The sequence below is a fragment of the Mytilus galloprovincialis genome, chromosome 5 (genome assembly GCF_965363235.1).
Source record: "Mytilus galloprovincialis chromosome 5, xbMytGall1.hap1.1, whole genome shotgun sequence".
Taxonomy (NCBI): domain Eukaryota; kingdom Metazoa; phylum Mollusca; class Bivalvia; order Mytilida; family Mytilidae; genus Mytilus; species Mytilus galloprovincialis.
Genome location: NC_134842.1, coordinates 98,643,208 through 98,715,296, shown reverse-complemented (window position 1 = coordinate 98,715,296; position 72,089 = coordinate 98,643,208). Strand labels below are relative to the sequence as shown.

At 32.0% G+C, this 72,089-nt stretch overlaps 1 protein-coding gene across 2 annotated transcripts; it reads left to right on the top strand.

Moving 5' to 3' along the window:
• Positions 1–26,869: 26,869 nt before the first annotated feature.
• LOC143076860 (uncharacterized) lies at positions 26,870–45,207 on the top strand. 2 transcript variants are annotated; one of them, XM_076252753.1, is made up of 5 exons: positions 26,870–27,777; positions 33,131–33,879; positions 38,672–38,748; positions 41,057–41,153; positions 44,977–45,207. In XM_076252753.1, exons 2-5 carry the CDS (start codon positions 33,648–33,650, stop codon positions 45,126–45,128), a joined length of 558 nt encoding a protein of 185 aa, XP_076108868.1. In that variant the 5' UTR covers positions 26,870–27,777; positions 33,131–33,647; the 3' UTR covers positions 45,129–45,207. The 2 variants fall into 2 exon arrangements, with proteins under 2 accessions (XP_076108868.1, XP_076108867.1); XM_076252752.1 differs by having other exon boundaries at positions 26,870–27,861.
• The last annotated feature ends 26,882 nt before the right edge of the window (positions 45,208–72,089 follow it).

Below are 72,089 nucleotides of genomic sequence, written 5' to 3'. Positions count from 1 at the left end.
ATGTGCAACAAAAAAATAGAAATAAAACATTGTGTGTCACAAAAATTATCTAAGTCAGAACATACAGTGTACAAGCATAACGTTAGGAAAGGAATGGTAAATATGTCAAAGAGAGACAACAATCCGACCAAAAGAGAAGATAAATTATTTACATAAAAAATATTAAAAAGATGAGAATGAGATTATATAAGCTTCGTATTTTTACACTTTTGTCTTACAGTATCAATTACAGCATGCCAGGTAGGAAGTGCAGATGAAAGTGCAGGATATATAGTGAGGTTTACCAACGTGAAAACCAGCATAGGAATAAACGGTATTTCGTACTTAAAAAGCAGTGGAAATTTTAAATGTGAATACGAAGGTCTGTATGCTGTGACAGTATCGTTGACAGTATACAATACTTTGATAAACTATGGAATATACTTGAATGGTAAAGAGTACACAGCTGTTTACGAACTGAACAACAAAGTTTCTTTCCAAAGAGGAACTACTACTGTGGTTGTAAATCTGCATCGAAATGACATTCTGTGGGTACAGCTCAACGATCGTATGTACGTCACCGATAGTAATTCGTGCATCGCAATTGCAATGCTAACATGACAGAAATCAGTTTATTATCTTGAGATATTCGTATCTATTTGTGTCAGTATAGTCAACCTTGTTAAGACATATATAAATATGAAGAAAGTCAGAGTTTTTTTATAAGGTAAATTACCTGAATTATCATTTTACTGGGTGGAAGTGTCAACAATTCGCTTATGATATACAAGACCAATCCATCCATAGAGAAGAGTTCAGTGACAAACTCAACAATGATAAAAACAATAATACATTTTTGAAAAAATATTGAAGATTTTTTTCTATTTTTGCAATTTTCGGAGCCTGTTAGTGACTACTTTCAGGTTTCTTCCAATAACAATTCAACTACAAAAGTAAACGTATTACTTTTATATCTTTTTCTCAGTTTGTTATTGGGTGTACAGTCAATTAAAATTCTTTCAAAAGCTCATTTTGTTCTTACTTAGTGTGTTGATACAATATGAACATTAACAGACTGTGATCAATCAACCAAAATCACCAAGGTATCAATCACTTATGATATTCTAAAAGTTCAAATCTGAATTGACTTATTTGCCTGTTAGTCTGGTACAAAGGGAGTTATATTGTATTGCTAAAGATAAAAGAGAAACAAATATGCTTTGTCGAAACCTGGTTTATGACTCATGACTGAAGAACTTACCTAATATGCATATGGTTTGATAAATAACCCTCAGCAGTCCACCATTTTTTTCTTTTAAAAAATGTCCTGTACCAATAGGCGAGTGACTTATTTCAAAAAGACGCTTAGTTAACGACTTTAATGCACCCACCTAACACACGGCTGTATTGTATATCATTCGAAAGCTAATAATCTGTACTTTCCTTTTTGCCCGTTCGTAAAAAAATCGTACGGTGCATTTTCTGTTAAATCAAGGTCAAAGGTCTCGAATAAGCATTCGAATTTTTAGCGATTATTACACAAAAGGCCATTTTCTTATTCTTGTACCATAAAATTTTCCAAAAGATCATATGAACATGAATATGAATTATATAACATGATACATTATTTCCAAATTCAACAAAATATAAGAGGTAAGATGCGCAATATTTCCTGAAAATTGAAATTCATCACAAATCCCCAAACAATGAAAAATTGTTCCAAAAGCAAAATATATCTTGGGGGATAGATATTTGTTTGCTAAAAAAAAATAGATGAATGTGTATGTTTTAGGTCAAGGAATATTTGTTTTGTAATTTTAAGATGCAATTATTAATTATTGTTCATAGAACAGCCTTCTATTGAAGGGTTTGCAGTTGCCCAAAAATCTGCCATCTGCAAAAAGCGATCAATTTGTTATTTTATGTTAAGATAGCACATCGCTAATTGTCAATTTCAGGGATGAGAATGATTTTCCATAATAAAAGAAGGGATATTTAAAGTTCGAAAAGAATAAATACGAGCTAATTGAGATAAAAATATGTTTTTTACGAAGTCAAACTTATTTACTTTTTCTCATCATGTTTAAATGCAAACATGACTTTGCGACTCAATTGTAGGCAAGACTAAAATAAGTAACCTTGTTTAGAAACACTTGGTTGTCTAAAGGAGGATGTAAACGAATTAAATTATATGCTGCTGCTTCCTTTTTAGTTTAAAACCGTGTAAGACATATTAAATGTGTTTAGAAGTATAATCTCTTTAACTGTTTGAATAAAAGATGCTTTGAGTATTTTCAACTTTTAAAAAATACAAATGCAGGTCATTGTGTATGTAAAACACTATAAGCAGTTGTGAAATGAAAAAAGGAAAAAGTTGAATACCCTTCCTGATCTCATAAGATCATTCACTGTTTTAGGCAGGGTCGTTTTCATGCTGTGCTGTGTTTTGTGGACTGTTGTTCGTCTCTTGGACTTCAATTTTATTTTGTTCATGGTTTTAATTAAGTTTGTTTGATTTATGGTTTGAGATATTGATTGTCCCTTTTGTTTTATATTACTTAAAAGAAATTAACTTGCAGTAATGAAAATCGGCCAAAACATTGCCTGGAAGTAAAGTGAAGAAGATTAACGCAATAAGACAAATATCTGCGAAAATAACTTAATTTGCTTACGGTGATATCTATATACAACCAAATCGTTTACCAAAACTTTTACTACTTGAAGAGTGACGAAATATATCAATGGGACATCAACTCATAATTAAAAACGAACTGACAAAGCCGGGCAAAAAATGAAACAGACAAGCAACAATATACAAAACTCAAAATATACAACTACAGATTGAGTGACACAAACCCCCACCCGTCGTTTTCTCATGTAATTCCTAACTCGGTGCCAAGTCTTATTCGGAAGGTGACATTCAAGGCAGAGATGACGGTATTTTGCTTACGTCGATTGGAACTTATCAGTCGTCATCTGGCGAAACAGATATTTCATAATTGTCAACCAACTCGTAGTGGCGTTCTTAAAATTGCCCAAGTGATGATTTCAACATTGCATTTGACCTACGGTTAAAAAACCATGTTCAAACCACCATTTTTAATTGTCCTGTACCAAGTAAGGCATATGGCAGTTGGTGTCGTATAATCTGTTTCTTTGTATGTTGACGTTTGTTTTTGTTGCAGTTCAGTATTTCTGTTATTTCGTTGTGTTCCTCGTATAGTTGATGCGTTTCCCTCGGTTTTTGGTTTGTGACCCAGATTTGTATCAGTTACTTGTAAATCGATTGATGACTATTGAATAGCGGTATACTATAGTTGGCTTTATTTTATTTCACTGTGAGCAGTTACGCACTATCACGAAAATCGTGAAAGCAAATACAAGCTCTGAAATAGGGTATCAACTTGGAGATATATACTCCACAAGAAGATGCCGCGAAATCGCGTTTCAATTGGGCAAGTGTTTAAATAAAGAGTTTTATTTAGATTGCAGTACGTCCACTGCGAATGCACAAACAAATTTAAGAAATACAAAACCCTACATTAATACGTCCTATCATAAATATTTCCGACTTGTTATTGTTTCACAGGAGTTAAGGCTCAATGAATTCAGTCTCTAGGTAGTATAGATATGCATGCATTGCTATAACGTTGCTACATAGAAATGACGAAAGTTTGTTATTGGGTAGTAAGGAGTGTTTTGATGGGTTGATTTATTCTCATCTCTTTACATACCCTCATCGTCGATTTTTAGATACGTGATAGAGTAAACTATATCTGTTTTATTTTTAATTTCAATGGAAAATACGAGTCTAATATTGTCACAAATTTAGCACTATTCATGCAGTGAGATGAAATCATCTATATAGTGGAAATTGAACTTTCAAGATACTGGTAGCTTCTTTTCAGTCGTCATCAGAAACTCTTGCATGAAGTCATCCTCGTATGAAATATGAACTAGTCATTCAAGTTATCCAGGAAGTCTAGTTGTAACTAGAATCGTAACGTATTAATGGATTTTTATCTTCAAAAGACTTCTTATTTGATGAATTAATACATCTAAACAATGAACAACGCAATTCAAACAATGTAGAAGTTTTATAATGTGTTTACTGGTTTTTTAATTCTTTGAAATTTCAATTTTCATCAATTCATTTTTTATTTATTTTTGTCTAAATTTTCAATTTCTATTTTATGGTTCACATTTAATAAATAAAAGGTCATTTCACAACATCAATATTTTTAATGAAGCTACAAATCAAACAATTAGAAAAGTCGAAAGATGTTTATTGCAGTCTGATAGTTACAATGCAGACTGTAATTTCATAGTTTCGCCCCCTTTATTTCAAGCAATGGTATGATTCGCGCACATGCTTTTTTTTTTACTTTACTTTTTTCAGATTCTTAAGAATTTGTTTATTAAATCTTATATTTACCTCATACAATGTTTAGAAAGGAAGAAATGGTAAAAAGCTGTTTTTTCACAGATGGCGGTATTTTGGGCAACTGTATGAGTTGTTTTGTTTTGCTGCTAGATTAGAAGTAAGCATAATATTAGGAAATTTATGAGATCAAAAACTTCTTTGTTAATTATTACAGGGTTTTACTTAGTTTTAAGTGATAAGCAGTTGCATCAGAAAGAAAAATTTGGGTTTCCACACATTTTGTTAACTTTTACTCGAATTTCAGGAAACATGTGCTGTTTATCAAAAACAAGCTTTAAATATTTAAAAATGCATTCTAATAAGGACTGTTAATCTCTCTGCTAAAAGTTTAAATTCTTTGCATATATGAATTTAGTATATAAAAGTCATAATATGCAATCAAGCTGATATACTAGAAAATTTGCACTTAATCGTCCTTGACCTTTGATCTTGATTTGACGGAAATTGCACCATACGATTTTTTTACGACCGGGCAAAACAGATAGTACAGATATGTAGCTTTCAAATGATATATAATTTAGCCGTGTGTTAGTTGGGTGCATTACAAATTTAATTTTATGGTAAAAGTCACTCGCCTACAAGTCAGGAATATGGTCATTGTTATATTATAGTTCGTTTCTGTGTGTGTTACATTTTAACGTTGTGTTTCTTTTGTGTTGTTTGTTTCCTCTTATATTTGAGTGTGAATTCACATTATTATAAGACGTGGCACGGTACTTTTCTATCTTAAATTCATGTATTTAGTTTTGATGTTATATTTGTTATACGCATCGGATTTTGTCTCATGCTTAGTTCGTTGCTGTGTGTGATACATTTTAATGTTGTGTCGTCATTTTCTTGTATTTAATGCGTTTCCCTCGTTTTTGGTTTATGACCCTGGTTTGTTTTTGTCTATGGATTTATGAGTTTTGAACATCGGTATACTACTGTTGCCTTTATTTATGAATATTTATTGCAGGAAAAGGCTTCAATGAGCAAAGCTATTTTTAAAGTCTTAAATATGTTTTACTTGGCCCTGGAAAGTGTTGTTTTGATGTGTGTTTGGTGAGCGTCACCTATTATATCTATCAAAGGTGGTCTGAAAGAAGGTGGTAATTTTCGTTGATTTGTTTTCTGGACTATTTTATTGGCAATCAAAAGTGTTACCCGAGAAACAATAACGTCTTCGTAGCAATTAAGTCGAATATTGTGAATCCCAACATATCATTCAGAATCACAACATTAAGCAACTTATGATTGTATTAACCTACTGAGTGATTACAGTAACGTGCTTTCTATTGTTTAACAAGACTACAAAAACAATAACAACAAAAACTGTAGAACTCATGACTACAGAGCTTAGTGATCATTGATTATATTGCAAGGTTTTAGCTAAATAAATCCAAAACAAGATATATTCATCTGTATTAACATGTACCTAATATGCATATTGTTTGATAAATAACTTTCTGCAGCCCTCGTGTCTCTTGCATTATAGTATATGTATATATAGCAGAAAGACAGAATATAATGCTCTTCAACTTCGTACTTTATTTGGCATATTTAACATTTTTAGATTGAAGCGTCACTGATGTGTCTTTTGTAGACGAAACGGGCGTCTGGCGTTTATACTGGCGTTGATACTGTCTTTCCTATGGCAAATGCAGTGCTCTTTTTTAAAACTGTTTTACTCAAGCATATCTACATCATAACTTATATCTATGAATAAAATTCATATTTTGTTATAATATATATGTTTGTTTTTTTGGAAAATTTAGCAATTACCCACCGTTGGTTTTTCGCCACTTTAAGTTCCTCAAGTGCGTCAAATCTGTTGATTTATTCTTCGAATGATCGCTTGATTTGCGTAGGTCTTGTGAACAATATTTTAGCAAAAAATATCGATCGAATGGAGAACGTGTAAGTTTTTTCTGCCACTGAAAAAAATATGACCTACTTAGATTCATCAAACTCGAGTTGACTCGTGTTTGAGAAAAGTGTTTTAATGTGCAATGGCGTAACAATTCCGAGTCAAGGTCAAAACTCTTTTAACGAGTTGACTACCATAAGGGAAGTGAAAAAAATGTTTCTACTGTGCATTAAAATAAAACAAATACAGTATGCTTAAGAAAGAAAAGTTCTGGTACTGTATGCTTTTGAAAATAAATTTGTTAGTGAAAAATATTGAGGAAACAATTCGTACTGAAAATAAAAATATGTTTTATTCATATATATCACTGAAAGTTTGATACACACGCAGAGAAAAAATAAATTTCCCTTGTCAGCCCCTTTTTTCGCATCTATTGTGTCAAAAACACCTTATTTTATATAACTTTTCTTTGTTGCAACTACTTGACGCCATCTTGAAATCCGACTCAACCTGCCCCTACCCAGGATTGATGTCGAAATAACTCGAGTAGGTTCAAAAGGTCAAACTTGGGGAGAAGAGTCGTTTGGCAGTTGAGTTAACTCAGCAGACTCTACCTACTCACGTTGGGCGAATTTAAGTAGGCCTTTGATGTAATGGATAGGAACGGCTTTGCAACAATTAACCAACCGATCTCTATAAAAGATATGAAATTTTTTATCCTTGACGTGTTACCTGTCCATATTAAAACGAACGCTAATATATTTCATTAGTTATTCTGTCGTGCTCATGTTATAGTGAAAAAATGAAGTTAATTCTAGCAAATGAATTAATTGGGAGGTCAGTTCTTTTTTTATTTTCTGTATCCACTGCTGTTTGATGGCACTGTCCAGTTGACATTATGGGAGAAACCAGGATACTATTATCTACGTTAACAAACCCTTCCATCAACATTTTTGTTGGCTCCACAAATGCCCTATTCTGAACAAGAATACAATGTATTTCTGTCTTTTACGAATTTCCTCTATCCAGCGGTTTTAAAACTTTCGCCTCCATTTATGGTGAACCTTTTTGTAGAACGTCTGTAATTGGTTTAATGTTTAGTCAGTCAGTTTAATATTATTATATTCCAATCTTATGTTATCAAAAAAAAAATCAATCTATGTTTCAAGCTAGCACGTTTTGATATAAAGTGCAGACCGAAAGTATGGAAAATGTTAAATGAAGGCAACAGTAGAACATGTAGAATACCACTGTTCGAAAATCATAAATCAATTGAGAGAAAACAAATCCGAATAACAAACTAAAACTGAGGAAAAACACATCAACTATAAGAGGAAAACAACAAAACAACAAAAATACTGAAGTGCAACAAAAAAACAAAACGGTAATGCAACACACAAGTCATTTACTTTTAGTAAAAAAAGAAGCATGTGTTGTAGGGTGCATGTCTGCTAAGCACGTGGGACAGTTAAGACTGCTTGATCATAGCGTTTGATAGGTTGAAATATCTGAGTTAGTATTTAAAAAAGCCAACCCAATAGGTCGGTTTAGTATAAAATTTTAATTGTTTTATCAGTCTTTATACTTTTATACTTGGCATGTCTGATCTGTTGGTTTTTTTTATAATCTACCTGCATATTGTATGTTGGTCCGATATTGCATATACTAGTAGGTTAAAAAGTAATTGGAAATTACAGCTGTTGTATAATAGTGTACGATATATTCGGAATAAGCTATGGCCTAATTTTAGTCAGTTTGATATATGCATTTTTCTGAATCCAGTAATATGAAAATTTAACGTATACAAAACCATCAATAACATTAAATGAACACTTAGTTATCAATTGTGACAAGCGAAGTATTTACACTTCATCAAATGTTATTTGTTATTCAATTTAATTCATGCATTTTTCTGAATCCAGGAATATAAAAGATTTAACGTATAATACAAAACAAGCAATATCATTAAAGAAACATTTAACTATCAATTGTGACATGATAAAAATTTACATTAAAACTTTAAACTGATGATTGATAGCGTATTTATACTTACAATTTGTCATAAACGGATATATTTCAAGATGATAAATATGATATCTGTTTAAACACAGATCAAATCTTTTAATTTTAATATTTAGAATCAAGGATAATTGCTGATAGTGAAATACATCCTATAGAAACCATAACCTCTTTAGAGATTCAAAATTGCCACATATTGTTTTCATACCAGTCTGATCATCATTTAAACAATTCATTTTTAAAATTAGTCTGTATCGTTATTATAAATAAAACTTGAAAAAATGCTTGATTTATATTTTTTACCTTTAAACATACTAATTTCTCAATTCTGAGTGCTCTTTAAGATAAAAATTGCTACAAAATAAAACGGTTGTCTGCACCATTAACTAAGAATGTCACAACTCTTTGATTGTTTAGTGTTGATTTTATCATAACTGGCTGTGGACATTTTTACAAATTCGTCCAATGTTTCGATGTTTACTGCTTAAATTAAGTAAGATAGGACTTAAAAATTAAATCTTCCAATTGTGAATAAAGAGAAAGTGTCATCTAAATCATAAGGAACAACAATCTGCTCCACTATAATCATCATACTCCATCAATGCCAACCAGAATTCGTACTTATTACAATGCTTTGAACACGTTTTTCAAATTAACTGAGAGCTATTGATCAAAAGTAAAATAATGGTTTAATGCGAAAATTAGTTGACCACTGGCCGCGTTAGACAGGTAACCATTGAAATGAGATAAAGTATATAGAACAAATATTTGAGAAAATCTAAAAGTGACTGCAACAGGAAGCTGACTGTTTAAACGAGGTAACCGAAAAGGCCGTTTTGACTGTAATGGTGAAGATGTATTAAATGTTTTTATTACTTCGGGTTAAAATGCCATAATTTGATTGGCTAATACGAGGGTGTTAATTTACTCTATTACATGGCTGAGCTGGTATTTTTTTAATGTCACTCTCTCGTCCAGACCTATCTAAAAGGACAATGAAGAGTTAAAGTTAGATCAAATTATTAAAGACAATGCTTAAGTTCTACTTTTTGGATCAAATTATATCATTTGACTGTCAAAATAAAAAATAAAAACATTTTTACTTCATTTCTGTTGCCTTTTCTAATACCCGTAACGTTGTTATGTACGTGACGTCTTAGAAAATACATTAAGATAATAGTTATCAAAGGTACCAGGATAAATATTTAGTACCCCAGACGCGCGTATCGTCTACATAAGACTCATCAGTGACGTTCAAATCAAAATATTTATCAAACAAAACAAGTACAAAGTTGAAGAGCATTGAGGATCCAAAATTCCATAAAGTTGTGCCAAATACGGCTGAGGTAATCTATGCCTGGGATAAGAAAATCCTTAGTTTTTCGAAAAATTCAAAGTTTTGTAAATAGGAAATTTATAAAAATGACCACATTATTGATATTCATGTCAACACCGAAGTGTTGACTACTGGGCTGGTGATACCTTCGGGGACGAAACGTCCACCAGCAGTGGCATCGACCAAGTGGTTTTAATAGTTATCAAAGGTACCAGGATTAATATTTAGTACGCCAGACGCTTGTTTCGTCTACATAAGACTCATCAGTGACGCTCAAATCAAAATATTTATAAAACAAAACAAGTACAAAGTTGAAGAGCATTGAGGATCCAAAATTCCAAAAAGTTGTACCAAATACGGCTAAGGTAATCTATGCCTGGGATAAGAAAATCCTAAGTTTTGTAAACAGGAAATTTATAAAAAAAATTTGAAAGGACATTGAGTATAATAAACTAAATAACACATAGCTAAGAGGGTGATAGGGCAGATTGATCTCCTCGAAAAAGCTTTGTCATCCTTGGTTTTGCCGCAATTGACAATTTATACTTGGTTTTGCCGCAATTTACAATTTTTACTTGGGGTGACACTCTGCTCTATCACCCACTCAGCTATGTGTTATTTATAAATTGTCAAATCAAATATATACGCGTGCCTTAACAACTATTATTTCAGAAAATATGTATCGATCGGATAACTGTTTATATAGATATTGACGCATCTACACTAGTTTGTCTATATTACGCTTACATTGCAGCATTTAAGATGTACCGACGCGTGTACATTTTGTTGCTACCGTCGATTTGTGCATTTTTGCTAGAGCCAAATTATCAACAAAATGCAACGGGAGGACAATTAGTGTCCGGTAACCATTATCTTACTATTTCCAGATTTCTCGAGGCACAACAAAAACAGCATCGTGCTACAGAGGAGCTACATAAGACCATGGACGATACAATTTCTGTATTGGCATCGCAACTACAAAAGAAATTTGCCGATCTCGAAAAGAAATTAATAAAAGACGTTAAAAAAAACGAAACATGTCGGGCTGATGATGGACTTGAAAAAAAGATTGTGGAATTGGAAAATAACTATACGACCTTGCTATACGAACTTAACATTGCAAAAGATGAAAATGCAAAAATGAAAAATCAGTTGTCTGTTTTAAGAAATGAAACTTCGTCAATCGAGGACCGTGTAAAAAGCGTCGAACAACTGAGGAATATACAATCGCTTCAAGATTTGCAGACTGTTAAACAACAAATTCAGAGTCTTAATGCACAAACGAAGTCATTAAGTCAAAATCAGTTCACACGAAATCAGGACTTTTTAGCACTATATAATCAGACTTCATATGGCTTTGTTGAGGCAGAAAACCGTCTACAAAATTTCATAAATGTGTCATTGTCAAACGTAAACATTACTCAAAAACACATTACAAATCGCTTTGTTTCAGTTGAAGATCGTCTTGAACAAATGGAAGCATTCAAAAATATGTCATTAATGAATACAACGCGTCTGGACACGAAAACAGAATCACTTCAGACATAAATTACTGATAATGGACGGAAAGGTAAATTTGTTTTAAAAAACAATTTGTTAAAGAATATAAAAACACAAACCCAGACTTGCAGTAGTAACGTAATGAATTTCTCTGCATCTTGTCTTAACCTGTACCTGTTATTTTGAATTCACTAAAATTAATTATGAGCGTTTTATTTTGTCGACTTTTTCATCCCGAATTAAAACCGAAGGCGTTTTAAGAATATACTGTTTAGATTTTATCCTAAGATTTTATATTATTATTTCAGAGAACAAAAATCTTCTTATCGCAACATAATATTGTTTATTTATCTGGGTTATTTCTCATATTCATATGATTATTTGTTATTGTAAGATCGTATAAATTGGAGAAAAAATAGATAAGATTACTTAAAGCCATTTATGATATTAAAGAAATTATAATCTAATATAAAACAATAAAATAAATGTTAAAGGAGAGGGACGAAAGATACCAAAAGGGACAGTCAAACTCATAAATCTAAAAAAAACTGACAACGCCATGACTAAAAATAAAAAAGACAAACAGACAAACAATAGTACACATGACACAGCATAGAAAACTAAAGAATAAAAAACACACGAACCCCACCAAAAACTAGGTGTGATCTCAGGTGCTCCGGAAGGGTAAGCAGATCCTGCTCCACATGTGACACCCGTCGTGATGCTTATGTAATCACAAATCCGGTAAATAGTTTAATTCGGTAGGTCACATTCATGAAAGGGAAGGGGATTGTAGTTACGACGTAAGGAACATATCCGATAAAATTTGTGAAACGGTTATTCCATAACGGTCAACCAACTCGTGATGGCGTCCGTAAAATTTACGAAGGGATGATTTCAACTTCACTATTTGGAACTCTTGGTTTAATAGCTTCCTTGTGAGCAGCAATCCTCTATCAAGAAAATAATGATTGGAATTGCAAGCACGGGAATATCGTAAATTAAACATTCGTTTCGTCCGTTTATCGCGTTTGTTGATCATATGAGTCAGATGAACATACACGTATGTTCCAATCACTCAAACGGTCAAAAACATATACATATACATAAGAAATTGGACCCTGAACTTTTTTTAGCTGCCAGCTGAGGACCATCTCCGGTGCGGGATTTTCTCGCTCCGTTGAAGACCCATGATTGGTGGGTGTCGGCTGTTGACTGTATTTGGCCTTTTTACCTTTTTTGGATTCGAGCGTCACTGATGAGTCTTTTGAAGACGCGCGTCTGGCGTATATATACAAAATTTAGTCCTGGTATCTATGATGAGTTTATTTACAACCACTAGGTAGATGCCACTGCTGGTGGAGATTTCTTTCCAAGAGGATATCACCAGCCCAGTAGTCAGCACTTTTTTGTGCTGACATGAATTATCATTGATATGGTGATATTGATAAATTAACTGTTTACAAAATTTAGAATTTTTGAAAAACTAAGGATTTATACCTCAGGCATAGATTACCTTAGCTGTATTTGGCAAAAGGTTTAGGAAGTTTGGTCCTGTATGCTCTTCAACTTCATACTGTATTTGGCCTTTTTTGGATTCGAGCGTCACTGATAAGTCTTTTGTAGACGAAACGCGCGTCTGGCGTATATATACAAAATTTAGTCCTGGTATCTATGAGGAGTTTATTCTTTGGTCAGGTTGTTGTATTTATGACATTTCCCCCGTTTCCATTCTCAATTTTGTTGCAATGGTACAAGCAGATACACTTACCATGCTTACATTCTGTACGTATGTGCCTGTCCCAAGTCAGGAGCATGTAATTCAGTGGTTATCGTTAGTGTATGTGTTACATATTTGTTATACATAAATCAGGCCGTTAGCTTTCTCGTTTGAATGTTTTACATTGTTATTTCGGGGCGTTTCATAGCTGACTATATATATATATATATGCGGTATTGGCTTTACTCTATGTTGAAGGTCGTACAGTGACCTATAGTTGTTAATTTCTTTGTCATTTGATCTCTTGTGGAGAGTAGTCTCATTGTCAATCATACCACATAATTTATATTCTTTTTGATATTTTTTTAAATTTACTGTGACTTGACTGTTAGTGTTGCTCTTCACCAATTGCAACTCATTCAAAATTCTGACCAAATTGCAATTTGTTTTTTTTAAACCAAATTGTTCAACTGGTCAGAAATATGAACCAACTGCTGTGGAAAACCCCAGCCAAGTGATGAAAGTGCTAGTTTGGACATTTTTATAGCAATTCAAAATAACAACAGTTCACCTTCAGTATGGTAATGACTATAATATACCTATACAAACTGATAGACTTATATTGTCACAACATCATTATAGTGGAGGTAAAGTTTTATACGATTGTAAGTATGTTTTTATTTATCACCTAGCACTTTCACATTTTGACTGAACAATTTGTTCAAAATTCTGACCAGTTGAACAATTTGGTTTAAAAAAGCAAATTGCAATTCGGTCAAAATTTTGAATGAGTTGCCATTGGTGGAGGGCAACCCTAACAGTCAAGTCACTGTAATTCAAATTCTTATGGCTAAATTTTAATTTAATCATGGAAATAAAATTGAAAATGGTAATGGAGAATGTGTAAAAGAGACAACAACCCTACCAAAATGCGGAAAACAGCCGAAGTCCACCAAAAGGGTCTCCAAAATAGCGAGAAACCACACACCCGCCGGCGGTCTTCAGCTTGCCCCTCATCAAAAACGTTTACAAGTTAAGTGAAAATGGACGCCTCATACTAAAGTCCAATAAATATAATTGAACTAAAACTAAAAATCACACAATACAAACAAATGAATTCAGACAGGCGCAAAAATAAGGCAGGACACAAAATGTTTGATAAGATCTTAACATATAAAATTTACCATAATAAATGTCTGTTCGATAGTGTAAATGTTAAATGCTAAGATAAGATTACTCGTTAAAAGAAACTATACCTATGTCTTAGGATACGCATAGTGATGCATATGTACGTTAAATCATCAGTCACACGTTTCGTTTCCGGATAATTAAAACATCGCTTTTTCAAATCTACCTTGTGCATTTTTAACTCAAGTCCATGTTAGATGATGTCAATGTTTCCATATACTGTCCCATACTAGGTGTTAATTATTGAGGGGGATATATTATATAGGTATCTGCATTTCAATTTATTCGTCTGTTGTCTTTGAACCATATTTCACAGATAATAAATACAGTACTACTTGCTTCGATTAATGTTGCATATAAAGCACAAGAACACCTTCAGTCGACAAAAAATTGAATTTCCAATATCCTGATGATAATTAAAGTACAACATGGCCGACACTCGGCTAACCGAGAGATTGGTCGGTTAATCTATATTGAGTATTCGGCTATATCGGCAGTTTGTCTGTTAATCGGGTTGGCTAAAGTCTGTTAAACAGGTGTTATCGAAAAAATGCTTGCAAGTTCTATGTTTCATTGTATAACTTTTTAAATATATTTGTATCATAAAAATTATTCATGTCTGACAAAACAATTTAATGCACCGAATCCAGTGGTGTAATTATTTTTTTCTAGCTTCGATAAACGATCCATTAAACGAAAAGGCGGGTTACTCATCAAAAAATTTATACATATTTTACACACACAAAATGTACACAAAATGACACGTTGGATGAATTTACTTGCATGCAATATTTTGTACATCATCTAAAAAAGACAGGCATTATGTTTGTAATCCAAAAATGGTCACATATATCATGTGGATTCTGTTTAATTATCATGAATGACGCCAATTTGTCATCTACATTAATAACCAGTATATAAATCAGAGATAAACATCGTAATGTAACTTAAAATCAAAAGGTAAAATATATTGGGATGCTAAAATATAAAGAATAGAGAAAGAATAATGAGTAAGATAATTAAAATGTAGAGAAAAGTGACATAACAATTTAAAGAATACCGAAATAAACAACACCCCCAATCCGCACCCTCATGGTATACACGAGAATCTATATGCAGACGCATAATAAAGAATAATAGATAAGGACAGTAGGGAGTGATGCATTGCTGAAAAGAGAGAGAAAAAAATCATACTTGTGTAAAAATACAGACATGGGTGTTGAAACAGTAACGGTTTGCGATGTACTCCAATTGGTGACAAATGCTTGAAGTTTACATGCGGACAACTGCAGTTCTCTTCTGCACTTATGAAGAAAGGAACCAAACGGAATAAAATGAATTAAAACTTTAGATAACCAAATGTAGCTGCTTTCGCTCTATTCTATTTACTTCTTTTGAATGATTTGTAAACAACAAATGATTAAGTAGTAAAAGAAAAGAACAAATTGGATGATGCTGACGAATTATGGTTTAACGTCCAGTGACAAATATCATGTGCACATGAGAACGACAACACGTTATAAGTACCCTGTGTTGTATTAGAAAGACACTTTAAGTCGGATTTTAGAACGCGCTATTTTGAACATAAATAAAGGCTGATTGGAAACGTTAATAATGCATTCATGCATATTCCAGCGGCCAATCCATAACACGCTATATTGAAGTGACACACCCTTCAATAAAATACAAAGAAAGTAAAAATGAAAATGCTCTTACTAGAAGATACGGTTGCACCGTATTTTCATGTTTTTACTTAAGAACATCTTATTCTTAACTTTTGTAAGAAAATATAAAGGCAGAAAACTATTGTCGTGGCTAAATAACTCTTAACTGACACAATTTTAATTTTCCAACCCATTAACAGACTTTGTTTCCAATCAGTCAATAAAATGAGTTAATTGCCTTTGTTTCACTTTCAATGTTGACATTCTTTTCCTTTTAATATCTTTACACATACAATTCACGTGTTATTCATCTCAAGCTACGGGGTTAAACTGAAGTTAATATGAATACGGATTCGATGAGGTCGATGATTATCGTGACTTGCATTAGGTCTAATAACTTTACATCTGTAGAAATGGCGCCACCAAATTTCAAACTTGATTTGTGTATTGGGATAATCGGCATCCTGTATTAGTTATATAACATTTGGTTTCTGCAAACTATAGTTAGAGAACGAAAACCGATTATGGAGACGTACGGAAGGGACGGACAAGGGTAACACATAATTTCCGCGACGCCGAGCGGTCGAGGCAGAATAAGTTTAATACTCCAACTACCGTTGTTAAAATTTACTATTCACCTCTTGGATATTTCTTTGGGATGCGGGCTTGTCTGAATACCACAGAGCGTCCGTATTTGCTTTATTACCGTGTTGTTCATAGTAACCACACATTCCGTACTCCTCGGCAATTCCTAATGGAAAGTTCTAAACTAGACATAACGCATTTGACCGAGGTGGAGCTACTCAAATATTGATCTGAGATCCGGGTTTGTCTGAACAGCTCGGGGTCCAAATTTACTCTATTAATGTGTTTTTCATAATAACTACACCTTCGATACTCCTCAGAAGTCATTACGGCAAAGTTTCTTATATACCAGACTTAGCTTAGTCCAAATGTATTGACCGAGGCTGAATTCGTCACTTACATATTTTTTCCGTGATCCGAGCCCGTCTGGACACCACATGGGCCATATGTTGACTATCATCGTATTTTACATACCAACTACACATTCGGTACTACTCTGCAAATCTATATGGCAAAGTTCCGAAATAGACCGAGCTCATTTGGTTATACGCCACTTGCATACATTGTACTTGTTTACAATAAACGAAAATAAATTCACATACACATAAAATGTTTATCAAAATCTTCCACATGTCATGCATAGAGAAAGAGATATCAGAAAAAAGATAAACTGAATTGAATACTGGATATTTGAGAATGCAAAATTAAATGTATGGAAAGTCTGTATGTATTTTTTTCCGACATACATTGTATCCTTCTTATTCAGTTAAATACTAGAAGAAATATATATTAATCACAACTTACTTAAACCAAACAATTATTAGCAATGATAGTTGTGCTTAAATGTTAGTGTATTTTATATTCCTGCAGTGTTATTTGATCATACGAGATCGAAGAAACAAGAAAAAAAGAAAAACTAACAGTGTCCTCCTAAAAAAGGACAACATTGAAATAAGAAGAAAGTCATCTTTTGAGAATCACGACAAGACGTTCAAATGACGAAATCCGCTTTCAAAGGACGTGCTGTAATATATAACTAAGATTTTGAGCGTTTTGGAACGTTTGAGTCTGATCATACATTCAGTTGTTTGGATTTAAGACATATCATTAAAATTGGCTGCTGGAAAATTAGCTGCTATCTTGATTGTCTGTTAAAAGTAGCTGCTATCTTGTGTCTGTTTAATATGTGTCTTATACCTCAGGAAATGAATGATTTCCTTTTGAGATTAACTTTCACCATTGCATTCATTGCTAACTTTAATATTTTTGACTTGAAACAGAAAAAGTTACCAAGAAGGGTTGTCATGCAAACTGAGGGTTATCTTGGTGTGTCTACGCTTTGTACTTCTGTTTAAAGTTTTTATTATAAAAAAAAAACAAATATAATATGTTAACCTATTTCAAGAGGGATTTTTGTTTTCTATGTATGGATCATTATAATGCATTATCTTCTACATAGTAAGTAGAACGTACAAAGATTGGGATCCAATCTTTATTTCTTATAACATAGACATAGATATGTTTTATTATTTCCAATCATGTTGCCATAAATATAGCAGTACAATCATTCATTACCATATAAACTTGTTCATGAATAAACAAGAACAAAAAATGATTTTTTAAGTTGAATATTGTACAAAACTTGCACAATAGAGCAGCGAAATCCCATAACTACTTACAAATACAGTATACTAGTAATATAATTGTCTTTTGTCCTGGGCATCTCTACATGGAGAAGGGGAGATAACTCATAATCAAAAGTAGCATTTGTTACTAAATAATTTAAAAAGAAAATATTTCCTCTCTATTATTTATCAAACAAAGATTGCAACTCAACTTAATTTCAATATAACAGTCTTATCTTCATTACTGAATAACCAAATGCATGTTTTGTAGAGAATAACCGCTGACACAAATAGTCCGAATGGCATATTGCAAATCAAATATATGTCCCAGTAACACGTATACTTAGTGTCCAATACATGCAATTGTCGCAGTAGTAATAAATGCGCTTCATCTTTATAACTAAAGGCAACAGTAGTCTACCGCTGTTCGAAACTCGTAAATCTATAGACAAAAAACAAAATTGTGGTAACAAACTAAAACTGAGGGAAACGCATTAAATATAAGAGGAGAAAAACGACACAACATTAAAATATAGCATACACAGAAACAGACTAAGCATTAGGCAAAATCTGATGAGAATGACAAATATAACATCAAAACCAAATACATGAATTTGGGATAGAAAAGTACCCTGACACGTCTTATAGTAATGTGAATTCACACTCAAATTTAAGAGTAAACAAACGACACAACGTTAAAATGTTACACACACACAAACGAACTATAATATAACAATGGCCATTTTCCTGACTTGGTACAGGACATTTTTAAAGATAAAAATGGTAGGTTGAACCTGGTATTGTGGCATGCCAAACCTCGCACTTTAATGGCAATGTTAAATATAACGTTGAAATGACAACATAATTTTACAGGACTACAATACAAATAAATTGAGAACGTATTAGACAAAGAAACACGTGATTAATAGATAACAAAAGGCATCAGGTTTAAAATCCAATACACAAAAAACGCACCTCGTCAACACAAGATGCACCAGTGACGCCCAGATATAAAAAATCGAAAGTGAAAAATGAATGTATGTTCGTACGTTCGTCAAAGATATGCATGAATTATTTACCATTAAACATTTCAAAGCAAACTTGATAGTTGTCCTGTTATAGTATATTGATTATTAATGTATACAATTCTGTGATAATATCATAACATATGACTAAATAATAAGATTGCGATGAAATCAACAATAATATGAAGACAATGGTGTATATTTCTGTCACGAGATCTGTTTGCAAAATCAATCTATTATACAGATTAGAATGCGCATGACACGAATTTTTTGTTTAATCTTTACAAAATACAATACCGTAATATAAGTATAAGGAAAGGTGTTATGATTGCTAATAAGATACCAAGTCACCAAAGTCAAAATTTATTTGAATGTAAGCAAAATACTAAAAGCTTTTGACGTTAATTTCGAATAAAAAAATCACAATTTTCCAATAAAAGTACGATTTCAAATATATATGCTATCACTTTGAAATTAAATGACAGTAGAATAATATTTATTGAGCGAATTTAACATTATTGAACGTTCATGCGTGGTAATCTTCACAAAACATTTAAAATATAATGCAGTTGACATTTATATTGAATCGGATACACCCACATCTTAAACGTATTATATAAGTCCTTTGGTACACTTGGTACATATTGTTGATGATGACTATTGTAGTGCAGCTTTTTATATCTGCTGTGGATAAATAAGATTGTCCTTGAAGCAAGTTTCCGTCCTTAAGAAATAAACAGAACCATAAAAACTGACACGATCGAAATCAAAGTCAGTTAGTGATGATTTTCTTTTCAAACAAAAGTCAATAGTTTTCAAACCAGTAAGCAAAATAAATATTGGAATATGTAATCCACCACCCCATCCCTTTTTTCCTGTTGTGTAACTCTCGGACATCTATAACGATCTTAGATAATATCTCCGTGTTTGAACCACCCAAGATACCTCGGCCACACCACAAACCACACTGTAGCCTCGACTTCAAATATTTAAATTGCTTCTTACTTAGATGTGTGCTATTGTTTGTCTGTTTGTATTTTTCATTTTTAGCCATGGCGTTGTCAGTTTATGTTCAATTTATGAGTTTGACTGTCCATCTGGTATCTTCCGTCCCTCTTTTAGATGATCCGTTTGGTATTCAAAATGTTAGACTGGACCATTATTAAAATAGTTACCCCTGATAAAAAATTTACATACAAATGTTTATCTGAAAATAATTAATCAAAACGTTTGTGCAGATGAAACACGCATCGATTTACAATAAATATCATCATTACGCCAATGGCATGTATATAATTATGCTTGTCTATACATACGACGTATTTCACAACTATTTTCGCAGTTGTTAATTAAGTTGTGGTGTGCATGCTTTGACAAAGAAACAAATTCAAAGCTAATTCAACAAGAGGAAGACCGCAACCGTAATTGGATGGTTTTATTGACATTTTATATAATATTGACTCAACATAATGTTGACTGCGAATTCAATTTCAATGAAACTAGTTTTGATATAATTAAATAATAATGGAATCATGAAAATTACCTTAAATGAAATATGCTGTATAAATTTTTTCCCTATTTATTAAACAGTGGTTGAACCAATTTATCATTAGAAAAAAAAACAACATTTTGCCGATCAAGTTTTCATCGTAAAGTGATTACCACCTAAAGCTCTATCGACGTGGCTAATTTCAGGAATATAATCTGTACACAAGATAGACTATATAGAAGAAGCTAAAATAGGAAATTGAATTATTCATTTATCAAAAAAAAAAAAAAAAAGCGGGACAGAGTTGAAACTAAATATCTGCCATTCACACGAAAGAATAAAAAATAAAACTTTTTTAGAATTCATTTAAGCGGCATCATCAACAAACTAAGATGAAAGGATGGATATTCAGGCTCAAGTCAGCATAAACAAAACTTACACTTTTTTGTCATAAATATAGCAGTACAATCATTCATTACTAAATAAACTTGTTCATAAATAAACAAGAAAAAAAGTTATTTTTTAAGTTGAATATTGTACAAAACATGCACAATAGAGCATGGAAAAACCTTAACTACTTACAAATACAGTATACTAGTAATATAATTGTCTTTTTTCCGGAGCATCTATACATGGGGAAGGGGAGGTAACTCATAAACAAAAGTAGCATTTGTTACTAAATAATTTAGAAAGAAAATATTTCCTCTCTATTATTTATCAAACAAAGATTGCAACTCAACTTAATTTCAATATAATAGTCTTATCTTCATTACTGAATGACCAAATGCATGTTTTGTAGAGAATAACCGCTGACACAATTAGTCCGAATGGCATATTGCAAATCAAATATATGTCCCAGTAACACGTATACTTAGTGTCCAATACATGCAATTGTCGCAGTAGTAATAAATGCGCTTCATCTTTATAACTAAAGGCAACAGTAGTCTACCGCTGTTCGAAACTCGTAAATCTATAGACAAAAACAAAATTGTGGTAACAAATAAAAACTGAGAGAAACGCATTAAATATAAGAGGAGAAAAACGACACAACATTAAAATGTAACATACACAGAAACAGACTAAGCATTAGACAAAATCCGATGAGAATGACAAATATAACATCAAAACCAAATTCATGAATTTGGGATAGAAAAGTACCTTGACACGTCTTATAGTAATGTGAATTCACACTCAAATTTAAGAGTAAACAAACGACACAACGTTAAAATGTTACACACACACAAACGAACTATAATATAACAATGGCCATTTTCCTGACTTGGTACAGGACATTTTTAAAGATAAAAATGGTAGGTTGAACCTGGTGTTGTGGCACGCCAAACCTCGCACTTTAATGGCAATGTTAAATATAACGTTGAAATGACAACATAATTTTACAGGACTACAATACAAATAAATTGAGAACGTATTAGACAAAGAAACACGTGATTAATAGATAACAAAAGGCATCAGGTTTAAAATCCAATACGCCAAAAACGCACCTCGTCAACACAAGATGCACCAGTGACGCCCAGATATAAAAAATTGAAAGTGAAAAATGAATGTATGTTCGTACGTTCGTCAAAGATATGCATGAATTATTTACCATTAAACAATACGCAAACAATAATCGATCAATCCATTTATTTAGATTAGTTTAGGGCGAAATGGGGTTGGGGCTCAACGTCATACAAAATAAAGCTATCAAGTCGGACGAATCTTACCTAAAATGAAGCTTGTTCTGCATATTTTTCTGTTTATACTTCCAGAAACAAAACCGCAGTATTTGTAATAAAAATGTACTTTTCAACATTTTTTGAATACAGAAATAAGCATCACAATATACTGACATATGGCATACTAGTTGTTAATACTTACAACATTTTTCAAATTCACTAAAATGTAAATCCATAACGTTCAGATGACGTCACGTCAATGTCAATATCTGTCTTTGCCCACCATAAGCATGTACCACAACACGGAAAAGTTTCAGTATTTACTCGATCAATCGACGAATATGATCTTCGGTTTTCTCCCCATTTTTGCTCATGAACCTGTTGTATTTTTGCAGAAATTGAGGTGCTGATTGATGACTGTACACATTAATCCAAATCATTACACAATATATATCCTTTTGGGTTCAATCCAACGTATAAGAACGTGTGTACGATCGTCTCTTTTCTGAAGATGAAGCTTAATTTATCGCTGGACTAGACTCGCCTAAAATTTTACAGGTATACAATCCTTATTCTGTCAACTCATCGGATCTTTGCAAGTTGATGCCGGCGTTTCAGTTATTCGCCAAAATAATGACATTTAGCGGGTAATCTGTTTTCCAGGAGACGCTGTCTGGCTGTCTATCGATATTAGTTGGAGATTTTCCATGTTGCATCTGTTAATGCACCGATCTTGAGCTGCTGGTGTAATCCTGGCTTAAATGGTGACAAACAGCTGTTGAACCAGATTGCTTGTGCCGATGCTATAGTATTACAGTCATGCTCTGGAAAACATTACCAAGTATACAGACTCAACGATGATGGATATCTGTGGACTAGTCTTCGGATAGGTTTGAGAAACAATATAAAAACAAAAATCAACTGAATGGATAAATAAGTTTTATACCAATCAAACCAATAAAATCATATGAAAGATAAGACATGATTTGCATGTGCATCTGCTCTATTTTTTTGTACGTCTTCTACGTGAAGCATTACACATTTGGATTCGAAAGATCAAGATTATTGGTTAAGGGGGTTCGCGGGTCTAAAACATTTATATAGGATTTCTCAATATTTTTCTATAAATGAACTTTATCTTATAGTTAAGAGAAAAATAAAATAAAAAAATGGGGTCACCGTTCATTTGCGCTCACAATCTGCCGTCGAAAGAAGCATACATCTTTGTAAAAGTGTTTTTTTTTCTGTTGAACTAATAGGAGAAATAAAGGTAATATCGAAATAAAAAAAGAAATTTATTACAGAAATTGCTCAAATTTTACAATAATTTAGTTTAAGTAAAGCATATTTCGAAATTATATTAAAAAATATAGGTCACCAATGAGTTAAAAGAGATATTTCAATTTTAAAGCCAAAAAATGGCAATTTTCCACCAAAGGGAGATAATTTGGAACTTTTTAGATGATGTTTACATTTTAAAAGTCATCTGGGGCCAACACGAATTAATTGTTTTGATTGTTTTTTGTACCATATGATAAAGTAACAACTACAAAAGGTAATAAATAAAATTTGTAATGAAAAACAAATGTTTAATTTTTTTCTGAAATTTTTATACCCTCGAGCCTCCTTAAATTCAATTATCGGATATGTAGATTTAAAAAAAACAACATGATTATGTTTGTCTAGCTCAATCACGCAGTTGTTAAATAAAACTCATGTTTCCAGAAAAATGACGTGGTGTTGCGTTTACATTTTTTTTTTCAGATTATTGCGGTCACATGATAATTTCTTATTCGTCTGTAGGTAAGCTCTCTTACCTTCAGTAGGTTCATCGATTCAATGTTTTCAGCTTCATTTAGTGCTGTGTAAATCCGTAAACCTTTATTGCTAATGCTTTAATGTTAATTCATCAATTCCAAAAGAACAGTAATGGCTACACGATAACTTGTTGTACAATCTACTTGACAAGATAAATGCATTTACTTTTATCGAACATGATGTATTCCTGCATTTAAATGTCATATAGAAATCAATAAAAGACTATTGCTTATGCAATTTATTATACGGCAAATGAATTTAAGTACTTTCAAGTACGTTATTGGAAACAACTACAAGTATTTTCAACATGATCAGTGTGCGAAGCTCACCTGCTAGGTAATTTTTGGTGTTGAAAAAACGCTATTGTATATGAAAATAAAGATATATGATATGAATACCTATATAAGAAAAAAAAAAACACATAAAACAATGAACAAAACAAACATATATGCAAACATAAAACAACCAAAAACGAACCGAAGCGAAATCAACAAAATATTAAAATGAATAGAAAAAAAAAAATAAAAGTAGCGAATTAAAAATAATCACATCACTATATTATTCAAACGAAACAAAATGTGAATATTCGCTAAACTGCATTTATGTTTTTGAACGAGTAGTTTAATAGAACGAAGGAATCATTTGAAGATTCAGTTGAAAAAGACTTTAACGTCTTAGGGCAAATATAATATGGATATCCGTATGATAACACGTTATGAACAAAGACTTGTACAAGACCGACAATCCGAGTCGGATTTCAAACGTGCATCTTTACATGACAACAGTCCGCGAAAACTAAGACATGACCCTACCAGGATATATAACTCCGACTCTGGATACACCAGTTGTTCTCTTACTCCAAAATATAATTAAATTGGAGATTTACATCGTGAAAATTATAATCTGTGTAAATTTACAAATTTTGAAGATAAATATGATGTATACGTTATCTACATTTCAGCAGGTTGCATTTAGTGTGAAGTCAAAGGTAAAATCTTTCGTTAGCTTGCTTGCTAGCTGAACCGTGAATTCATTATTAGGTAAGGTACCCTACTTTCGAAGTGGTTATCTGTCAGACTAGTCAACTCTTAAAGAAGGATAGTTTATCTTACCCAATAATGACGTCACAGTTCGGCTAGCAAGGAAGCTAACCATATATTTTACCTTTATCTACGCACTCAATGGAATCGGCTGTAAATATTTGTATCTGATAATTAACCAAATCTTTTCTACAAACGGGGATACGTCACGGTATTTTGAGATGGCCAAAGGTGCGTTATTATCTTCTGTCTATACCTTTTGTTACCGCTCATATTCCTCGTTGTTACTCTATTATGTCTTTTTCCTTTCATTCGTCTGTTTCTCCACTCAATCTGTAGTATTTATGTTTTCCTTGATTTTAAATTTTGCAAAATCAATCATTACTTTTGTAGATATTGAGAAATATAAATCATATTATTTTTTATTTCGATTTTATTTTATTTCGTTGGTTCCGTTGATTCCGTTATTTTTTTGTATCCTTTCGCATATTATAGGCAACCAGTGTTTTTCTCTTTCATATCCAATATTAAATTCACAACGATATTTTATATAGTATTACAATTATTTTCGTGTCTTATTTTTTCGCATCCAGAGGGAGGAAATAAGGTATTATTTATTCAATTTCAAAGCAAACTTGATAGTTGTCCTTTTATAGTGTATTGATTTATAACGTATACAATTCTGTGATACTATCAAAACATATGAATAAATAATAAGATTGCGATGAAATCAACAATAATATGAAGACAATGGTGTATATTTCTGTCACGAGATCTGTTTGCAAAATCAATCTATTATACAGATTAGAATGCGCATGACACGAACTTTTTGTTTAATCTTTACAAAATACCGTAATATAAGTATAAGGAAACGTGTTGTGAGTGTTGAGATACCAAGTCACCAGAGTCAAAATTGATTTGAATGTAAGCAAAATACTAAAAGCTTTTGACGTTAATTTCGAATAAAAAAATCACAATTTTTCAATAAAAGTACGATTTCAAATATATACGCTATCACTTTGAAATTAAATGACAGTAGAATAATATTTATTGAGCGAATTTAACATTATTGAACGTTCATGCGTGGTAATCTTTACAAAACATTTAAAATCTAATGCAGTTGACATTTATATTGAATCGGATACACCCACATCTTAAACGTATAATATAAGTCCTTTAGTACACTTGGTACACAATGTTGATGATGACTATTGTAGTGCAGCTTTTTATATCTAGTGTGGATAAATAAGATTGTCCTTGAAGCAAGTTTCCGTCCTTAAGAAATAAACAGAACCATAAAAACTGACGCGATCGAAATCAAAGTCAGTTAGTGATGATTTTCTTTTCAAACAAAAGTCAATAGTTTTCAAACCAGTAAGCAAAATAAATATTGGAATATGTAATCCACCACCCCACCCCTTTTTTCCTGTTGTGTGACTCTCGTACATCTAAAACGATCTTAGACAATCTCTCCGTGTTTGAACCACCCATGATACCTCGGCCACACCACAAACCACACTGTAGCCTCGACTTCAAAGATTGAAATTGCTTCTTACTTAGATGTGTACTAGTGTTTGTCTGTTTGTCTTTTTCATTTTTATCCATGGCGTTGTCAGTTTATTTTCGATTTATGAGTTTGACTGTCCCTTTGGTATCTTTCGTCCCTCTTTTAGATGTTTCGTTTGGTATTCAAAATGTAAGACTGCACAAATTATTAAAATAGTTACCCCTGATAAAAAAATTACATACAAATATTTATCTGAAAATAATTAATCAAAACGTTTGTGTAGATGAAACACGCATCGATTTACAATAGATATCATGGATACAACCGTATCCTCATTATGCCAATGGCATGTATATAATTATGCTTGTCTATATAATACGACGTATTTCACAACTATTTTCACAGCTGTTAATTAAGTTGTGGTGTGTATGCTTTGACAAAGAAACAAATTCAAAGCTAATTTAACAAGAGGAAGACCGCAAACGTAATTGGAAGGTATTATTGACATCTTTTATAATATTGACTCAACATATATAATGTTGACTGCGAATTCAATTTCATTGAAACTAGTTTTGATATAATTAAATAATAACGGAATCGTGAAAATTACCTTAAATGAAATATGCAGTATACAACTTTTCCCTATTTATTAAACAGTGGTTGAACCAATTTATCATTAGGAAAAAAACATTTTGCCGATCAAGTTTTCATCGCAAAGTGATTAACACCTTAAGCTCTATCGACGTGGCTAATTTCCGGAATGTAATCTTACACAAGATAGACTATATAGAAAAAGCTAAAAAAGGAAATTGAATTATTCATTTATCAGGAAAAAAGCAGCGGGACAGAGTTGAAACTAGATATCTGACATTCACACGAAAGAATAAAAATAAAACTTTTTAGAATTCATTTAAGCGGCATCATCAACAAACTAAGATGAAAGGATGGATATTCAGGCTCAAGTCAGCATAAACAAAACTTACACTTTTTTAAAAGATGGATTATATCACAAATTTTTACTATTGAAATATACACTTGACTGCGATCGATTGGTCTATCTAAATACCTTCCGATACATTGACAGTATTATGACATAGAACCTGTCTTTGTCGTCGTATTACACGGAACAAAAGTGTTTCACGAAGGCTAATGGTGTTTTCAGTAAAGCCCATTATGTTTTAGATCAAGTGTCAATCTGCGTCGTAGTAAAGGATTACAGACTTATCTCCGATCACGGACGAGAAATCCATTGATAGCATGCCCTAAGAGGATTTGTATGTTCATTTCCATATGACTGGAATAATAGGATGTTGGTAAATTTAAATTCATTGGATAGAAGTTTACTTAATAGAAAATATCTACTATTTGATAAATAATAAGCTGACAGAGATTTTTCGGTAAGCGTTTATTTATAGACTTGTAGTATTGTGCACACTTTAATTTCAGAGGATGTACATTTTAACAAGGGCTTTTTGAATTCTTGTCGGTAAGAGTTTAATCATAAATTTATAGAATTGTGTAAGGTAAGAAGAGCTTTATGAATTATTTTTGTTAATCATAAAATAACAGAATTTTGCTAAGTAAGAAGATCTTTCTAAATTCTTTTCTGTAAGCGTTTAATCATTAAACGATCATATTGTACACCGGCAGTAAAAATTTCAGAAATTTATCCATAAGCGTTTAATAATATAATGATAGAATCGTGTTAGATAGTAAGAGCTACCAGAATTTGTTTCTGTAAGCGTTTAATCATAAACTAAAAGTATTGTGCAAGATGCGAAGAGCTTTCTGAATTATGTTTTCAGTAAGTCTTTAATCATCAAACGATAGTTTGTGCAAGGTAATATAGTTTCCTGAATCCTTTTGGTAAGCATTTAATAATATAATTATAGAATTGTGCAAGGTAGAAAGAGCGATAATTTTTTTTTTTCGGTTAAACATTTGATAATAGTATGACAGAATTAAGTAAGGTAGTAATTATAAGAGATATCAGACATCATTTCGGTAAGCGTTTAATAACGAAATGATAGAATTGTGTAAGGTAGTACGAGCTACCAGAAATCTTTTCGGTAAACGTTTAATGACGAAATGATAGAATTGTGTAAGGTAGTACGAGCTACCAGGAATCTTTTCGGTAAGCGTTTAATAACGAAATATTAGAATTGTGTAAGGTAGTACGAGCTACCAGAAATCTTTTCGGTAAGCGTTTAATAACGAAATGATAGAATTGTGTAAGGTAGTACGAGCTATCAGAAATCTTTTCTGTAAGCGTTTGATAACGAAATGATAGAATTGTGTAAGGTAGTACGAGCTATCAGAAATCTTTTCGGTAAGCGTTTAATAACGAAATGATAGAATTGTGTAAGGTAGTACGAGCTACCAGAAAGCTTTTTGGTAAGCGTTTAGTCATAAAATGAAAGTATTGTGCAAGGCAAGAAGAGCTTTCTAAATTCTTTCAATAGACGTTTTAAAGATAAAGCGATAGTTATTCAAGGTAACCAACAAAGTTATCTGAATGTTTGTAAGCCTTAATTATAGGATTAAAGAATTGTATAAGGACATACGAGCTATCAGAATTAAATCATGTCGGTAAGTGTTTAATAATAAAACGATAGCGCTGTGCAAGATAAGCGTTTAATAATAAAAGTATAGAATTGTACAAGGTAGTAAGAGCTATCAGAAATCATGTCGGTAAGCGTTTAATAATAAAACGATAAAACTGTGCAAGGTAAGCGTTTAATAATAAAAGTATAGAATTGTACAAGAGCTATCAGAAATCTTGTCGGGAATCGTTTGAAAATAAAAGAATATTATTGTGCAAGGTAATAAGAAGAGGGCCCCATAAGAACTATCAGGAATATTTTCGATATGCGTTCCATTATAAAACGATACTAGAACTATACAAGGTAGTAAGAGCTATCAGAAATCTTTTCGGGAAGCGTTTAATAATAAAAATGATATGAATTATACAAGGTAGACATTTATTCTGTACATGTAAGCGTTCAATCATAAATTCTAATGCAATTTGGATGTAACAATTTTTTCATTGGCTAAAAGTTGCCGTCAAATCCACAGTTGACCAGGCGTAACTAAGAAGGGACCCGTCATTTTGAATTGATGAATCAACAAATGTTCGATTACTACTATATAATCAAAAATAAAACAACACCTACCTCGAATTCGACGTTTTAATGTAATTTTATCCGAATTTGAAGCGTACAGGTAACGTAATAACCTCCAGTTTGTAAGTTTTCATTTCTATGACGTTACGTTGTTACGTTTAGCCAAGACGTCTTTGTGCCAAAATCATTCATGAAGTTTCGCGGAATTTTTTTTATTTGACAAATTTAGACATTTTTTCAAGTTTTATCGTATTTTTTCTTTTTGTAATGCATTAGAATCGGAATAACAGTACTGTAGTTGAAGAGTTGCCACCGTCAATTTTGATTTGACGGTCGCAAATCTCCGTTTTACTTTCTCCGCTACGCGTCGCCAGTAAAACTGCATTTGCGACCATCAAATCTACAATTGACGGTGGCAACTCTTCAACTACAGTACTGTTATTCCTTAAATGATAGAATTGTGCAAGGTAGTAAAAGCTACTAGACATATTGTCTGTAAGCGGTAAGCGTTTAATATTAAAACGATAGATTTGAGTAATATAGTAAGAGCTACCAAAAACCTTTTCTGAAAGTGGTAAGTGTTTAAAATAATAAAACAATAAAATTGTGCAAGGTAGTATTTAACAGCAAATAGAAATTGGTTGATTGATAGATATGTAGTGCAACTTTCAACACTTTAGTGCTATTTCGTACTGGTAAGTTTTAATCAATTGAGGACGCCAGAGACCCGGGTGAAACCAACCGACCGTCGGTAGGAAAACTGACAATCCTAGTCAATTTTGTTTATGGTCGAGTGCATTCAAACAACTTCAGAGTTGAATGGCTATCGATAACAGAATCAGAACTTAGAATATAATGATAAAACTATGGAATTGTGTAATATGTTAAAGACAATTACCATTAAAACCAAGGAGTAAACAAATCAACATCAACAGTTACCAATAATAAATAAAAAACAACACGACCTGCACTAAAAATCGGGAGTGAATTCAGGTGATCCGGAAGGGTAAATAGTTATTAAAGGTACCAGGATTATAATTTATTACGCCAGACGTGCGTTTCGTCTACAAAAGACTGATCAGTGACGCTCAGATCAAAATAGTTGTAAAGCCAAACAAGTACAAAGTTTAAGAGCATTGAGGACCCAACATTCAAAAAGCTGTGCCAAATAAGGCTAAGGTAATCTATTCCTGGGATAAGAAAATCCTTAGTTTTCCAAAAAATTCAAAGTTTTGTCACTGAAAATTTATAAAAATGATCACATAATTGATATTCATGTCAACACCGAAGTGCTGACTACTGGGCTGGTGATACCCTCGGGAACGAAACGTCCACCAGCAGTGGCATCGACCCAGTAGTGTAAATAGTTATCAAAGGTGGTAAGCGTTTCCGGCACCGAATACAGCACCTGTGGTGTTATTTCTTTGTTCAGTTCGGAAATGATGGAAGGTTATGACTGAGGAAGAATATCATATATGATTTCTGTCACACTTTTGTCGTAATGGCCAATTAGCTCATGATGGCGACCGTAAAATTTCTTGAGTGATTACCTTATTTTGATTGATTCATAGCCCTGTCTTATCAACTTTTGAGAAAGCAGTATTCCTCGTTTAACAAAATCAACGTACTTTGAGCTAGCTCTAGAGTAACGTTCTATTGATACACATATACTCCATATGCTGGTGCCGCTGGGATGTTGCTACACAGAAATGGAAATTCAGTTGACTATAGGAAAATTAAAATTATAGCTATTAAATACTTTTTTAAATCTGTATAAGGGATTGGCAAGAATAGTTATATAAACGTAACTTTTGAATATCACCAGTTGGCAGTTACTGTTAGTGCCGTAATGAAAGGTCTTCAGTGACGTAGACGTAGACAAACACGAAAAGGGGGTCAGGTTAAAATCCTTTGTAGAAACAAAATGAATATAGTATATAGTCAAGAAGTAAATAAAAATCTTATTTTATTTTCATTTGTTTTTTTTCCAGTGATGTTTTATCCTCGTTGTAACTTTAACTTCGGCCCAGATCCTATTTCCCTTTATATCTTTTATTGTTTTCAACCATTCTTTTATGATACTCATTCTGTGTTTGTTTTTTCCTCTTTCTCCAGCGTAAAGCAGTACATATTTAGTTTGTAAGCAATATGTATGGAATTAATTCCCAATTGTCATGAATACAAATGATATCTTGTTGGAAAGCTTTTCGAGCAAACAGAAACAATAGCATCGGAATTAATTGCACTGAAATGCATATTCAGAGTCATAAAAGATGGTTTTATAACAAAAATTAACTAATTATGTAGTTTTCCAATGAAAAAAAAGTATAGATCTTTTCAATGTTTTACGCCGGATATTTGTTAAATGGCGCCCGGTGGCAAACGTAATACATATTTATAGGGAAATTGTAAAATACATACACAAAAACTATGCAAACCACATTCATATCGAGTAATTCAACAACCATAATAGCAATATCCAACGTACTGTTCTGTTCGTATTGAATGTAAAAGTATAAAAGGTATATTTCAAAATCACATTAATGTTCAAAGCCTTCGTAGAATCACAAAGTTTAATTATCAGGAGGATTCTCTTAGCCTAAAGCATGAACAACTATTAAAATCCTTTATTTTCGCATTTAAAAGATAATTATTTGGGTAAACAGATACAAAAGATAAAAAGAATAATTACAGAATTTCCACAGGGAATGTGTTAAAAGTACATCAGTTTTCTCTCCCTATGTTAATGGTAATGATTTGCCTGGAATATTACAAAACATAAGATAAAGAATCACAAATGTTCAGAATAAAAATTCAATAGGTGCCCTCGTACTGGATTTGACGTTTACGTGAACATTACAAAGAAAAAATGAAAACAACCTTAGTAATACAGTCAAATAAAAATAAAGTATTATCGAATGACATACATGACATATAATCAAAGTATTTTATCTGCACGATACAAAAAACACAACAAATTTACCTCCACACTGATCTAGTTCGTATTTCGTGTTTTTACTGACAAGGGATATAACTATATAAAAATGTTAAACCCAAAACCTAGCGCGTATTTCCGCGTCTGTTACATATTTATAATTGTTAAGAAAGCGTAATACATACTAGATTTGATAACAATAATTAACGAAAACGAGTTTAACCTCGCAACATTTTGTATGTGGTTGTCCCAAGTCAAGAGCCTGCAATTCGGTGGTTGAAATGACATCAAACAATGCAATCTTGATTACTTAAATTTGTCTCTTAAAAATTGCTTCACAATTTTAAAATTTTCACTTTCCAAACTTGTTCTTCCCTTAGCTCACTCTTGGTGACCTTTGTTTTTGAAATACTTGACCTCAAACAGTGTAAGTTAAAGTCTTTCCGGGTTTGAAATAATTAAAAAAATCAATAAAGAGGAATACAAACAGATTATAATATGACATTGTAAGTATGATACATTGTGTTCTTCTTGATTTATTAGTAATTCAATTTTTTATTGATGATAATTATTTTTATGATAAACCTCACAATGCAGTATTTTTTCCAGCACTGAGCTAACTCTACATGCACATCCATCGGGACAAACAACTTTACAGATACAGAAAATAAAACATTTAAATGATACAGATGCACAGAAAATAAAACATTTAGATGAATAAACTTAATGCACAGGAATATAAAAGTCAATGGAATGGTTATAGTTTTACTAATTAAATTATTTGAAGAAAAATAAGCAAATTCAATTAAAAAATAAACGAAGCTAATACAATCATGAAGGAATAAAAGCGAGGACCTTGTTATACTGTTTATATTACCAATATCAAACCTTTATACGTCCTTACAAAGTGATTCTGAAGAGTTTCTCTGTGTAGATTGTATATACATGAAATAATTGCGATTTATTCGAGGAGAAGGTTTTAAGAAATCAGGATAAATGAAGCAGAAAAACTTCATGTAACTAAACTAAATAATCGATTTTGGTCCTAGTCTTGTTAAAAGATACCGAAAGATCCAAGGTCACTCGAAAGAAAGATTTTACTGTGCCGAAAGTAATTTAAAAAACTATGAGTGAAAAAAGTCTGAAAAAGGCTTTGTTGAAAAAATCATCGTCGCCTTATCCGGAAAGAAAGAAAAGACCTCGATTGAAATTTGCATGGAACCGTGAACAAGCGGTAGATTACGAAAACTGTAAACAAATTGATATCTTTATACAAGACGTGATTGAGAAGGCTAAAGAGGATTACTTAAACACTTATTCACAACAAAATGGTCAATGTATGGATGAAAATACACCAGGTAAGATTACTTATTTGGTGAATAAGGGTCTGGATGCTGGTAATTCATTGGGCTATCTTTAATTTTTAAGGTCTTTTTCCTCTGTTTTTTGTTTTATTTATGAATTTGCCAACTATTCTGTTTTCTTCATATACATGAATAATCTATCCATTTGACTCTATCTTTTTTATTTGGAAATTAAAAAAGTATTTGATAGTAGATATTGTTTTCAACAAACAGTTTCATTTTTTATCACTATAAAATGAATTGAACATGCATGCACGAGACTGAGTCTTACTTTATCATCGTTCTCCAATAAGCCTTAAACACAAACACAAAATGTTCCATTTTAAACCCAATCAATGTTGCTTATATATCTTTGTTGATAACACTTTTTTATTTGAATTGGTTTCTAGTAAGATATTGCACATTACTCGACAAATAGTCACAGCACTATTCTCCAAGTTGCAATACTAGGACACATGATTCCAGAACGTTTTTATCATCAAGTCTAGTTATATTGTCTTTTCTACTTTAATGTCTTTTCTCGATAAATGAAAAAAAAACTTTTTTGTGTACGACAAGAAACATGAAATATATAATTTTTATAGACTCAAAGGTAGTGGAATGAATAAATTGAATGACAGAACAAGAAACACAGCATATTAACGATTATTATAATAGTGATTTTAAATATTTCTGACAAAATGCTGGCTGGTAAATGTAGATTCTTCCACTATAACCATACGATATTTCTCCTCTCGTGAAACAACTGTCGACAAAAGTATAACATCTTATCGTACAGTATTTCTCAATACAGGAATAGTGTATCTGTGTTTTTAATATTTTCGCTTAGAAATCGTGTTCTTATGTCCGATGTCGTCAGATATACATGTAGTCACCGTTTATCGTCACATTATATTAACAAAATCAAATCAAAGCAAGAATATTGACGTCAAAGTTGAGATCAAACAAACCAGATGAGTGATTAAACAGTTGAGAAGGAGTACACTTTAGGGAAACATTATCCAAAAGCAGTCACCTTAATTACATAATAATGATGTATGTTTAAATGAAATGAACAAAACAAATTTAGTAAGCAATCATAAGCAATTGCATATCGAAATTTTTACAAACAAAACATGTTGAGAATTTTTAGGCATCTTGCTTTGCTGTCATACCATTCAGTTCCATCGTACCTAATGAAAGTTTATCTAGAAGAGAGTTTAGTTGTTTTTGGCTTTGAACTAGCGTTCAGCAATTACAAGAACTTTCAGTTCTGTACTTTGTGTATTTGTCGTTAGTTGTTGTTTTTTTTTACATTTTATTTTTCGTTTATTGTTTTGAAAATAAAGCAACCAATTACTAATCTTGTTTGTATTCTTTTCATTTTTGTCATGTCGGGATCTTTTATTGTTAATTATGCAGAATGGATTTTGCTCATCGTCGAAGGCCATATGTATGGTATTTGGTGAACAATTCTGTCGTTGACAATTAAACTCCATTTTCTTTTAAACCGGTACGAACCATTTAAAAAAAAAATACGCGTTAATTTAGTTTGTTGCATTTAAATTACAATCGATACCGCAACAAGAACCTAATTTAAACGTAAACATTCAAATTAAATAACAATGATTTGTCATTTTAAATTATCGATCAATTGAATGCTTCGTTTAGGTAAAATTTGTTTTGAAAAATTAATGTTGGAAATAAAACCAATATAACCGAGAAATTAAAGTACTACATGTACGTTTGTATTTCTGCTACCGGAAAATAGCAATTTTAATTTACAAAAAGGCGTCAATAAGTCGATCTTGTTTGAGTTTGTCGTGTTAATCATAGTACAAGGGTTTATAAAAATTCTTGAATGATTTCCTAGCAACTTGTATTTCCTTTCGAAATATTCTCTCAACCCATACAACCTACTATAAATACCTAGCCAAATGTAATTGATTCAAATAACATATACATGTACATGGAATATTCATTGTCATTTTAATACCAGGTGTTGTACATGTATTACGAATATGACCTACGGAATTAGTCTATTTACCGGGGTTGTAATAACAAAGCAACACGACGGGTGCCACATATGGAGCATGATCTGCTTACCCTTCCGGAGCACCTGATATCACCCTCAATTTTTGGTGGGGTTCATGTTGCTTAGTCTTCATTTTTCTATTTTATGTCTTTTGTAAATAAATGTTATTTGTCTGTTTGTCTTTTTATTTTTTAGCCATGGCGTTGTCCGTTTATTTTCGATTTATGAGTTTGTTTGTCTCTCTGGTATGTTTGCCCTTCTTTTATAGTGAGTTATCAAATCACCCTTTGAGGAACAAATAAATCAAAACACTTTTTTTAATCTTACTATACAGAATGGGGTTTGCTCATTGTTGAAGGAACTACAGTGACTTGTAATTGTTTATATAATCTTCCCCTAGTACTCTGGTAAATAGTCGCCGAATTTGCAATTATACCGCATGTCCTTATCTTTATACTAGAAACGATATTATATAATTGTAAGTTTTTTAATATTAAAAAGTATAGAAGGACAAGCTTTGGCGTTTTTAATTTAGTTGAGACAATGCTTATGAAGATAACTAATTATATTGCTCTGATATGAACAGTTGTTGAAGGCGACATGTATAAACTTTGAAGGTCAAATCATCTGCATTTGGACTCTGGCGAACAATAAAATTATTGGCAATTATGCCGCTTCCCTTATCGTTATACAGAAAGAAGATTTTATACTGTAATTTTTATGTTAAAAAAGGATAGAAAGACCAGATTTAGCGTTTTTAATATAGTTAAGACCAAGCTTATGAAGATAACTATAATTCTATTTACATGATATGAGCAGTTTACTTCATAATTTATTTAGGCTTACAATAAAATGATATTAAAATCTCCTGATGTGTTCCGAGTATAAAAGCCATTCGTAATGGTATTAACTTTAATGCCAGTCATCTCATATACCACGGATACCACAGAGAGATGAAGTAATGAAATATTAATGATGAAATATTGATGAAGGACGGCAATATAAATACATTGACATTGCGGAGTGTGTGAAATTATTACAAACCAAAAAGATAAAAACAATTAAAGAATATTCGGATGCTTAATTTTCTTCAATAATTTTGATTTTTTTTTGGTTGCGTATTTTTCTGGTGTTATGGTCAAAGTTTCTCGCAAATTCTCGATCTGTTTATTGTAATTAGTTTACCATTAATAAAAAAAAAACATCTAATTTTCTAATGATTTCAATCATGAAAAAAAACCATTTAATTTGTTGACAATCATGGCTTAATTCAAGACGGTCGCCGCCAATGAACACGCATAAATATTATCAAACATGCAAAATAGATACCCCGAACTTCTTATCTACTAACTAACATTTTTTTCAAACAAATACCGACGAGCGTATGGTAAAGGTTTTTCTCGTTGTTGAAGGTAGAAAAAAAATGCTTATATATTCTTCATGTGAACTTCGGTGGACAGTTGTCTGATTGCAATCCTATCACATCTTATAATTTTTTAAAACAATCCTTTACTTCTGTTAATGTAGTGATCTCTTATTAATTTCCGATTTTTTTTTCTGTTAAACAAAAGCAATGAATACAACGGTGGAGATATAATAATGCCGTTTACAAGAAATATGTTCATACAGCTGTCTAGAAAGTATATCACATAAGAAAATCCAATTCAAGTAACTCGTAGTAAATGTATCTCAATTAGCAGGCTAAAACATTAAAGTGACAAATAGGACGCAGCATCCTTTATGAGGGTAGTGTCAGAATCAGAAGGATTTTAAGATATGGCCAAAATGAGCTAACAATATAGAAATAAAAAAAAAATGGGGTGTTAAAGCAAAAATTGTGGGGAATAGACAAAAATAGATAATGTACATGTAATACTATTTAAAGAAAACAAAGAACATAGAGAATAAAGAAATCAAATATTTGAATAAACAGTAGTGAAAAAAAAAATGATTAGAATTTTACAGAATAAGCCTGATTTTTTAACTTAAGGAACCCATCCAGACCATCTTTTATCGAGATTATGAAGTGTAAAGTGCAAACCTTTTAGATATTTTTATTTTCTTAATCGATTAATTATTTGTGAAATACGGATAACGACATCAAATCTAGACAGTAATGAGTTAAACGGATTAATTCCGCAAAAAGAAAAAAAAAGCTCTCCATCTGAAAATGAATTAATTATTTTGTCGTTTTCTATTAGTGCAACTGGGCTAAGGCTCTTAAAAGAAAAGACGTAATATAGTACGATTGAAAGGCAAATAATCGGTTAATTAATTCTCTTTTTAGCATTTATATGCTATTTTACAACTATTTACTAATATTGAACATGATGAAGAGGGGATAATAGTGTCCTAAAACCAAAATATTCATTTTATGCGGACATAATTGTTGGATAAGTAGAAATAAGGTGTCTGGACAGCTTATATCATTTTTGTCATGTCGTCTTAAATCACTTTTTATAGTTCTTTATTAAAAATAACTTTCGCTAGTAATGAATGACGCTAAAAAGTTTTTAATCTTCTTACATACGCGAGCTCGGATTTTCTAAAATATTGTGAATATACATTGACATTATTCTTTGGTATAACCATGATAACCAATAGATTATACACAGCATTGTACATGACTGTCCTTGCACATGTGTAGGAACAGATAATTATTTTGTTTTTATATTTTGAAAATTAAGTATTTATGAAATTCAATGTTCTTATCAAATAGAATTTTTGACATAAACGTCTTACTCTGGTAAATGATAATTTTATTTTTTGCAGAAGATGAAGAATGCAGCAAGTCCATCCGTTTTCAAGTAGACCAAAGATTCACAAATTCAGACCACTGTTGTGGTCAGGTAATACATTTTAAATGCTATGATATATACGTTATTTCATTTTATACCGTTACCTATATTTGAACTTTTGTTAAACACTTAAATTACACATTCAATGATACTGGTTCTTATGAAATAATACCAGAAAGATATGAAACTATACATATTAAAACATTTGAAAGCAATAGGAATTCCATGCAAATCAAAATTGCAATGAGACCAGGTCTGTCGGTCAGACAATTATACTCAGTACTCGGTGTACAACATTACACCAATCCAGTGTTTTGATTGGTTAATTTCTGAGTCTGAGTACAATAAAAAGATTCGTCGTCTTCGGAGACAATAAAAACGGTATGTACACATTATGTAAGAAAAAAGTAAGATCACAAAAATACTGAACTCAGAGGAAAATCAATTCGTGAAGTCCATAATCACATGGTAAAATCAAATAACAAAACGCATAAAAAACGAATGGACAAGAACTGTCATATTCCTGACTTGGTACAGGCATTTTCAAATGTAGAAAATGGTGGATTAAACCTGGTTTTATACATCTAACCAATCTAAGTTTCTGGTAAAGTAACCTGAAGAGACGCAGAAGATACCAAAGGTGCACTAAAACTCAGAAGTCCAAAATAAACTGATAATATAAAAAAAGAAGATGTGGTATGATTGCCAATGAGACAACTGTCCACAAGAGAACAAAATGACACAGACATTAACAACTATAGGTCACCGCATAGTCAGCTATAAAAGGCCCCGATAAGACAATGTAAAACAATTTAAACGAGAAATCTAACGGCCTTATTTATATAAAAAAAATGAACACAAAACAAATATGTAACACATAAACAACCGACAACCACTGAATTACAGGCTCCTGACTAGGGACAGGCACATACATAAATAATGTGGCGGGGTTAAACATGTTAGCGGGATCCTAAGCCCCCCCCCCGTAACATGGGACAGTGGTATAACATTACAACATAAGAACGAACTATAAGAATCAGTTGACAATACCATGACTAAAAACAATTATACAAACAACATAGACAACTAAAGTTTTAGCAAAACCAATCCGACTTTAAATTGGCGGGGAATTTGTTTGAAAATAAAATTATGCCTGCCAAATGTTAAAAAGTTATGCTTGCTAACATCCAAACAATTTAATAAGTCAGTTTGTCTTTATATTTCTCTTTGGTCATGCTTTTATAAATTTAATAATAATAATATATGTATTTGTACTATAAAATACGGTCTTTTATAACAGCAACACTTCCGTCACATTACCGTTTTACACTCTACTTAAAATATTGATTTTCCCTTTGGTATTGTCTTCCGCCTATTGTGTTGGTCAAACCGTTTTTTGTGAAGATGACCAGTTTAACGACATTCACTGCTGTTCAATGTCTACTAAAGCATACGTAATCTCGAGATTTCAAAAATTTGAAATCAATAAATATACAATCCCCTGAAAGGCATTTGTGATATAAACTTTAATAAACCTTAATGTCTGGAAATAGGTGTATATAAGACGACTCCAACCAACTTACATTTTTGTACTTACACTGATTCTTTATTCTAATTCTCTGTATAACCCCAATGGAATTTAATACATATATACCTTGTAAAAGTATACTACAATACTTTACAAAGTGAGTCTAGAAACGTCGCGTCGATAGTTGATGTCATGTGTCCTAAAGGGATTATAAGTGCTGATGACAGATCTTTGCTTCTTTGTGTAAGTTTATTCATCACGAAGCCTTGTCAATACACAAGGCGACAAACAGCATGACATATTGTATAGACGTCTGACTATAACTGTTGATGACAGTGCGTCAACCTCTTATAAATTCAATTGAAAATGGAAATGGGGAATGTGCCAAAGAGACAACAGCCCGATCAAAGAGCAGATAACAGCCTTCAAGTAGTTTGTATTGTATAGTTTTTAAAGGCTTGTCCCTTGTCGGTGTGTACGTCCGTCTGTCTCGAAATTGATTACCAAGCTCTAACTTGAGTTTGCTTAAACAAATGTTATGAAATGTATACACACTACTTATAACCACCAAACATAGATCAAGTTTGAATTTGTGTGGTATGACTTTCATCTTTTTCGAGTAATGTCCCTTCGGAAATGAAAAAAAAAATGTTGGAATTGCCGTTTGATAATGAATATTTTTAATAAATCAATATGTCTTAGCTAGTACATTGAAACAATCCCGCACCCGACATATGCATAAGAAAAGTTTCTTGCGTTAAACATATATAAAAACTTTAGAATGAGTCATTATAGAATAACATACAAGTAAATGTTTATTATATATTTCAGGATGATGTTAATTCAAATGAAAATATTTCCAAAAGGAAAACTACGGAAAATAATAAAGGTTCTTCAGCTCAGGAAACTGTGGAAATGAAAGAATTAGGTAATTGAATATAGACAAATTCATTTTCGTTTTATGCGATACGAAAAAAAATAATTCTATTCTTTTAAATTATTTGTTTATTAGCGATTATACATGAGCTAGAGTCCCATGGCAACACGTTCACGAAAGAACAAACGTGCTCAAAATTGTACTACATATCCTACGGCCAGTTCATCATAAAGATTTGAAAAATGGCACAACTGATGAAAACAGATTGAAAAGAAATATGTACATACATAATATTGATCGCTTTCAACTGAGTAATTTGGAGTGTTCAACATAGTCCATACATGTAGCATGTAGCAGTACCTTAAACATACTTATTTTCCACATCAAAGTTCTCGACGATGTCTATCTGCTCTTATTACATGAACTTTTTATAAAGAAACGTTGTCTTTTCGTGTATATAACAATTGGACGTTGTGTGTCTATGATGATATAGAAAGCAAATATAAGCATTTTTCAAAGTAGGCTATCCGTTAAAAGATTTTTCTTTTTCTATTTCAATTCTAATTATAGGTCATACTTGTATCAATTATGAGACATGTATTCTCTTCTAATTTTTCATTGCAATAAGTGCGTTTGAATTTGATTAGTAACTTAAGTTCAAGATTGCATGATGCGTTTGATTCCGGGAATGCATTGCATTGTTGTTAGACGCGCCAAGTTTGATATTGTAAGCTTTATAATCAAGTCCTACAATTATTGGTATAATCAGTATCTTCCGCTAGAACAATTATGTATATTTGGTGTAATGGTAAAATGTGTTAAGAAAATTACTGCCGCTCCGAATTTGTACTTATTTGGAAGAATACATTCTCTAAGCGTAAACCGTATTCAATTATGTTATACTAGAGCATTACTTGTTCAAAACATTCAATCACCACCTATTTGCGTCTTCAAAGAAAAATGGCGTTGATTAATTAATTTTTTTTTCTGCTATGTACGTCAAGTTAGAATTCAGTCTTATTAATTTCTAGTTTACAAATAAGATCAAAAAGCTCTTGACGTCACCCTTTAAACACGCAAAGAAATAGTTTATCTTTCAAGAACGTTTCCCGAAGGCTACTTTACGATTCTTCAAATGTCAATTCTTTTATAAATATCGACTTTAACATATGTTATGATCTGATTTTTCAATATTTGATATTTAGAAAATAAATCAAACGTTAATACACCTTTAGCCATATTTTGATTTGGGTTAATCTTTATTTTCGTAATTGTATTTTGTTTTGAATAATTTTGTATACAAAGAAAATTGGTTATGAAGTGGAAATCAAAGCCAGTGACTCGGACAAAGGAAAACAGTAGAATCGAAAGAATAATGAGCTGATTAAACTTCTTAGAAATCGTTTTATTTAACGCAGTAATTTAAATGAATTGATCTAAGACCATGAAAACCATAATTTGTAAAAACGAATACTGCATTATTTTCCCTGTTGTACCACACACTATATATAACAGCAAGCACCATAATGCATTATTTTCCCTGTTGTACCACACACTATATATAACAGCAAGCACCATAATGCGTTAATTTCCCTGTTGTACATAAAGGCAACAGTAGTATACAGCTGTTCAAAAATCGTAAATCTATGGACAAAAAACAAAATCGGGGAAACAAACTACAACTGAGGGAAACGCATTAAATATAAGAGGAGAACAACGACACAACATTCAAATGTAACACACATAGCAACGGACTAAGCATTAGACTAAATCCGATGAAAATAACCAATATAACATCAAAACCAAATACATGAATTTGAGATAGAAAAGTACCGTGACACGTCTTATATAGGAGAAAACAAACGACACAACGGAAACACAACGTAAAAACGTTACACACACAGAAACGAACTATGATATAACAATGGCCATTTTCCTGACTTGGTACAGGACATTTTTAATGAAAAAAATGGTGGGTTGAACCTGGTTTTGTGGCATGCCAAACCTCGCACTTTAATGGCATTGTTAAATATAACATTAAAATGACAATATAATAATACAGGACTTCAATACAAATAAATAGGAGAACGTATTAGGCAAAGAAAAACATGAATAATAGATAATATGCATCAGGTTTAAAATTCAATACGTCAAAACCGCGCCTCGTCCACACAAGACTTACCAGTGACGCCCAGATATAAAAGTTCGAAAGTCAAAAAAAAGGTTACAAAGTTGTACAGCTTTGAGGATCAAAATTTGAAAAAAGGTTGTGCCAAATACGGCTAGGGTTTTCTGCTTGTGATAATAACATCCTTATTATTTAGAACAATTTATGCTATTGCAAACAGTGAATTTTATCAAATGAATATAAAAGATTTACATGATAAAACTGACGTCTTAACTAATTACAGAAAACAAAACCCGAATACATAATACATTGAAGACCAACACAGAAAATAGACACACCCGACTTGGTCCAGGCCTCAACGCAAAAAGTCATAAAATGACGTCACATACGAAGTAGTGAAAAGGCACAAACATTACGTCACGCAGACATTTGAATTTCTGAAACAGCACGAAAATGACGTCACATTTGAAAAACTATATCTCAAAAATAAGATAGAAATAGGATTGATTTAAGATTATAATAAAACTAAATACTGATATTACATTCAAACACAATGCACATTGCAATACTAATTAATAGCAATTAACTATATTATATATATGTCCGGTTTGTTTTGAATCTTAACTTCAATCACAAAAATATCGTACAGATTACGTTGAACAAAATCAAAACTAATAAATGAAGGTGGTGATTAATTTTCTTTATCATAACACATGAATATAATAGAAAAGACGTCAACCAATTTGACAAACTCCGATGAAAATTACAAATATATAACAAATATAACATCAAACTTAATACATGAATTAGGGATAGATAAGTACCGTAACACGTCTTATAGTAATGCGAATTCACACTCAGCAAAACAGTCACAATCGGGAATAGTCACGTTCGGTAATTAAAATATTAGACGACGTAATGACAAACCACAATCTACCATGTGGTAAAAATGTCCTTATCTAGTCTGGTCAAAGACACATCGTACCACACACTATATATAACAGCAAGCACCATAATGCATTACACCGTACACTATTCCTCATACACCATGCATGTATACTACTCTTCTTTTCCTTTCTCATACACATCATACACGATTTGCACAATTAAGGTAATTGACGGAACAGCAAATTTCACGTCATATTTTCGCAACTAACCTCAATACTTAAAAAAATATAAAACATTAGTTATGCAGTATGTACAAAAAATATTTCACCTTTTCACCATGCAACTGTTTGTATGTATGAAATCATTCAGGAGCTATACACGTAAAGAGCTAACCTGAATCGCAAAAATAAAAAAAACAAATTGACAGAGCAGATGAGTGCGCCCCCGTATTTCTGTGGAGTTTTTATTTTCTATTTTTTAGAGTTTTCCGGACTGTGTATGTGTTTTTGTCATGTTGTTTTTTCTCTAATTGCTTGTGTCCATTTGTATCGACAATGGCAAACTTATGAATAACTTCTTATCTTCTTCAGATGATATCCTTTGGCACTATCCTGTAGAGTCATAACTTTCAGTTGATGCACATATATGATATATACATACTATTACTGTGATAAAAGCAGACAACTGCAATGGGGCAATAAAATCTCATAATTCGAAGCAAAAATTACAACGTACGAGAACAACAAAAATAGAGAATAAAAGCCTGCAAAACACCATAAGTAAGCAACTCGTATCTTCATGTTAGCTAATCATTGATTATTTCGATGTACAATTAATATCTTATTTTTTATCTTTTAGGTAAAGCGTCATACAACGGAGAACGTAAACCTCTGATCGATAAAAACAGTGAACATCAATGTTGTTCAAACAGAAACATATGCTCACGGCTGTTAATATTATTGACTTGTTATCAATGCCGTTGTTTGCAAGAGTTTTTCAGTGATAGTTGACAATAGTATATGTTGCATCTCTAAACGTATCATTGAACTGTTACATGCAATGACCATGAATAAAATGTTCATATATTAATTAACATACTGAGTATGAAATATAGCAAGGGTATGAATGTTATATGTTTTTAGCTCACCTGACCCGAAGGGCCAAGTGAGCTTTTCTCATCAATTGGCGTCCGGCGTCCGTCGTCGTCCGTCGTCGTTAACTTTTACAAAAATCTTCTCCTCTGAAACTGCTGGGCCAAATTTAACCAAACATGGCCAAAATCATTATTAGGGTATCTAGTTTAAAAATTGTGTCCGGTGACCCACCCAACCAACCAAGATGGCCGTCATGGCTAAAAATAGAACATAGGGGTAAAATGCAGTTTTTGGCTTATAACTCAAAAACCAAAGCATTTAGAGCAAATCTGACAGGAATAAAATTGTTAATCAGGTCAAGATATATCTGCCCTAAGATTTTGAGATGAATCGGACAACCCGTTGATAGGTTGCTGCCCCTGAATTGGTAATTTTAAGGAAATTGTGCTGTTTTTGGTTATTATCTTGAATATTATTACAGATAGAGATAAACTGTAAACAGCAAAAATGTTCAGTAAAGTAAGATCTACAAATAAGTCAACTTGACCGAAATGGTCAGTTGATCCCTTTTGGAGTTATTGCCCTTTATAGTCAATTTTAACCATTTTTCGTAAATCTTAGTCATCTTTTACAAAAATCTTCTCCTCTGAAACTACTGAGCCAAATTAAACCAAATTTGGCCACAATCATCATTAGGATATTTAGTTTAAAAATTGTGTCCAGTGATCCTGCCAACCAACCAAGATGGTCGCCATGGCTAAAAATAGAACATAGGGGTAAAATGCAGTTTTTGGCTAATCACTCAAAAACCAAAGCATTTAGAGCAAATCTGACATCTAGTAAAATTGTTTATCAGGTCAAGATCTATCTGCACTGAAATTTTGAGATGAATTGGACAACCCGTTGATAGGTTGCTGCCCCTGAATTGGTAATTTTAAGGAAATTTTGCTGTTTTTGGTTATTATCTTGAATATTATTATAGATAGAGATAAACTGTAAACAGCAAAAATGTTCAGCAAAGTAAGATCTACAAATAAGTCAACAAGACCAAAATGGTCTGTTGATCCCTTTTGGAGTTATTGCCCTTTATAGTCAATTTTAACCATTTTTCGTAAATCTTAGTTATCTTTTACAAAAAACTTCTCCTCTGAGACTACTGGGCCAACTTAAACTAAGAGGGGCCACAATCATTATTGGGGTATCTAGTTTAAAAATTGTGTCCGGTGACCCGGCCAACCAACCAAGATGGCCGCCATAGCTTAAAATAGAACATAGGGGTGAAATGTAGATTTTGGCTTATAACTCTGAAACCGCAGCCTTTAGAGCAAATCTGACGTGACACAGTCTCTTTAGAGCCTCTAGTTTAAACATTAAAATAAAATGTGTATGACACTATGATATAAAACATCTCTCATGAAATACAATTAACTTCTAACATCTAGCCATATCTGGATAATTGAGAAGAAACGATGTTCCATTTTGGGAACATGCTTAAGGCTAGGGGACAAACAACATATACAAATTATTGTCAACAGTATCATTGTAATCCGACTCACCCTGCATATTATGACATTGAAACATGTATATAAAGGACACCCATGGACCGGGGAATCGGGACCTTATTAGAGACGAAACCTTGAATCTGAAATACATTCATTATGATATTAAAGTCACCAAAAGGATGATGTGACGAAACAATAATTGCTTTGATCTGTAAATAACTGAATGGAAGTAGGTATTATAAATGACGCCAAAAGGAAAATAACAAAAATACCGAACTGAAAGGATGATTCACATAGAAAATTCCCGGAACAAATGCAAAATCAAAAGTTCAAACATCCCAAACAAATGAAAACAATTGTCATATTCTTTATTTGGTTCAAACATCCGAAACGAATGAAAACAACCGTCATATTAATTATTTGGTTCAGACATCCCAAACGAATGAAAACAACTGTTATATTCTTTATTTGGTTCAAACATCCCAAACGAATGAAAACAACCGTCATATTAATTATTTGGTTCAGACATCCCAAACGAATGAAAACAACTGTCATATTCTTTATTTGGTTCAAACATCCCAAACGAATGATAACAACTGTCATATTCATTATTTGGTTCAGACATATCCTTATGAGGAAAAATCTCAAACGAATGATAACAACTGTCATATTCTTTATTTGGTTCAAACATCCCAAACGAATGAAAACAACTGTTATATTCTTTATTTGGTTCAGACATCCCAAACGAATGAAAACAACTGTTATATTCTTTATTTGGTTCAGACATCCCAAACGAATGAAAACAACTGTTATATTCATTATTTGGTTCAGACATCCCAAACGAATGATAACAACTGTCATATTTTTTATTTGGTTCAAACATCCCAAACGAATGATAACAACTGTCATATTCATTATTTGGTTCAGACATCCCAAACGAATGAAAACAACTGTCATATTCTTTATTTGGTTCAGACATCCCAAACGAATGAAAACAAATGTCATATTCTTTATTTGGTTCAGACATCCCAAACGAATGAAAACAACTGTCATATTCTTTATTTGGTTCAGACATCCCAAACGAATGAAAACAACTGTCATATTCTTTATTTGGTTCAGACATCCCAAACGAATGAAAACAACTGTCATATTTTTTATTTGGTTCAGACATCCCAAACGAATGAAAACAAATGTCATATTCTTTATTTGGTTCAGACATATCCTTATGAGGAAAATGATGGATTAACCTATTTAAAAAATTAAATTAAAACAATCGTGTAAGAATTGTGTTTGCTTTATACATCGTTCAAAACGATACTGCTTACTGTTTTATGACTGCTTAATTGAAATGATTTGAAAATTACCCGAAACGGGGATGTGCATATAAGTTTTTGTTTTAGATTTAAATTTGACCTTCAAAAATGAGTCATGAAACCAGGAACATACCAAACACTATTACATCATTCTGTAGTTTTTTTAGTTACTGTTTTTTATGAATTATACCAGCAGATAAGACCATCAAGTTTGAATTATCTTGTCTCGTAAAGAGAGAGAGGCATTAACAACCAGGAATTATTAAGCTTTGTTCAGAAAGTAATTGCTAATTTTATAACCAGGGAATACCAAAAAACGTCAAACAGCTGGTATGCATCGTGTCATTATTGTCAAACGTACAGATTAATAAGAATTAAGAATACGGTAAAGCTAAGACGTAATCTGTTATTTGCAAACCGTTATTTTCTACCACAGATCGTGGTCAGATCAAATTTGTCAACATCGAAGTGGTTCTGTTCAAAACAATTATTAGTGGTAAACACATGTTTGGTCTCTTTTCAATTTTGTATTGTTTCTCTACTCCAAAACAGTTGGGTAGTTGTTTTGTTTCTAAAAACAGACTTTAAATAAAGTATTTAAACGTTAAATTAAATTGAAACTTCAAAAGTTAAAGGTTTGTTTTACATCTGTATCTTGTCTTAGATATTGACAGCAAATGACGACTTCAAAGAGTATTCAACAGCAAACATGATGTATTTAAAATTCCAATTGTCAACTCCCTATTCCCAGCAGCAACATATAAATTCCTTATCTGAATGACTTTTATCTTAGTAAATATCATGAATATGTTTCACTCGTGCATCTGCAACTAATCGGACTTCCTGAGCAGGGGTTGTGGATCTTACGAAAGAACTGTTCATATTGATTTATGAGAACAAAACAATTGAGATCAATGCTATATAACTTAATTTTAAAAATAAATGTTTATCTTATATATTTATTATCCCTTTAATTGGGTTAACAATTAAGGAAAACAATGACCAAAATAACTTGAAATCTCAGAAGATGGCATTTAAAATATTTTATTTATCCAGGTATAAAATTTAACGAGTAAGAACGTTTGCAATTCGAACAGTTCATTCTGGAATGTCAAACCATTGGCTCGGAAATTTTTATCGTTCATTTTTCTATCTTGAAAGAAGAATAACAATCGAAAGTGCACGAATGTTTTCTTCGTTTTGATAGGTTTTAAAACCAACACCTTATACAAAAATAGAAACATCAATAAAATAGAAAAACGAAAGGTTTGGTAAAATCAGTAGACAAACTTACAACTGAAAATTCTTTGATTGAGGGATACTCAATACAAAGAAGCTTTTGCACTAAGGATTCCAAGAGGTAAGTTCAAAGTCAACAATTGGAAGAGTCGTTAGTTTTCACTTAATGGTTTGTTATTATGTTTTTTCCCTATATACATTGTTTCCATTGTTGTCTAAATTTATCGGAGTTATCATCGTCCAATGCCCGTTTTATATCAACTCATTGGTCTATGAAGAAGAGGTAATCTACGATTTGTATATCTTGACACTTTTGTAATAGTGCTATTTTTTGGAAAGTATTATACATTGTTTTGTGGATAGTACCGATTGAAGTACCGAAATCCCGAGATGTTCTTACCCCTAACCCTATCTCTTATAAATTCAAGGAATATAATTGGTGCAAAGGGAACACATAGACACCGATTCTATTTAATATTAGGATATTTGGCATACTTAGATACATTGGCAGTGGGCGGATATTTCAAATTCAGTTTGAGTAGTATAATTACGTTTAACAAATAAAAATCTGATGTTTTAAAATTAATATGCATTTCATTTCATACATATAAATTGATCCACTGATAATTATGATATTACACGGCACCAAAGGTATCGTATGAAATAAGTCTATTTTCAAGTCAATGCCATTTGAGCTGATGATACCTTCAAGGACTAGCTGATAACGTCTGATAACTTGTCAAAATGTTATGAAGACATTCATTTACTTTTTCAAGAAACCATGACTTGACTTTTATAATGCTAGATACAAAACTAAAAGAAACATCTTAACTAGCTTAAAGCTGATACCATTTTAAGAGTTCAAAGTTGAAATCGAAAAGTCCCGGATGAAATGCAAAATCGAAAGCTCAAACATCTAAAACGAATAGAAAACAACTGAGCCTGTAATTCTGTGGTTGTCGTTTGTTGGTGTGTAACATGTTTGTTTTTCGTTCATTTTCTTTTTTAAATAAATAAGGCAGTTAGTTTTCTCGTTTGAATTGTTTTACATTGTCTTATCGGGGCCTTTTAAAGCTCACTATGCGGTATGGGCTTTGCTCATTGTTGAAGGCCGTACGGTGACCTATAGTTGTTAACTAATGTCTGTGTCATTTTGGTCTTTTGTAGATAGTTGTCTCATTGGCGATCATACCACATCTTCTTTTTTATATGTTATATTCTGAACGTGGTTGAGGCAATTCACTATGTTGAAAATGGTTGATTTAACCTGGTTATATAGCTAGCTAAACCACTCAATTGTACGACAGTCGTGTAAGAAGATTTTTTCTTTATATATCTTTCAAAACGATCACGGAGACTTGTTTGCATACTGTTTTATCACTGCTTAATTGTAATGATTAAAAATTAGAAAAAATGGAGTTGTGCAGGCAAGTTTTGTTTTAGAGTTAGATTTAGATTTGACCTTTAAAATTTAGGAGTCATGAAACCAGGAACATACATGTACTAAACACTATTACATCATTCAGTTATTGTTTTTAGTCACTGATTTAAATGAATTATACCAGTAGATAAGACGATCAAGTTTGAATTATCTTGTCTCGTAAAAAAAGACAGGCATTAACAACCAGGAATTATTCAGCTTTGTTCATAAAATAATTGCTAATTCTATAACCAGGGAATACCAGAAAATGTCAAACAGCTGTTATGCATCGTGTAATTATTTCCAAACGTGGGACATTATAATAGAAAAAAAATTATACGGTAAAGCTAAGAAGTAATCTTGTATTTGTAAACCGTTATTTTCTACCACAGATCGTGGGTTGATAAAATTTGTCATCATCGAAGTCATTCTGTTCCTAAAAAATGTTAGTGGTAAACACATGTTTGGCCTCTTTTCAATTCTGTTTTTGTTTATCTACTCCAAAACCGTTAGGTAATTGCCTTGTTTTTAAAATAAAGTATTTAAATGTAACTTTAAACTGTAACCTCAAAAGGAGAAGGTTTACTTTAAATCTTTACCTTTTATGGATATTGACAGCAAATTACGATTTCAAACTAGATTCTATAACAAACGTGATATATTCAACTTTCCAATTGTCAACTACCCTTTCTCAGCAGTAACATATGAATTGCTCATCTGAATGACTTTTATCTTAGTAAATATGTTTCACTCGGGCATCTCCATCTAAACTGACTTCATAAACAGGAGTTCTAAAAGCTAAAATATTAATCATATATATTTATTATCCATCGGATTGGTTTCAGAACGGTAGATGTCAAACGACAACACCCAAAGGAAAATAATGACAAAAATGAATTGAATCGTCAGAAGATGGGGTTTTAAATGTTTCAGTTATCTATGTATAACAATTTTAAACTAATAAGAATGTCTGCAATTCATGAAGATCATTCCATTGCATGGCTCGAAAATTTGTATAGTACATTTTACTATGTTCAAACACGAATAACAGTCGAAAGCGCACGATTTTTTAATTTGTTTATGCAAGATTTTAAATCCAAAATTTTTATACAAAATTTGAAGCCATAATAGAAAAACGAAAAGTTTGGCAAAATCAGCAGACACATTTACAACTGAGATTTCATTGATTGAGGGATAATCTATTGCCCTAGGGATTTCAGGAGGGATGCTTGAAGTCATCAGTTGAAAGGTTTTCTGGTCGCCATCATGCATGTTGATCTTATCGTTTTAAGGAAAACGATATGTCACTAATGCATTACTGTGGATATTTTGCAATTCTGTGGTCTCTTTTCCAATTTTAACATAAGCGGAGGTGGCTTATGTTTTTTCATTAAATGTTTTGCTGTAGCAAAACCGCAGTTGTCACATACTGTTTGTTATCATTGTTTGTCTTTACATTATTTTTATTGTTGTTTGATTTCATTGGTGGTATGCCCCTTTGGTATCATCTCCCTTTTGGTCATTTGGTTTTTCTTCCCATTTATGTATTAGTATTCATTGTATTGAAATTAAAATCCGTTGTTTTCTTGATAGTACCAATTGAAGTACCGAAATCCCGAGAAGTTATCACTCCATACCTGTTCACTGATAAATTCCAGGATTATCAATAGTTACAAGATAACAAATAGGGACCGTTTCTATATACTATTAGGATATTTGGGATATTATATCTTAGATACATTACCAGTGGACGGTTATTTTAAATCAGTTTGAGTAGTACAGTTACGTTGAATAAACACAACTCTATTGTTCTAAATTTAAAATGCAATACATTTAATGAGTATAAATGGATCCACTGATAAGTATAATAATACACAGCACTAAAGATATTGTATCACATAAGTCTAAACTTTAATCACGCGATGATAATTTTAATTTCCATCGTATAGATGAACCATGTATTCATTTTCAAATGATTCAAAATGCACACTCAGTTTTATTTCGGCAAAACCAGTAGCATCATCTTATCTTTTTTGTTATCATTGTTCATAGGTCAGTACCATAATAAGTCTATTAGTATTCATATTATTCGATCTTTTGACCGTGTATGCTGTTATTAGAAATGTATCTGTATAAAAAAAAAACTACTGTTTGATATCCAATCTCCTATTTATATTAGCAAAACATGCCTCAGCGTGTTGGGAATACATATAAATGGAAATAAAATCTGGTGGACGACATCTGTATTATAATAGATGGAGATATAAACCAACACAGTCACCATGGCGATACAAAACATTTGTTTATTCGAGATAACACCATAGAAGGAAATGTATGTTTTCTGATACACTCAAATATGGTAAAACCTCTTATGTCATTCAAGCATATGAAGTTATAATATAATTTTGGATGTTATGCATCTTCTAATGACTGGTGTTGTTTTGTTTATCGGCTCATAGACATAGTTTTGTCATGTGATTGTCACATGTACGTAATCAACGTTTTTTCATGATTTACTCAAGTTTTAAATGGAATAAAGAATAAATTATAAGAAATGACTAATATTTTTTGCCCATTCGAAATAACAACAAAATGTGGTGCACACTTTAAAATGACCCAATACGTGGGTTATTCATTGTGCACCACATTTTTTTATGTAATTTCGTCATTGACATACAAACTATTACAGTCCACCCATAAATAAATGCTGTAGTATAGCTAAAAGGTAAAATCACCAAAAAATCTGAGAGGTTTTGATAAGTCCAAAAAAATAAATAATAATCCATGTAAAGGTTAGCAACATCGTGAACATAACTGTTATAATAACGATTAAATAGTAGGTTGTAATGTGTCTTTAAAGAGATAAAGTTTTACTGACAATATCCTGTAGTCACCTTAAGTTTGTATTTTATTAAATGCTGTTGTAATAGTTGTGTGGTGCGGGATATATCGATTGTTCATATTTAATCAGACATCAAGCATCGTTTCATTTTTAAAAGGGAACTTATCTTATAACATGTAGTCAATTTGGTCTCCGATGTATAGCTCTCCTGTTGGTAATCAAATCGCATCACCATATTTTAATATACAATTCTGGTCAAAACTTGTCAAGTATGGCATGAATGACACTAGAGTAGCATCACAAAAGTGAAAAGCTGTTCTTGTTTAATGCAAAAACGTTTGAACTTAAAAAATGTCAACTTCATATTTGATTTGGCTTTTTCATGTTTTTAGATACTTTTGATACGTGCGTGGGTTTGTGTAGACGAAACCGACGTCTAGTTACGAAATTTTGAACCTCTCAACAATGAAGAGATTTGTAAAAGTCTACCTAAGTCTACTGTGTCAATAGATGCAAATCCTAACTACTTAATGATATTTGCATTGCTCATTCTAAGGTAAACCGATTTTTTTTTGCCGAGGTCGATTTACTCTGTCTTAAGTTTTTTATGTAAGGATTTTTGGACATTTTTTTGCAATTGCAATGACAATTTCACTTTACTTGTGAGGTTATTGATGTTTCCTTATTATTTTTGCGTTTGTTTTGCGAACGGAAAATTTAGGAATATATTTACACTGATTTTCCAGCCAATTACATTTGAGCTGATGATACCACCAAGCACTGGCAGATTACATCTGATAAATTGTCAAAATGTTGTGAAGACATTCATTTACTTTTCAATAAACCATAAATCGACTTTCATAATGCTAGATAGCAAACTGTAAAACATCCGAACTAGATAAAAGCTAAAACATTTTCAATATTCAAAGATCAAATCGAAAAGTCCCGGATCAAATGCATGTTCCTTATGTTGAAAATGGTAGATTTAACATGGTTATACAGCTAGTTAAACCACTCAATTGTACGACGGTCGTATAAAAAGAGTTTTTGCTGTATATATCTGTAAAATCGATCACAAAGACGTATCGGCATAATGTTTTATGAATTCTTATTTGTAATGATTTGAAAATTACAAAAATGGACTGGTACATGCATGTTTTATGTAAGTTTAGATTTGACCTTAAAATTTAGGAGTCATGAAACCAGGAACATACCAAACCTATTACATGTATAACATCATTCTTTAGTTTTCGAAGTCACTGATTTTAATGAATTATACCAGCAGATAAGACGATCAAGTTTGAATTATCTTGTCTCGTAAAGAGAAACAGGCTTAACAGCCAAGAATTATTGAGCTTTGTTCAGAAAATAATTGCTAATTCTATAACCAGGGAATACCAGAAAACGTCAAACAGCTGTTTTGCCTCGTGTCATTATTGTCAAACCTACATAATCATAAGAATAAATAATACGGTAAAGACGTAACTTTAAACTGGAACCTCAAAAGTAGAAGGTTTGTTTTATATCGTTATCTTTTTTTGGATATAGACAGTGAATGACGCCTCCAAATTAGATTCTACAAAAAAACGTGATATATTTAACTTTCCAATTGTCAACTCCCTATTCCCAGCAGTAACATATTAATTGCTCCACTTTTATCTTAGTCAATACGTTACACTCGAGCATGCCCATCTAAACGGACTTCGTGAATAGAGGTTGTGCTTCTTACCTAACAACTTTTCAGACTGATTCATGAAGAAAAAAAAAAACCAATTGAGATCAATACCACGTAACTTAATCTTAAAGCTTAAAAGTTAATCATATATATTTTTATCCCTCTAATTGGTAATAGAACTGGAGATGTCTGACGGGAACAATCAAAGGAATATAATATAAATACAAAATAAATTGAATCGTCGGGTGATAGGATTTTGAATGTTTCAGTTATCTATGTATAATAATTTAAAACGATTAAGAATGTCTGCAAACCATTGGCGCGGAAATTTGTGTCGTTCATTTTTTTATGTTCTAACAAGAATAACTGTCGAATAGGCGTGATTGGGTTTTTTTTTTGTTTATGCGACACTTTAAAACCAAAATCTTATACAAAAATAGAAGCGATAATATAATGGAAAAGCGAGAGGTTTTGCAAAATCAGCAGACAAACTTACAACTGAGATTTCTTCGATTGAGGGATAAGCTATTGCACTAGGGATTTCAGGAGGGATGCTTGAAGTCATCTTTTGAAAGGTTTTTCGGCCGCCATCATGCATGTTGAACATTATCATGTTCATGGAATTTTTTAACTGTTGTTACCGCAATTCCGTGGTTCCTTTGACAATTGTAGCATGTGTAGCATAAGCGGTGGCGGCTTTAGGTTTTTAACTAAATGCTTTGCTGTAGCAAAACCGCGGTTATGGAGAAGGAATTGCATAATCTTGCTTAGTATTTTATTGTGTGTTATCATTGTTTGCCTTTACATTGTTTTCATTGTTGTCTGATTGTATTTGTTGAATGCCCCTTTGGTATTATCTCCCTTTTGATCAATTGTTTTTCTTCCCATTTTTGTATTATTATTCATTGTATTGAAATTAATATCCATTGTTTTGTTGATAGATACAATTGAAGATACTGAGCTGTTGAGAAGTTTTTAACCCGTTACCTGGTCTCTTATTAACTTCAATGAATATTATTGGTTGAGAGAGTAAATATAAGGATAGTTTCTATTTAATATAAGGCTACTTTGCATAGTCCTTTTCAAATACACTGTCAGTTGGCGGTTTACTTTATATGCAGGGTTAGTAGAAGGGGTACGTAAAATAAACAAAAACTCTGTTGTTCTAAAATTATTATGCATTACATAAATGGATCCAATGATAATTATGATTCTTGTATTACATGACATCAAAGGTGGTGTATTAATTAAGTTTTAAATGTAATCACTCGATGATAATTTTAATTCTAATCGTATAGGAGAGCCAAGCGTTCATGTTGGACTTTCTCAAAATGTATAGTCAATTTCATTTCGGTGAAACCAGTAACAATATCTTAACATTTTTTTTTTGTTAAGCTTGTTTATAGGATAGTACAATAATTGGTCTATTAACATTCAGATAACTCGATCATATGACCGTGTATGCTGTAATTAAAAAAAAAATACTGTTTGATATCCAATCTCCTTTTAATATTTCAAAAACATATCTCAGCGTGGTGGGAGTACATATAAATGGAAATAAAATCTGGTTGACGACATCTGTATTATACATGTTATAATAGATGGAGATCATTATGGCGAAAAAAAAATATTTATAAATTAACTCCTACAAAGTAAAAAAAAGCAAATCCGTCTACGTGAAAACAAAATGTAAACCGTATTAAAAAAGACAACAGTCAATACCAAATGTCATGTTCTAAATCAGCACTGGTATAAATATGATAAAAGAGAATTCACCACGGAATCAGAAAGACAAAAAAAAAAAAAAAGATCTGTCATTGATTTCCGATTTGTTAATGGACATAACATTAGGATATAAGAATCGACTCCGAATAGCTTAGATTAGGCATTTGTACGTGCAGATGTGCTTGTGAACACATATTTTAATATGATACTTTCCTCGTTTTTTTTTTTTTTTTTTTTATCTCAATCAATAAAAAGATCACTAGACAAAGAGCAGTAAGTACAGAAAGTTCAAGAAGAACATCTCACTCAAAACTACAATATCACAGACACTGTCTAAAGCAAATACAATAGCGAATTATTTTGTGTTTAAAAATTATTTGAAATGCATAAATTTGAACCTAAAATACGTATGTGTGTTAATCTTTTTTAAGATAATCAAAAATAATCACAGATAAATTGTAATTTTTTGGATATTATGTTTAAAAATCTTCCACAATTATTTACAAGCTGTGTGTATTTTTTTATTTCTTCGGTTTGAGCGGGAAATATAAACCGCGAATCCCAGAGATTTAATAATATAATTATCGCACAAGTAAAGGGCTAATGCCGACGCTCCATCATATTTCTGATTACATAGTTGCGAATGAGAGAGAAGAAGAGCGGTACAACTATTCAAACAGTCCAAATTAAATAGATGCAAGTTATGTCATATCAGAACATCATATTTGCTAGCATACCCTAACAGGGTGATATCAGTACGAACAGTTAAATGTAAACTTTAACCTGCATCGACAAGTATTAAGTCAAAGATAAAAAATAGGTTAGAATAAAGATCTGACATTAACGCTGATAAAAATTATAACATCAATTATTGCGTGGCCTTTGGCTACAGTTATTAATCAAATATTGTATGATTGATTGAAAATCAATTTAAAGCTACTGATAAAGTTAAAAAGACCAATATGGTTGCCGTAATTGATGTCTTGTTAATTAAGTTCTTTATAAGAAATGCCAATCATATAGATTTTCAAAGATCTTTAAAAAAAATGACGATTGCTTTTCTCACTTTCGCTGTACCAGTTCAAACGAGAAAACAATCTCGTTGAGAAGACCAATAATACTTAAAAAAATAAATCTTATCTTATTATCTATAAATTTCATTGCATTAGTTAGAGGTATTTTATCAATAAAGTTAAGTCACTGTAGTTTTAGGTGTGAAATACAGTTGTTTTTTTATTAGAAAAGAGTAAGAACAGTCAAAGGAGTAAATATAAAAATTGAAGAAATAAATGAAGATAATACTGTAGTAAAATAACATTCAACATATAATGACATTACTGACAACACACACGCAACATAATTAGGTCATAGCAAGTTCAAAAATACAATTTTTATACAATTCTAAGTTGAGATTCTAACTTTCATGTTGTATTCAAAACAAATTTACACAATGTAATCCTACGATACAGTACCAATTTTGTTGACATGTTTTCTAGAAACAATTATTGTATATTGTACAATAATATAACAAGATCAAGTGTTCTTTGTATCTTTTAAATGTTTAAATACAACTAGATGTAAATGCAAAACAATTTAAACTTCTTTTGAATGCAACAATGGTTTGATAAACAAAAATGATTACACTTTCAGCATAATGCTATTTATTTCGATAAAAAAAAAAAAAAAAAACAAATGTACGCTTTATCAGAAAGCTACAAACCACAAGGGATAAACAATTATTTGTAACTAAAGAAATTGTCTTAGATATTGGTATAGTGGCGTCTTATCAAACAGCAGCAGAATGACAAAAGCAATTATGATCTTTTGCAAAGTATTTGAAAATGGTTTCTTTTCTTTTGATATATTTTTTTTCACACGTTTACTATTGTATCTGAAGGGCGCATTCCAAAGCAGTTTATCTCAATGCTTTAGGTTTAAAGTGCTGTTAGGTACACATAAATCATATATTAATGAAAAATAGACACTAGAACAATTTCTTTTGTATGTTATCGTTAGATCCTTTAGTTAGTTAATCCAATTGACTACGAAACTTATTCCAATTGTCGTTTCCTATTCTATTCGGTTGGCTCCTTTTGGACCATGTTTTGTCTTTTTGTTCTTGGAAAGTGTTGAGTGACCTCATTGCAATGGTTCCCGTTTTAGTCACAGTTTTCATTTGTTTTTTTGTTAAGAGTTTGAAAAGGAGTTGGGTCATAAACTTTTGAACTTAAAAATCAGTTAATTTAAAAGACGATAACATTCTGAAATGTGATGAAAACCATTTGTTTAAATGTAAAACTTATGTTTAAATGCTTAATGTATAATATACACCTATGATGACGAGAGAACGATTATGTATAGTGTATGTATTCCAAGATATAATATTCTCAACTCAAAATAATAATTTATAAATATTTTGATATGAGCGTCACTGATGAGTCTTATGTAGACGAAACGCGCGTTTGGCGTACTGAATTATAATCCTGGTACCTTTGATAACTATTTACACCACTGGGATGATGCCACTGCTGGTGAACGTTTCGTCTCCGAGGGTATCACTAGCCCAGTAGTCAACACTTCGGTGTTGACATGGATATCAATAATGTAGTCATTTTTATAAATTTCCTGTTTACAAAACTTTGAATTTTTAGAAAAACTAAGGATTTTCTTATCCCAAGCATAGGTTACCTTAGCATTATTTGGCCCACGTTTTGGAATTTTGGATTTTAATGCTGCTCTTCAACTTTGTATTTGTTTGGCTTTATAAATATTTTAAAATGACCGTCACTGATGAGTCTTATGTAGACGAAACGCGCGTCTTGCGTACTACATTATTATCCTGGTACCTTTGATAACTATTGCTAGTTGTAACTAAACAGATAATTATGAACATTTTGCCTTATACAATTTATCTTGATAGGAAGGTTGGGATTATATGTCCAGTGAAAAACATATATTAAATCTTCTCAACAGTGATAACGAGTTCGAGAAACAATGTTTGTATAAGCAGAGGTGCGAGATAAAAGAATACATGCTCAAAACTGGGAATGAAACATCGACATCGTATTACAATTTTTAAAACATACAGATTTTCTCCTACAATTTAAAAAAAAAAAAGCAAATACGTGAACGCGAAAACAAAATGTTTGGGGTATTGAAACATTTTGGTTTTAACGATTCAGTTATTAACTGGGTTAAAGCAATGTACACAGATATACAAACCTGCGTTATGAACAATGGGTGGGTATCAGAAACGTTCAGAAATTCACATGGAATAAGACACGACTGACCTTTATTGGGTCTTTTATTTGTTTTGGCGGTTGAAATTATGGCCCAGAGATAACGGAATAATAAAAATGTAAAAGGAATAAATATAAAATTAGATGGGAAAAGTCATAGTATCAAGATTTCACAATAAGCAGACAACACTTTTTTGCAAGGATAAAAAGATGTGGTAACTGCAATGAACGAAATAGAAATGTTTGGTTCCTTTTCAAGTTTACTACTAAATAGAAATAAAACAGAGGGATTATGGATTGGGAAATTGAAATCTTGTAAACATAAAATTGTCGGGAGATAAACCTATTAAAGCTTTAGGGGGTGGGTTTCGGACATGACAAAGAAAAATGCAAAAAAAAATAAAATGGAATTATTTATGATATGGAAAAAATGAAATCTTTCAATTTTAGGAAAAATCCTAATTATAAAGACTTTTATATTGGCTTTGTTTACTTTTTTGGGAAGCGTCTGTCTAACTCTAAAAGAAATAGAAAACAGTAGCTATAAATATAATTGGGATGGGAAACCAGACATGGTTAAAAGAAACATGATGATTGGTCCATACATCTATGCTAAGGGATGTCTAAAAATGGTAGACTTTAAAAGTTATTTGTGGCTTTAAAAGCATCATGGGTAAATAGATTGGTAAATGGTAAACTTGAGACTTGGAAGCTTATACCATTTAAATACTGTAATGTTTCAAACAATATTTTGTCAATATTTAATATGAATTTTAGTGATATTAAATCTTTAAGATATCTTAAAGTTATTCCTGCGTTTTATAAAGATGTAAAAATGTCTTGGAATTTGACTGGCGGGGGGCAAAAACAAAACAACCAGACATATTTGTCGATATTAGAAAGCAAGTAATACGGGGAAATAAATTTATAAAATTTGGTAATAAACCAACTATATTTGAGAACTGGATTAGGAGTGATCTAATTTACATAAATAATATCTAAGATGATAAAAGGTCATTATCGGAAATCTACATTCGAAACAAATTAAAAATCAAAATGAACTTGATCGCCGAATTTCAAAAATTAAAAAAAAATCTATACCAGCAGAATGGATTCAAGTTATTCAAAAAGAGAATTCTGTCCAAACTACAGTTAAGATTCAGAGAAATAAAATCATATGGAACAATAATTTAACAGAGACTACATTATTAACAAATAAAATGTTATATAACTCTTTGATAAGTTTAAAACTAGAGTCGTCAATAGGTATAAACAGATGGCTTAGAATCCTACCAATACAAGAAACTCTTAATATGAATTCATTGTACAAATTTATTTTTGAATATATACTGAAAATAAATTAAAAATATTTAGATGGGAATTATTACATTATATTGTTCCAACTTAAACACTGTTATTGCAGTGGAAAGTAACTAAGACAGATAGGTGTTATTTTTGTAAGCAAGAAGATGATTATGCTCACTATTTTCTGAAGTGAGATATTTTAAAATGAATTTTTAGCATTGATAAATCTCTGCATACGACAACTAAACATCCTTTATATTATTTTTTATAAGATAATAAGTTGGATCAGCTCTTTATTTCTCTGGATAATCAGCGGAGTGTAACAGAGTAACTCAAGAGAAGCTTGGACTCGTGGTGAAATTTGAAACAATCAAGATTAGATGAATAAATATAATAATGTTGTTAAAAAAGTCAATAAAAAAGAAGTAGTTGAAAAGTAGTAAATACAGAAAATTCAAGAAGAACGTCTAATTCAAAACTTCAATAATCACAAACAACATAGGCACAGCTTCAAGCAAAAACAATAAAAAATCATTACATATTAAGAAATTCTTGAAAATGCTTTTTATGTTACCTTAGATACGTTAACGTTAACAAATGAATGATCAACGAAAAACATCTATAATCAGATCACATTTTAATTACAATAATTTGGTAACTTTATGAAAAGAAAAAACACTGGTCAGCGGTACGACAATTAACAATAACATTTACAAAAGAGGGACGAAAGATACTAAAGGGACAGTCAAACTCATAAATCTAAAAAAAAACTGACAACGCCATGGATAAAAATAAAAAAAGACAAACAGACAAACAATAGTACACATGACACAACATAGAAAACTAAAGAATAAACAACACGAACCCCACCAAAAACTAGGGGTGATCTCATATGCTCCAGAAGGGTAAGCAGATCCTGCTCCCCATGTGGCATCCGTCGTGTTGCTTATGTGATAACAAACCAACTCGTGATGGCGTCCGTAAAATTGATGAAGGGATGATTTCAACATCACCATTTGGAACTCTTGGTTTAATAGCTTCCTTGTGAGCAGCAGCCCTTTATCAAGAAAATCATGATAGGAAATGCAAGCACGGAAATATCATATCATGTTTTACTTCCAATATCTCTAGTCATGTTTGTTATTTTTATAAAAATGCTGATGCACGTGTTGTATGGTGTTTGATACGTCTATTTTTTATATTTAACTAGACATAAAGCTTAGCATTGTTTTATGTAGGTTGATATGATCTCTTAATACAGACACGTAACAATATAACAAAATATTTAAGAATAATAAGAACAGTTATGTTAATGAAATTGCTAACCTAAAAAGAAGATAAACATAAAAATGTTACATAACATTTGTTAGATACAATTTTCAAGATATTAATTTTTCTGATAAATTGAATTTACTGATCATTTTTATTAACTTACCGCTACGAAGAACTTAATTAACAAGGCATCAATTACGGTACCAGATTGATAGATTTCGGTGGATATAGCTTTTCCGTTGCCAATTATATTGCATATCCCTATATGATATCAGAGAAGCATAACAACGAAAATCAAATCGTTTGTATATAGTAACGCCTTTCGGATTGTTTGGACCTAAACATGCGTATTTTTGGGCTTTTAGATATTTTGATTCGAGCGTCATTTTCTAGTCTTGTGAAGGAGAAACAGACGACTTGCGTACAAAATTTTAAGCTCTTATCATTAATGGTATTTCAAATTTTTAACCCAAGTTCGGTCAACTTTTTCGGGGAACACGAATCCTCAATTCTCAAAAATTTCTACATTGATCAATCCATTATCAGATATTGTGTTTTGATGGGTGGTTTAACTAGGTTTTAAGTTTTTATGTCGTGATTTCTGAACATGTTTGTCATTCATCTGTCGTTGTAGCAATGTCAGTTTCCCTTTATACAGAGTGTATTGATGTTTCCGTAGTATTTTTGCGTCTGTTATTGTGAACAGAAAATGTAAGACTGTATTTTCCACTAATTTTCCAATCAATTACTGAGCTGATGATACCAACAAGGACAAACAGAATACGGCTGCTAACTTGTCAAAATGCTGTGCAGACATTCATTTACTTTTTCATGAAACCATGACATGACTTAACTAAATAAAAATTGATAACATTTTTAAAATTAAAAGTTTTTTTCCAAAGATTCCATATCTTTGTTTAAACGTAGCCATACCGGGCCTCAACTACGCTTTTAACACGTTCATTACTTAACTAAAGGGGTTTAATTTCCTAGTCTCAATTGCGAGATGTGCAATTTGGGAACCAAAAGGCGAAATATACCACAGGTCGAAATAAATGTTCAACGTCATGACAAACATTAATTTATTTTGTTCAACATATTATTTAAACATCCAAAGGTTGTCAAATTAGAATGAATTTTCGCTGAAAATAGATATTTAAATAAACGTCAATTGCATTACTAAACCTACTTAAAAAAGTAAAATCACAAAAATACTGAACTCAGAGGAAAATCAATTCAAAAAGTCCATAATCACATGGTAAAATCAAATAACAAAACGCATCAAAAACGAATGGACAAGAACTGTCATATTCCTGACTTGGTACAGGCATTTTCAAATATAGAAAATGGTGGATTGAACCTGGTTTTATAGCTAGCTAAACCTCTCACTTGTATGACAGTCACATCAAATTCCATTATATTGTCACCGATGCGTGAACAAAACAAACAGACACAATAGGTAAAAATGTCAAAAATAGGGGTACAGCAGTCAACATTGTGTTATCATCTTAATAACTATAAAAACAACAAATGTAACGAAGAAGCACAAAAAGCCATACATCAAATTAACATCCTCATATTGAGTATATTATACGAATTTATTTGTTTATGTAAAATGCACCCATCAAGGAAGGAGGGTTTTGAGTACTGTTGTAAAATTGAGCGTTAAAACCAGGGTTTAACAAGGATAGGAAATCAGTTTCAGCTCAATATTTGGATCGCTGTATGTCTTTCTAGATATGTAGAATGAAATGGTGTATTGAAGATATATTGAGATTATAACTAGTTTTTTTATACTAACATCAAAGATATGATCAATAAAAGTAGTTGAATAAGTCATCCTTGACAGAAACATGTTCGGTAGGAAAGTATCAAATCGAAGGATTTAATTCTGCCCGTATTAATTCAATCTGTTATCTAATTATAGTATTTTATTGATTCGTTGTTTACACTTTGTTTGACTACTACTTACATTTTTGTTTATATCTTATTTTACCGTTCATCAATCTGGTCACCTAACCTAATAAAAAATCCCACGGTTCAATAATTTAAGTTGTACTGACAATTTAAGTACAAATCTCTCTCTGGAGTTGTGTATTCGAACTCGCCAACATTAAGTGTGTAAATATGTTTGTTTTTGTTTGTAGTTATTTTGTTATAGTTAATGGAAATGTAAATAGCACTGGTGACAATTGTATAAATATATTAAGGCTGGAAATGATGAATGTAGAAGAAATGACCACTGTGACTCGCTGTTACGCTTCTTGGGATACCAAAGTTACTTGATGGGTATTTCCAGCGTACTCTACAAAGTCAGAGTGGGACTCTTCTACAATCGAGCCACAAGAGTAAAAGAAAATAAGTTGTTAAACTTGGATGATATTGTTTTTGCAAATTTATTTATGCAGTATAGTTTGGGTGCCATACCTGTAATATTATTGTTAATCATATGTAAATCTGAATTTAAAACCAAAATTAATCTAAAAGAAAACCCATCATTTAATAATGAAATATTTTGTCAAAAGGAAGCCAAATACAGTCGGGCTTGGATACTAAATGTTTTACCAAAGTGTTGTATCATATATTGTGTAATAATGAAAATTGTATTATGTATTATGCTATTTATATTGTTATTAGTTTTGCTTTAGTCTGGGGACATAGAAAAAAATCCTGGTCCATCATCGCTATATTCTTCAGATAAATCTACAGTATCATCCGTATCCGACCTCTCATTTGATGAATTCAAGCATTGTCTCTCCAAATTTATATCATTTGTACATCTAAATGTTCAGAGTTTAGAGCCTAAACTAGATTTAATAAATGTCGAACTTCAGCACTTGGATATACTCTGCTTTACGGAAACTTGGTTAAAGCCAGATGTACTCGAAAATGATGTTCTGTTAGACAATTTTGTAAAGCCGTTCCGGCACGACAGAGTAGATCGTATGGGTGGTGGGGTGGCTGTTTATGTGAAAAGTTGTCTTTCTGCAAAACGGAGATGTGACTTAGAAGTAAACGGGGTAGAAAGTGTTTGGCTAGAACTAAAGTTAAAACAGAATCGACCCTTTTTGCTCGGTACTTTCTATAGGCCTCCCAACTCACCACAGCATTTGTTGAATCTTATAGAGCACTCTTTTGATCTCGCTTCAGATACCGGCATTGAGACCATCGTAATTGTAGGCGATTTTAATGACGACCAAATGAATCCGAGGCAATCTAAGATGAAGGAAATTTTCACAAGATATGGCATGACCCAATTTGTAGAGGAACCTACAAATTTTTGTGAAAATTCAGCATCTATTATTGATTTGGTATTAAGTAACAAATTAAACGTAGTAGATTTGGTCCACGTAGGCCAACCGTTTCTTCCCGCTAATATCCGATTTCACTCTCCTGTTTACGGTATACTAAAATTTCAAAAATCGTCAAATACGTGTTTCAAACGCAAAATATGGTTGTACGACAGAGGCGACTACGACCTTTTCCGTAGGATGCTTTCAGATGTTAACTGGAACGATTTTATTGAATCTAGCAATAACGTCGATGTGCTCGTCGAGAGATTTTCCGAATTATTAATAGATTTTGCTTCGAAAGCTATTCCAAATAAAAATATCACTGTTAGGAAAACCGATCCTCCGTGGATGAATAATTACATACGCAGGACTATTAGAAAAAGGAACCGTATTTATAAGAAGGCGAAAAAGGCAAATAGTCCCGAAAACTGGCTACAATTTCGCAGGAGTCGTAACAAAACTGTGAACGTAATACGGAATGAGAAGACAAAATTCTATGACAAACTGATCGGAAAGCTTAGAACGACCATGTCTTCAACCAAAATTTGGTGGAATTTAGCCTACCGCATAACCAACCTAAAATCTCGAGACATGAATATCCCGCCTATCAATTTAAACAGCTCTATTATTGAGGACGATAAACAAAAGACCGAGGCATTTAATGACTATTTTGCGTCGCAGTCTAATATTGACGATAGCAACAAACTACTGCCTAGGGACGACACCCCTCCAGATAGACGATTAAGTACTATCGTTTTCGAAACGTACGAAGTTAAAGACATTCTTCAAACTTTAAATGTCAACAAGGCTTCGGGGCCTGATGCTATAAGCGGTCGTATTCTCAAGCCGGTTGCCGATATTATAGCAAAACCACTACGCGCTATTTTCAACTTAAGTCTTAGAACGAAGTTGTTCCCGTCCGCATGGAAGCTAGCTAATGTAATTCCTTGTTTCAAGAATGACGATAAAAGCATACTTAGTAATTATCGACCAATATCTCTTCTATCGGTGATGAGTAAAGTTTTCGAGCGTTGTGTATATAAGCACGTTTTTAAGTTTATACGAGTTTTGATTTCCGAGCACCAGTCTGGTTTCATGCCTAACGATTCGACCAGAAATCAGCTTTTATACATTTGTAACGTTCTTAGCAAAGCCTTAGACGAAGGCAAAGATATCAGGTTCATATTTTTCGATATAAGTAAAGCCTTCGACCGTGTGTGGCATAAGGGATTGCTCTATAAGTTGCAAATGATGGGGATTGTTGGTGACCTTCTCCTGTGGCTTAAAGATTACTTGTCGAACAGAAAACAAAGGGTGGTCATAAACGGAGTAGAATCTTCCTGGGCTGATGTAAATGCTGGAGTACCCCAGGGGTCAATTCTCGGGCCCTTGCTGTTCCTTATTTATATTAATGACATTATTAACGAAGTAAGCTGTAAGATTAAACTATTTGCGGATGATACATGTATTTATGCTGTTGTAGATAATCCACTGGTTTCGTCGATTTCTTTAAACAACAACTTGTGTAAAATAAATAGCTGGGCGGATAAATGGTTAGTAAATTTTAACCCGTCTAAGACAGAATACATCGTATTCTCACGCAAAAGCGAACCAGATTATCACCCCCCTTTGAATATGAATGGCGTCATTATAAAAAGAGTTCAAACTCATAAGCACTTGGGATTAACTTTCTCGAGTGATGGGACATGGAATCATCACATTGAAAAAATAATTTCAAAGACATTACCTCGACTAAACTTACTGCGTCGCCTAAAATTTAGGCTAGACAGAAGATCTCTTGAAAATATGTATTTTAGCTGTGTTCGCCCATTACTTGAATATGTTGATGTTGTCTGGGATAACTGTCCCGAATACTTAAAAGCAAAGCTTGAACATGTAAATTACGATGCTGCACGCATCGTTACTGGTGCAACAAAACTCACCAGTCTACGCTTACTTTTGGCTGAATGCGGATGGGAGACTCTTCAACAGCGAAGAGATAAGCATAAACTTTTACTTTTTCATAATATGGTGAATGGAAAGACCCCATGTTATCTAAATGATATCCTTCCCGATCAGTTTAGAAACATTCATCAGTATAGAACTCGTTCTGCAAATAATTTTCCATCAGTACCCTGTCGAACTACTTATCATATGAAAAGTTTCCTTCCATCAACAGTTCGACTATGGAATAGCCTCCCCCCAGATATAAAAAATGCTGGTTCTATCGCGCCACTTAAAGCATTTCTAAAGATAAATCATTCTATACCAAATTATTATTATGCAGGCAGTAGACTAGGCCAGATATATCATGCCCGAATCCGTACCGAGAGCAGTAGTCTTAGGGATCACTTGTATCAGAAAAATTTGGAATCAGACCCATTTTGTAAATGTAAACAGATAGAAACCTCAGAACACTTCCTTCTAAACTGTCCCAATTATCATCGAACTCGTGAAGCCCTCTTTGTTAACCTAGTTGGTACACTTAACATAGATACGTTACTATATGGGGATCCGAACATTACCGATATAGACAATAAAAAGAACTTTCTTATTGTCCAAGACTATATATTGAAAACTAAGAGATTCACATAATTATTCTTGTTGGCCCAACAACATGTCACCCAATATTAAAAATACTATCTGCATTATATTTTAATTTCCATTACATTTGATTTCTTTTTCCATGATATTATATTATATAGTTGTACATTTTCTGTCCATTGTAATTGATTTTGCCATTTAAAAGGAGAGGAATTTGTATAAGTGACTTGTCACTTGTTTTCCAATCCATTGTATTGTATTTATGTTCGCATTTATTTATCTGTTTCTGAATAAAATATTGTTTACACTAAACATGTTGTAATGCTACTAACAGTCCTATTACCTGTTTATTGATATATGTACGCCAAAAGTCAACTTGTTGTCTCTTCGGAGCTACTGGTCGATTGGCACAGAATATACTATAGAATCGAAGAAACGCATTCTATTATCTAAGAGATTAAGAACTTCAACTATGAATGTTTGCTATATCAGGGCTACATATCAACTTCTTGTAGCTATTGAAATTACAAACAATTTTTTTGACGTAAGCTTATGCAAGGGAAAAATATTTACACCCAAAACTAAAGCAGGAGCGTATCTGATGGTGGGGACAAAAATCGTGTGTTACAAATCACTTTGCAATTGGTTGATGGTATATGACATAAGTATGTGATCTGTCAGAAAAAAATTGTAATATTCAAGGAAGTAAAAAAGAAGATTGAATATTTTATTGTAGAAGCAAACAAAATGCTACGTCGAAATAACATTAAACACACAGTGAAAACAATGACAGTAAATATATGATACAATAGAACTGTTTTGCAATGACAATCTGTGATCCTAACTTCCATGCCGTATTTTAGAACTGTTTTAATCAATTAAATACTATGATATAGTCCTGATTGTGTAGATATCTTTTTTTCTAAAAGCGATAATTATCTTTTATAAACTAACAAGATCAAATATTTCTGGTTTCCTTAAAATGATTTAGTATAGCTGCATGTAAATGCAAAATAGTTGAACCTTGTTTTATATGCAATAAAGGTTTGATAAACACAACGGATAACATTGTCAGCATAATGCTATTTGTTTCGATTAAAACACAAACTTACGCTGCATTAGAAAGATGCTAAACACAAGGGATCTACCATTAACTGTTTCCAAGGACATTTTCTTAGATATTGGTACAGTGTCGTTTTACGGTACAGCAGGATTACATATTAAGATATTATGATCATTTGCAAAATATTTTATAACAATTTGTTTTTTTTTTATAGGTTTTCATTTAAATCTTTCTTGTTAGAATTGTTATGAGCATTCCAAAGCAGTTTATCTTTTTGTTAATGGTCCAGGTGCTCTCAGATTCACATTAATCATATATTAATGAAAAGTTAGACACTGGTATAATACTCTCTTGTAAATAATCGTTAGATCTATCAGTTAGCTAATCCAGTTGACCACGAGATTTATTCCAATTTTCGTAGGTACGATCTTTTTCTATTTGATTGTGACATCGTCTGTAAAAGAGAATTGTTGATTATATCATTTAGGCTTCTTTCGGAACATGTTTTGATTTTTTGTCGTTGAAGTGTGTTGTGTGAACTCATTGCTACAATGTTTTCATGTGGGTTTTTTAAGAGTTTGGTTCAGTAACTTTTGAAAAGAAAAATCTGTTCATTTTATAGACGATAATATTGTGAAATGTGATAAAACCATTCGTTAAAAATGTAAAACTTATGAACTTATGTTGAAATGCTTTATGTATAAGTAACAAATCTGATAGCGGTAGTTCGATTTGGTAAATTTTATTTATTACAATATATTATTGTCAATACAGAATGATAATTTTCAACAGTTTAACATGTTTAAGAAGGGGTCTTTCTACAATTTATCATTATAACTGAATAGCATATACCTGTAGGCTATTCTATACAATTGAACGACATCTTGATATTTACAACATTTTCTTCGCTTTCATACAAAAGGATAAGGGATGACGCCGAATATTAAATCTTTACCAAAAGAAGGTGATAAATTTCTGGACAAAAGAATTAAAGTATATTGCTATATCAGATTAATAAATTTATCGATACGAAAATGTATATGTTATGATACGTTAATTTTCATGAAAAATAATACATTTAGTAAATCCTGACATCTCGAATATCAGATCATTCCTTCCCAAGTTTTGAAAAAAAGTAAATTCTGGATATTTGTACAATTAAAAGCCCCCTCCCGTCCCGTCCTTTTTGTGTTTGGTAAGTTACTAAAACGATACTTCGATGCAGTTAGATTACAACTGAGACGTCAATCCGTTTGATGTGTTTGTCATTTGATTTTGCTATTTGATTAGGGACATTCCGTTTTAAATTTTCCTCGGAGTTCAGTGTTTTTGTGTTTTTAATTTGATTGCATAACTATCTAAACATACCTAATATTGTAGACTTTATATTACTCCAACCTTCAATTCGAAATGAGTAATTGTTAGACTATTGAGGTACTTTCAAACAAAGAGATTGGAAAAAAATGCTGCTCAAAACTCTTTATTTACGTTTCATACTTTGGCCTTTTAGATATTTTGATTCAAGCGTCATTGGTGATTCTTGAGAAGACAGAGCAAGCATATGGCTTACAAAATTGATGATTGAGATTTCAATTGATATTTTAGACTATGTCTTTCTATGTTGATATGTTACTCTATTATTTCAGGTTAGGGTGAAGATTGGCACCTGTTAAAATGTTTAAACCCACTGCATTTGCTTGTACCTGTCCTTAGTCAGAAACCTGATGTTCATTGGTTGTTGTTGTTTTAATGTGGTTCATATAAGTATTCTTCGTGTTTTTATATAGATTAGTCCGTTGATTTTCCTGCTTGCAGTAGTATTTTCTTGGACTTTCTATAGCTTGCTGATTGGTGGGGGCCAATTTTCCGTGTTTAAGACCGTTCTTTGACCAGAATGGTATACTTTTATAAATAATGACCTGGACGTTGTTTCAATTGCACTCATACAACATCTGTTTATATCTCTATATGAGATATCAAAAAGTTCCCAAAGCTTCACAAACTTTGTCACAGGATGCAAACACTAACTTTCTAATTGTTTTTACATTGACAAATCAACAATCTATGACCACCAGAGGTTCTTTGGTGGAGGGCGTTTTACTCGGTCTTTAGTTTTCTATGTTGTGCTCTCTGGACTTGTTTGCTTTAGCATGCCAGAATATGGTAATATCTATATCAGTACGAGCTTCAAACTGTATTAACAAGCAAAAAGTAAAAAATACAAGTGGGTTAGGATAAAGATCTGACATTTACGCTGATAAAAATTATAACATTCATTATTCCGTGGCATTCAGATGTAGCTATTAATCAAGATTTCATGATTGATCGAAAGTCAATTTAAAGCTGTTGATAAAGTAAAACATCACTAGGGTTGCCGTAATTGATGCCTTGCTAATTAGGTTCTTTGTAACGATAAGTTATTAAAAATTTTCAGTCAATTCAATT

Excerpts from the sequence above, each read along its gene's own strand:
- LOC143076860 (XM_076252753.1), top strand. The coding sequence starts at position 33,648 with ATGAGTGAAAAAAGTCTGAAAAAGGCTTTGTTGAAAAAATCATCGTCG. Across the intron at positions 33,880-38,671 it reads TATGGATGAAAATACACCAG|AAGATGAAGAATGCAGCAAG; the intron begins GTAAGATTACTT and ends TATTTTTTGCAG. Across the intron at positions 41,154-44,976 it reads TGTGGAAATGAAAGAATTAG|GTAAAGCGTCATACAACGGA; the intron begins GTAATTGAATAT and ends TTTATCTTTTAG.